General features: G+C 45.8%; 1 protein-coding gene across 1 annotated transcript; it reads right to left on the reverse strand.

Moving 5' to 3' along the window:
- Positions 1-12,643: 12,643 nt before the first annotated feature.
- Positions 12,644-43,427, reverse strand: LOC144180042 (uncharacterized). Its single transcript, XM_077708449.1, has 5 exons — positions 43,419-43,427; positions 39,595-39,847; positions 22,422-22,573; positions 20,061-20,268; positions 12,644-18,051 (listed from the first exon to the last, which is right to left on the reverse strand). Exons 1-4 carry the CDS (start codon positions 43,425-43,427, stop codon positions 20,107-20,109), a joined length of 576 nt encoding a protein of 191 aa, XP_077564575.1. The 3' UTR covers positions 12,644-18,051; positions 20,061-20,106.
- Positions 43,428-72,089: the final 28,662 nt, after the last annotated feature.

Genomic DNA, 72,089 nt, shown 5'->3' on the forward strand with positions numbered 1-72,089 from the left:
AACAGTTGCGCGTGCATTTTTCCAAATTGTCTTGGTGGAGGAACTACGCAATTTGTTGTTTTCTCAAGTAAGCAGCAATATTAGTTGTTAAAAACACTTGCAATAGTTGTTAAAAAACATTAATTGTTAAAAACAGGAAACCTTTGCATCTTTCAGATTTCTTTACAGACGGTTCTTCCTTGAGCAGCCTTTCTTCTGTTGGAAATACAGTCCAGTACGAAGACTTATAAATGTGATCTTTTTCGTTTCGTTATACCCAAAAATGTAAACACGAGCGGTCCAGGGCAAGGTATAATGCCGGGTTTGAAATATCATTTCCCCAGCGTGTAGGACAACGGTCTATTCAAAACTTCGTTTAACTACCCTTACGGTGAAAGCGCGGAACGATGAAAAGACATTGGTTGCAAACTACGCTGTTAAGGTTGTTGGACAGCGAAGTTGTAAACGACGCCCACAACGACTACCCATGTGACGTCGATTGAATTTACATACGTGTCTCTAAAAGCAGTGAAACCAGAGACAACAACGCAGAAGCGACGGAAGAAAGAAAACGGAGAGCGTGTGGTGAAGAATGACGAGGATAGCAGCACGCACGGCTATAGTGTCATCTCTTTCACCGCCTCACCCTCACCATGTTCTAGGAGTCACCGCCAAACAGCGCCCTTCCTCAGACGCTGTTCGCTTAGACGCTGATTCAGAGCACGTGAACGCCGCCAATATAGATTAGTCTGTTACCACTTCACATAATAACGATGTCGATGATGATGCTGATGATGACGTCACACTATGGCTTTGAGTGAGCGCAGGTGGTAAACCCACCACTGTGCTCTTTGATTGCACCGTCTGTCTCCCCGTCTCTTCGTGTGGGTGTAGCTTATTCCGTAAGACGACTGGCTGTCGCTCTATTGCTCTATGGGCGTCAAGTATCGAATCCTGGCGCTGGCAGTTATTTCTTGAATTTGTTCGCTGAGATTTCTGTTGACGTCAACGGTCGCGATAGGAGCTTTGGCCGGTTGAGGTATACTTCTTCGCAATAAAAGGGTTGTTTGTGCCTTGAACATAGTTTGTCGTATAATGCCTATGCTACACGACAATAGTAATTTGACGATTTAACGTTGCCCACCACTGGGCCTTACATATTTTGTATGGGGTACTCGAAAAACAATTGGTTCAACTGCCTTCGCAAGGCCTTTGAAATGGCTCTGTAGCAGAGGCGTAAGATATTAGGAATTATCGAGCATGTTTTACGGCGAAGCAGTATGTGTCTCACTCCACCCCCTCCCCCAAGTTTTTATTCCGGTGTAGCCGAGTTACTAAGCGCCACTTCAATGACCCTCCTCGCCACCGCGGACACCTTGTCACAATTGTTAAACCCCTTGTACCTCCGATGCTTCTTTCATAAGATGTGCATACCGCTGTTAACGGCGGTAGCCCTATTACCAGATCATTGGGTACAATCAACACAAACGCGAATGGGCTTGAAACGGACGTAGCCGCTGCCGCTGAACGTTTAGCCGCCACCGTTGCTGACTGAAATTCTACATGGTGTAGCAGTTGCGCAAAACCGCCCAGATGTAGCGCCACGTGCCCGCTTAGAACGCCTACGTGAGGTCGTAATTTTTGTTCAGATTGAAAGGCTTTCTGAGCGACATTTTCGCTGCTGCATTGTGCGCCTAGGCAAGTAACCACGGGTTGCCGATTTATGCGTTAGCTGTTTGAAGGCAAAAGGATGGAGAGAGCACACGCAGCTAGGTTTCATGCCCGTACCGATGACATGTCCTTCGTGCTGGCGGGAGATTTAAACGCGGAAATCGCACGGCTGAATTCGACCTGTGAAGTGTCCTCCATGGTCGAGCGTTTTGAATTTGAGTCGGTGTGTTGCAGTGTCAGCAATAGGCCTCTTAAGAGACAAGGAAACGGATATGCTTGACCGATGCAATAAAGCTCAAGTGTGTGGAGGTTTTAACTCGCTATGAAACGTGCGCATGCCATTTTCTCGGAGGAAAAAGAGCGCGATTTGAGGAAGCGTCGCACCACACAGCAGCGCGAATGCGCGCGACAACAGCTGTCAGCCGCTGCCACCGCCGTGGCCGCAGCAAGTTCCGTCTCGCCGAGTCGGTGCTAATTCCTGAAGACTTAACAAGAACCTGCTTGCTTGGGTCGCCGACGTGAGCCTATATTTCCTGTTCAGCTTCAAGCGCTTTCACTGCGATTATTTCACCAGTGTCTTTCATTTCAGACATGCGGACATCGCTGGTTGCCGGTTGATGCGTGCACGGTTGACAACGCCAAAGAGGGAGGGGGTAGAGGGGGAGAAGGGTTTGTGCACCCGGAGCTTTAGACTTTACGTGTGCATTGATGACATGATTGTTGTGCTGGTGGGAGGTTTAAACTTGAACGTCCAACAATCCACACTGACTTGGCTGGCGTTCCGCTTGGTAGAGCGCAATTGTTAGCGTGTTACAGAGACAGTAAGATGCCTACGATGTGTGATAGAGAAAGCCCTATGTTTTTGTGCTTGAGCAAAGCTCCAGTCCTTTCCAAGTCACATTCAGCTAGTTAACTAGGAAGTGTGTTCAATCGCAAATTATACCCAAGTGTTTTTTTTCGGGCACTCTATGGACTGCGCCCATATTCACAGAATTCCCTTCTTCACACAGTTGAAGGACACTAAATTTTTTCTAGACTACTGAGATGTCATGTGTTTTGGCCCGTTCTTCAAACAAACTTAAAAAATTGCCTCGACGCCTAATGGCCTTCCCCTTACTCGTCTAGATAAGTAAAACTGGATACCTTCTGATTTGGTAGGGATGTTGGGCCTACACGAATAATGGTGGTGTCGTAAGGTGATTTGCTGCGGTTATTTCGATGCTAAAACTGTCAAATATTTTTTAACAAATTTGAGGTAGCAAAATCTGCTTCAGGAAAGGGGCCCTTGCTCTAGTATACACTTTGCTGCAAAAGAGCTTCGGCGAGTGCTGAGATATTCTTCACCCCTGCCGTAGTGACCATGTCTAATACATCCTTACGGCGGCTCAACGACGTCCTGAGCGACCAAAAACGGGTCTTCCAAAAGGTGTCTTGTGCGCACTATGCTTTTATGGAGGACGCAATAAAATATGTCGCAAGCTGCAGATGATGTACTTTGCTTTAATGGTAAAAGGCTTGAATGAATTCCGTTTAACATCTCAATATAACACGGCACTCAAACACACACGGTACCTTATGTGTCGGACTACATCCTTCGGTTAATCCTCCTGAGAAGGTGTAAGTACTGAATACACGCTTTGCAATAATTGTTTCCGTTTTGCAAGTTTTTGTCTGCCCCTTACGAGCAGCCAGCTTTCCTTTTTTCTTCGTTTGTGTGTTTTTGTTTTCGGAAGAACTATTCCAGTGTTGGTGGTGGTGGCAAAGCATTTATTACAAGTAAGAGGAGGTCTGTCCTTCAAAGCCATAGAAGCCCTCAGTCCAGGGCCCATGCGGCGGCTGTTGCCCTACGTGCCTTGTACACCAACGCGGAAAGATGAAAAAAACATTGGTTAGTACTCAGGGTTCGGGCTGCGTGGCCTCGATCTGCTAGAAGGTGGTGGCGCGAATAATGGGTGCCGCTGGAAATATTGTGGGGTGTACGACGCGAAAAAATCTAAGGTTGTCTCACTCTCAATTACAGGATGGAAACTTGTGAATGTTTTTACATATGCGTGGCACTGCAACAACATTACCAGCGTAATTTTTAACAAAACCCCTGTCCTCATCACGGCCCGTGTCCATCCTCGATAAAACTTGACCGGAAGCCACCATGGCTAGCTCACTGGAGGTACTGCGGGAACGCAGGATGAGAGTTTAAAGTGGGGGTGAAGTTTGCTCTCTGTACACAAATCTGTAACCCAACTGTAATTTTCCGAAAGCTGGTATTACAGGAAAAATTTGGGGTCACAACCGCGTATGCGTTCATGGGAAAATTCTATTTCTAGAAACCTCCTAACGCTGAAATAACCCCCTCCCTTAAGTAGCAGCGTTTAATGCGCCGAAGTAGCCATCAACTGCACACCAAAAAATTGTGTCCATCTCCCCGCGAGGGGGACTCGAGTAAATGCGTCGCATAGGGAGTGGATGTATTGCGTTAACTTTTAGTGTTTGGGTAGTTGGTGGTAGTGAATGCGTTGTATCAGCAGCTTCGTGACGTAGTGTGAATGAGTCGAGGATATAAGGCGCATTCGTAGCCTCCTATTCTGTGTCGGCTTTGTGGCACAGTGGGTAGAGCACCATGTACATTGCGTTCCGCCCGCAGGGTCGAGGGATCGATACCAGGCGCCGGATAGTATTTGTTTTATATAGTGTGAATGAGTCAAGGATATAAGGCGCGTTCGTAGCTTCCCATTCTGTGTTGGCTTTGGGGCACAGTGGGTAGAGCACCATGTACATTGCGTTCCGCTCGCAGGGTCGAGGGATCTAAACCAGGCGCCGGATAGTATTTTTTTTATATAGTGTAAGGGGAGTGGTGCGGACAACGACGGTTCGGACTACGACTACGGACGTCAACGCGAGTGACATCGTGAGTTACAGAAATGCTCTGCATTTAAAATGGTTGCCGGCCTTCTGCAAACGTACGCCTGGAAGTGACTTCACAACCGAACAGCCCCAAAATCTTTGCGCCGTTCTCGGAACTAACAGTCTACGCTCCGCCTACCTAGGCGAGCAAGGTGCGTCCGGCAGGCTTAACTCAATAACTCATAGAAGTAACATTCTTAGGAGTGGGAGGGTCAGCAGAGGGCTTCGAGAGTTATAAAATCTTGCTTGCCCGTAACGTTTGTAATTTCTCGGCTTCAGTTGCCGAAATTTCCAGCGTGGACTCACTATTTACTAAAAACCAGCGGCCCCACGGGGACAATATTGCGGTCCCGCGTAACAAATCTCATCATTTTAATATGCTGGCATTTTGATGAGGCGATTCCGCCAAACGGAACATGTGATTAAGGTGAGTGATGTAATTTTTTGAACATTTTATGTTTGTAACGAAAATATTATTCACAGATAAAAGGCGCAATTTTAAAAAATAATGCCGGCCGACGATTTTAAACAAGGGCTGTCGCGTTTATTCAGGACAGCTTTAAACCAAGACCTGAGACGGTAAGGTGAGTTTACACCTGGCAGCATAATAAACGTCCATAGAAAGTGCAGCACATTTGGCGCCTGTTACTCAATGCCTGTTACTCAATTTTTACTGCACCAGAATCCTTGCGTTATAAACGAGGAGGGGGCAAAACAAGAAGCGGGCTGCAAGCCGGCCTCGCACCCCTTCAAGCCATCCAGATCCTACAACACCTCCCCGAAGACATCGACATCTCTATCATCTGGACACCAGGCCACACCGGCCTTGCAGGGAATGAGGCGGCCCACGCCGTAGCCCGCGACCTCCTCAACGGGCACTCCCAACAGCAAGGCCAGGAAGAACCGGACAAGCCCCACCTGTCCCACAGGCACTGACCCCACTCGGCCTCACATACAGCTCCATTCTCTCTCACTACACGAACACAAGAAGGATATACCCACCTCCTCATCACACTCTTTCCAACCATCAAGCGTATATCTACCGGCGACTGCAAACCGAGACATACTACAACCACACCATCCTGTCCCACATCTCCCCATCTCTGTTCCCCTACAATTTCCCACAGTGTGACATCCCACTCTCAACTTACCACCTAGTATACTCCTGTCCCCACCACCCTCACCCCATCCCATCCCCATCCCCTGAGCAGTGAGTCTGCGCTGACCAGCTCGGCGCCGGAGCGTCAACTCGCGCTGGTGCAACGAGCCACGGATGCAGCGCAGGCCCGCGGCCTCCTGGACGAAGGAGGCTGACCACACCCCTTTCCCTACCCGTTGAGCTCAGTAAAGAACGTTTTTCACCACCATCACCTTGATGAAGTAGTTCTTGCTCTCAGAGTGGGGGGGGGGGGGGGGGAATTTGCCAGGGCTTGTATGCGGCGGCTGTTTAGTAAAGTACTTGAACCGTAAATAGTGTAGTAAAAAATATAGCCAGAGCTGTTTTTCAGGAACGTGTGGGAGAATACATGAACTCATTGTTCCACAGCTCTTTTCCGTTTCGTTCACTTCTGTGCACTTTGTCGTTGAAATCGGAGACACATCTTTCGCGGATCTCCTAATTGCCGTTGGATTTATTGATAAGCCAGCTCCGAAACGCGAAAAAACCTTTCGAAAACACCCACTAAACAGTATGAACACGCAAGCGAAAAGCAAACTCCATAGGGCAAATGATTTTGGCTCATTTTAATCCGTGACACAGCAGGAAGACCCTGATATTCGATACGAACTACGATCTGCGTACACGTTTTTAGGGCGTTATCTCAAATAGTTTCTAGACCTTTAGTTTCTACATCAAGTAGGTTCTGGCAACTTCCCCCTTTTAGGGGAAAGTTGCCTAGTTTTCTTATTGCAGCTTTATCCGAATCAGTTTCGCTTTCTGGATATGGCTCATTTGGGAAAAAACTCCTCACTTGTAAGTAAACTGCTGGTGCTCATGCATTCCTGGCACAAAATTTTGATTTACCCATATTTCAACGTAATGTGGAGGGGTGCGAATATCATATTCAGAACGTCGGATGAAACAGCACTTGTAAAAACTGGCTTTTAATCGAATCGAAATTTTCGAATGTTGACATAAATGGAATGTGCCGGCATCAGGTTACGACAAACCGAGAGAGAGGGAGAACAAACATCTTTATTACCAGAAGGCCACCGGGACCTCAATGCAGTACCATAACTGCTGTTTGTCTACAAAGAACGAGCTAACATCATTAACAGCTGAGGTGTTGAATCTTTCTTCTGTCCGTCCATATTGTCAACAGGAAATTCCACTGGGCGTGTTGGAGGTGGAAATTCTTGCTCAAATAGTGCAAGGGGTGGCAAGAAGATCACGGGGATGTGTAGGAAGTGCACACCTACAGAGAAAGAATTACGCTTCCTGTGGTTTAAATCGAATTCAGGTACCTCGCATTATGAAATCAGTGTCTATCGGACTGTGCAATTATCGCATTCAGGGCGCACAGATATTCCTTCATTGGTTTGTAGAGCCGGCATTGGCTTTGGACTTAGGCTGAGTTGACGTGGACTCTGGGTTTGAACTTGGGCCGTTTGGATATCAAACTTTAGGGGGGTTGAAGGTGGACTTTGATGCAACGCAGTTTTCATGGAAAAAGCTTGGGCTTTTTAACCATCTTTCACTTACAAAAGTGGCTCAACTAAGCAAAGCCAAGTTGAAGCTACTGAAACTACAAGCTCCGCTGTTTCTTCAGCCTTTGCCTCTAAATTGGGAAGATGGCCGAATTTTGTTTTGTTTTTGCCTTAGCCACCAGCAGGTGCGCCAGGCCTGTACAAACAAAACTTTCATCATCAAGTGTGGCCACTCTGTGTTGGTGAGCGTTGTAGAAAATATATTTGCTGTAGTGCCTGTAGAGCTTTTAAAACATCGCTACAGAAACGAAACGAAAAAGTAAGCAGTCAAGATACAACAGAAGTGAGGGTTACATTAAATGAATAAAAATGGTACAAAAAATTAAATGTTAATGCAGTGTAAGCAAGGTTTTGTATACATTGCTGGCAAGAAAGATGCGTTACTGAACGTGCTGCTCCTCAACATGCAGGATATATATTTGACTGGCTAGTGTTGTTAAGAGTTTCTTTGTTTTAATTTTATTTACTAGTGTGACTAGTACCTTACTCCAAGTAATAACTTTTGATTCCTAACCTGTGCCGCTGTATGGAGGGAAACGTTTGGTGGATAATTTTTACTTGATTCACTTAAGCTTACATATACCAGAGTAACCATACGGCTGCCTTGTGCAAGGTGACCACATGGTACGCTTTTTTCAACAGGGTCCCAGTCGTTCAAAAAAGCAAACCTACTCATCGAAGCCCGCAGTGCAGGGAAGCTTTGACGTTCTCATGCGACCGAGCCAATATTTTTGCTTGATTTTTAGTAACTACGGTTCGTCCAAAAAATTCTATCAGTATATCTTCCAATCGAATACACTAACAAGTTCTCTTCCGGAGGCACTCAATGTTCTGGATATTTACAAACATCCGGTAATGTTCATTTGAGTTCTTCAATGACCCCACAAGAGAATTAAAAAAGGTGGTTTTAACAAAAGGTAAATCATATGACCACATGTGTTTAGTGAGGATTCTAGCTTGGCCCCTTGCTTAGAAGCTGAATGGGGTCTGAATGTGGTAGGGAACGTGGTTTTTGTCATAGGCTGGTGAACTGTGAAGGATCCAACCGAAGAAGGAATTCTAGAAAGTTGAGGGGGTTCACTTTCGAAGGATGGTGAGCTAATTTTCAAGTCATCATCAATGCCCATATACAGTATAGTCTGGCCGCTCTGGTTGGCCATCCCCGCCCATTAAGCAGAGCAGACAACTTCCTTTTGCAAAGAGACCTGACAAAATCGAGTGTTCGAGCTGCCATTCGCCTTGCTCCCTCTAATTAGCAATGGCATACCCTCAAAATAGTTCAAAAGTTTAGTTTCGATTAAATTTGGACAATGTGGAGCTCGTGATTCGGAGTCAGTTGCAATATAAAAGTGGTTAAGTAACATGTGCGTAATGAGATGTTGCGTGATACGAGTGACTGATTGGACGTGCTCATCCGATGCTAACAATGGCTGCTTGATTGTTCTCCGTGTCAGCAAGAAGTTTTTCGGCGGCCAAAGAGCTTCTGCATGCGAACATGCATTGTACACATGGTGAGCAGCTGAAACATTTCAGCTCACAATTTCCTATGCGATGTATGTTAACGCGATAGCGTTATTAGGCTCATTTTTCGATTACCCCGTGGCTCCTAGCCCTCAGCTATCAGCCGTGCTCATCAGGCGTCCACGGAAATATGTCACCGCTGCCACCCGGAAGCTGCTGCTGAGGCAGCAAGATGAAAGGGCTCCGCTGAACAAGTAATGTGTGCAAGGGCAATAGAAGATTGGAAAAGATACAACGTAAGATGATACAACGTCGGATACGAAAGGACATGCGTTTTCACTGCAAGTGCCGCACCTGCGGGGTGAAGTCTTGTTCTCTGCCTCGTCGTTGGTAGCATGCTCGGCAGGCACAATCTCCTACCACGCCCGAAACTTACGCTATCACACCAAAGCACGTTTCCACCAGAAGATCAATAATGTAGACTTCCGGTAAATTATTCCCCGAAGCTATATGTTGGGTACGAGGAACGTGGTAGTGCAAGTCTCCGGAAGAATTGTGAGCACTTTAGGATCTTTACCGTGCGCCGAAATCTCGACATACTGACGTTTTCGTTTTCCGCTTCCACCAGGAAAACGGCCGCCGCTGCCGGGAATTGAACCAGTCTGCTTCGGCACAGCAGTGCAAGGCCTTACCCACTGAGCCACCGTGCGGTGCTTTCCACCGGGACTTATGCTGGTACCAACAGTGGGGGACCTAACTAACACAGGACACAAAGGATTAACGCCGGTCTCTCATAAATCAAGGAAGACATAGATTATAGGCCAAAAATAGCTAAATTAAGCCCACAATAAAAGCGTCTAATCACACAAGTGTTCAATGTTGTTTTCAATATTCTCATGGTAATGCCTCCTCTGCAAGCGTGCTTTGGTAAACGACAGATGTCGCCACGCGGCAAAGTTAAAAATCAACCTAACAATAGGTACGCATACCCTTCCAGACAGCAGCGACGCAAGAATGCTCGGCGGGTTTCTGGACAAGCGGGTCGTTCCCAACTGACAATCGCCAAAAACACAAAATATTTAACTAATTATTATCCCCAAGCAAAATGTCCAACAAAGAGAAGAGCAACAAAAAAAGAATTCAAACGATAAGACTCATGCAACCGCTGATCATGACAAAAATACTGCAGAGCCTGCCGTGCCAGAAATTTACCCGCACCAAAAAAAGTAAAAGAAACACCATCATGAGGGCGGCAAACAATGCAGTTCTCAACCTCGCAATTCTGACCGTGAGACGAATTATCAGAGGGAGGACCTGATAGTGAACATCCATAGACGGGTATGAAAGAAGGCGGCGGCGTTTACTGGACGGAGGGAGGAAATCACAGTTTTCGGGCCGAAGAATGGACTCGGAAAGCGCAGGACTACAGCCGGTGAAGGTCAGTTGGAGAGGCCTTCACGCTGCAGTTGTCCTAAATTCGATGTTACTGATAATGGCAATGAATAGCTCATCCCCTTGTGTCTTCCTAACGCATTTCAAGAATCGGAGATACCACTCTCCTAGCACCAAGAAAGCGGATGTAAAAACAAAATCGGGAGGAGCCATACTACCCACTTTGAAAAGAAATAGGCACCCCCAAACAGGCACACCCAAACAGAAAAGAAAGGACAGGCACACCCGCTTCCCCTCCAAAGGAAATCCCTGGGCGCAACGATAGGCATGGCACCCATACAGTGACCCCGCAAAAAACATTCCTCTACAAAAATATGCACACAATTTTAAACGAAAAGGGGCGGTATGGCAGGCTCAGGTTTATTCGGGGACAGTTTCAAATGTCTTAAGACCACGGTACACGCTGACTCCGGCGTCTACGAAAGTGCGAGGCCACAATTGTCGTAGTTGACTAATCTGGTACTCTTTGTGACTGCATGACCCTCCATCTTACAGGAACAAAGAAGTGGAAGTTAGCGCCATCGTCTTGGTAATCTGATTAACGGAAGTGTCAAATAGAAGCGTAACATCATTACAGACTCAAAGGACAATCTACAGTTTTCTGGTGACAGAACACCGTGTGCTTGGCACAATATTCCCGTCCATAATGCAGAAAGTTAACAATGTGGCCTGGACAGCCGAATACAATGATGATCTGGAAGCGAACGACGAACTATACAAGAGGCACATGAACTCGCATACCGCGCTGCTTGTAACAACGACTGCCACACTGCCTAGTTCCAGAAACGTTACGAACGAATCCTGACCCTTTGGCTGGGATCACAAAGTTTCTCCTTGATACATCGAGGCCTCAATGCCGAAGAATCTCAAACTCTGTGGACGAAAAACCTACACAGTTATCTGAAAACCCATGTGCGTTAAGGTGTTCGTGGGAACCTCAGAAATTAACTTAGAACCCTGCTAAAATATGGGAAACATCCACACCCTTGCGCGCAATCTAGCCATGGGAAACGTTATGGTCAGGGGAGAAAACCTCAAACCTACAATATTCTACTTCTTCAAGGCATCTAAGGCAGATTTGACCAGCTCATTACATCAAGATCAGCGCGAGCTGATTGAGAGGGCAAGGGAAGGTGCTGCTGAAAATGATGCCGTACACTGAGGTTCTGCATTTGAGGATTATGCCATCTCTTTACCCTATTACCCTAAACTTTTTCTTTCGGAACAAAAATCCTCTCTCTCTCTCTCTCTCTCTCTCTCTCTCTCTCTCTCTCTCTCTCTCACTCTCACTCTCTCTCTCTCTCTCTATCTATCTATCTATCTATCTATCTATCTATCTATCTATCTATCTATCTATCTATCTATCTATCTATCTATCTATCTATCTATCTATCTATCTATCTATCTATCTATCTATCTCTCTCTCCTTCTCCCTCCTTTCTCTCTCTCTATCAAACAAGCGAAATTGCTAAGCCCGGCCTAGGCATCACAGAATAAACATTTTGATACACTGACACTGACTCGTCCTTGCTCAACTTGACCAACACCTCGCATTTGAAACCTTTCACACTCACATTCTAAGCAACAGAAGCGCAGAGTCTTTGTCTCTCCTGGGGCGCGGAGATCAAAAGCCATGGTTTCTACACTTTCTCTTTTCGAAAACCTTTCGTTCTCGTTAAACAGAGATGAAAAATGCAGTAGCTGCGTGCGAACACGCTCCGTGGGATTCAAACTATCACTACCGCGCCTTACCTAATTGGATACAAACTTAGATGTCTCTGCAACTTTTTTTCCCCAATATATGACCCAGTTCCGTGTTCTGGGCCCTCTAACACCACACTTTAAAAATAGGATTGTGGCGATACCCCTGCATTAGAAATGCTGGCACGTCGACAACACTGGTAACAACATTGCTCAAGACTCCAGTCAGTGTGCTGTGAAGTTCAGCAGAACATCAAATGCCTTGGCCCAATTTCCCACTACAATTTCCCAATTTCCCACTTGGCACTTTCCCACTAAAGCAGCATTGTCACATTATACTATCCCGCCCAGAGCAAACCTCGCGAAATGTTGTTCTGCCATTGTCTAAATTAGAACTCATGCAAAATATTCGTGATCAAGTAGGCCAGTGCTTCATTTTTATTATGGAGCAGCGGGGTGGAGTTGACACCACAAGTGGCCAATCTAATCGGACTGTGTTCATGCAAGCTTCCCTTGGGCTCGGCTGCAATCTGTTACCCTTCTGCATAGTTTTACTTGACGAAATTGCTTTAAAATCACGGTCGAGGGGTGTTGCCGTATTTCTGAATGCATAACCCAATTTTCTGCCTGTGTGACGGTTGAAACGGTTGAGCTCGGTGGCATTCCCTGTGGTTTAGAGAGGTGTACGATATCTAGCTAGGAGACCGCACGGATTGGAGAGGTTCTAAGCTTGAAGGAACAAGAGACGGGAACAGAGGCATGAATCAATAATTTATTAGCATACAATAGAAATACCAATGCCCTACATATCAGCTAAAAAGCAAAGCATCAAAAGTTATGACTTGAAAAAATTTTCATAACCGTAAACACTGGCCAATAATTGACAGTGATGGGAAGTTGTACGAGAACACTAGGCAGCGTGACCTTATTGATTGACCACCTGCACTGCTAAAGAGGAAAAACAACATCACTTTTTCAAATCCGAGTAACATGCCATAAAGTTACTCCACAATGCCAGCTCTAACAAGTGCGTGGAAGTTCAAAATACTTTGAAATGGAAGTTTATTGTGTCCTTCAGTTCTGAGATAGGATGCCCCCTACTGGCGACACGGCCTAGAACAAAGATACACAGGTTTAAGTTTCATTACAATGGCCCAGCTTCAGTCAACCCACAGGGATTTGAAGAGACCTTAGATTTCCGGCAAATTTAAGTCTTTGCTCTTGTTTACAAATTGGTCGGCTTCTGAGAATGTGGGATTTCTCACGCAAAATGTAGATTCATTTACTGCATTTAACCAATAGCAATACATTCTGTACAGTGCATATACCCTCCTGTTCCGATAACGTGAACTGCACAGGGTCTACTTACGCTGCATTTAAAGGATATGTTGAATGTAGAAAGCTGCATTCTTGCTGATATTTGTTTTAGTTGGCAGAGTCAGGTTTTAAGTAGCTTCCTTTACTTTAACCAGGATTCCCGCACAAAGTATTGAAGGACGCGGCTTTACACTATGCTCATCAAATTTTCAACTGAGTGTGATTTTAATTTAGGGATTTGTTGCCCATACCACTTCGTCCAAACTTTCCGTCATCTATGTATTCAGTTCCAGCTTAAATTATACGTGCTGGATCTCTGTAAGCACGAGGGAGGGCGAATATACCACAGCTATATACTCAGTTTCGTTCTTGAAGGAAGCATGACCGCACAAATTGATAAAACATGAATTGAAATATCACCGTAAACAAAGGTTTATTCGAAAGAGATGTTTCGGCTTTGATATGGAAAGAATCTTTGTTCACGGATGCCTTGCTCTCCTCTCTTTTGACTGTAAGTATTTTACCCTACCAGGAGAGATTTTATCAAATCTTATATTTCACGTGGAATCACAACGCCGTATAACTAAAACCGATCTGTGCACTCTCTGTGCAGCGATTTCTTAAGGGCATTTAAAGGGATAATTGTAAGCAAGGCTTCCATGCTGGAAATCAAAACTTCGAGAACAATATTTTTCGACTGGTGGGAGTCTTTTCTTAGCGAAATTGTACCCTCCCAGCCAGACAGGTTTTGTCACACTGCCGAGATCTGGCCATGTCCCATCCCCGCGTGTTTCTCATCCTTCATCATCATCATCATCATCATCATCACCAGCCTATCTACGACCACTGCAGGGCAAAGGTCTCTCCCATTATTCTCCAATTGCCTCGGTGCTGTGCCAACTGTGACCAATTTATCCCCGCAAACTTCCTTATCTCATCTGCCCATCTAACTTTCTGCCGCCACCTGCAACGCTTGCCTTCTCTAGGGATCCACTCTGTTACCCTTAATGACCAGCGGTTATCTTGTCTTCGCATTACATGCCCTGCCCACGTCCATGTCTTCTTCTTAATTTCTACTAATATGTCTTTAATACCATCTTGCTCCCTGACCCACTCCGCTCTCTTCTTGTCCCTTAATGTTACACCTATCATTTTCCGCTCCATTGCCCGCTGAGTCGTTCTCAATTTAAGTTGAACCCTCTTAGTGAGCCTCCAAGTTTCTGCCCCGTAGGTGAGTACCGGTAAGATGCAGCTGTCATACACTTTCTTCTTCAGCGACAATGGTAGGCTGCTATTCATTATCTGAGAATGTCTGCCATATGCACCCCACCCCAATCTGATCCTTCTAATTATCTCTGCCTCATGGTTGGGATCTGGGGTCACAACTTGGCCTAAGTAGATATATTCGCTTACCACTTCCACTGCCTCGCCACCTATCTCAAACTGCTGTGCTGTCCCGAGGTTATTGATCATTACTTTAGTTTTCTGCATATTAATTTTCAGGCCCACGGCTCTACTCTGTTCGCCCAGTGCGGAAAGCATGCTTTGCAATTCGTCCCCCGAGTTACTTAGCAAGGCCACGTCATCACCAAATCTGAGGTTGCTGAGGTATTCTCCATTAACCAATACTCCCACCTGTTCCCGATCCAACGTTCTGAATACTTCTTGTAAACATGCTGTGAATAGCATTGGAGAGATTGTGTCTCCTTGTCTGACACCCTTTCTTATAGGTATTTTACTGCTCTCCCTATGGAGGATGATCGTAGCTGTACACCCATTGTAGATATCCTCTAGTATTCTTACATAATGCTCATCTACCCCCTGGTTCCGTAATGCCTGAATGACTGCTAGGGTTTCGACCGAGTCAAATGCTTTCTCATAATCTATGAAGGCTATATATAGGGGCTCAGTATACTCAGCTCACTTCTCTATCACCTGATTGATCGTCTGAATATGGTCCATTGTTGAATCCTTAGCACTGAACATTTCAATAGCGTTTTGTTTGTAGCCGTTTTTGTGGTTTTCTGTTTCGTGCATTTCATTCACAGGGGATATACATCAAGAGGGTATATAATCATCTTTGGGATGCCCCACTGTACATACATGCACTCGCACAAGCAATGTTGCACACAGAGAGGGATTCGCCAAGGCAGGATAACAAAGCTAGCTCAATAAACAATCGGCCATTTAATTCAGTCAGTAATCAACTCGCTTTAAGCTAAAATTCACAGCATCACTTCGTCCAGCAACTCATTGAAAACTGCACTGTTGATGGGAAAAACGTGAAGGTGGTTGACCCCCATTTTGCAGCTTCGCCTTTGTTTTGTGGCGGCCACATCTACAGCCTTTCACAGTGGCTGTTTTGGCGCTACTGAGTTAGGCGTCTTAGAGGCACTTGAAAACAACGTTAGACAATCCAAAAGGCCTCCCCTAAATAGAGGTTGGCACGCCAGCGAAAACATGAGCGAAACGTTTCGCCTTCACGGCCTAGTTAAGTCGACATCCAAAAGAGATATTTGTCTGTTTAAGGTAATATATAATTTGCTTCTTATCATTCTAGCTTGGTGGTTTAATAAACATATATTTAAGGCACGATGAGAATCGCAAGCTTCAGGCTGGGGTACGTTTACTTGAGAGCTCCTAGTAGCAATATTGTAAGTTTGCAAAATTACTTCGTAGGTTTTACACTTGAATAATGTTGGTAGGTTGTGTAGAGGTTTAGTTTTGTGCGATACAGGTAGGTATTGCATGTTGTAAGTGAAGCTTGTGTAAGTCTAGTGTATAGTCTATTCTATGCACTAGTCTTGTGTAGTCCGCGGTTATGTGCAGAAAAGAATATGGGGTAAGAATCTACCTACAAAGGAGAAAGTAGCCTGTTTGCAGAAAGTCTGCGCAGAGAGACAGATTTTCTAGACTGTGTATTTGAGAATTCAGTTATCTTCCTGGGGGTTTAATTTAACGATTCAAACCTTGGTTTCACATACTTGTAGTCTCGATACTTGTAAGGCCATTTCATCGCATTTTGTAGTGTTACCTTTAATTGTTATTTTAACTTATTTGTTTTGGTTCTGAAGCAAAGCGTGGCGATGCTTTGGCAAGTAGCGCGGGACAAAATAGTACTCATTCCTATCCACTAGAACATTATGTTTGTACCTAATTTGCCAACCCCACAGCAAATAATAACTCTAATAGAAAAGAAAGTGCATTCCTTACTTTTTCAAAGTTAACAGTACCGGAAAAAAAGTTGCTTTAGCGTGTATGAACTGCCCTTCGACCGCACGATGGCGCTACTTGCGCATTTCCGACGACTTCATTTCTACGGTTGCAGGAGACCGTGCGTGGAGTGCATTTCCTTATGCGAATTGTCGTTTCCGACGTGGTTTTTGCAAAACCTCTTGTAGAAACACTGTTCTTGATGCACGATTTCGGAGTTTGCGAGTGCCTCGTCATAACGACTATCCAGAATTGTTTTCTCTTCAAAATACCGGATTGCGCTGTTCGCGCTTCCTGGAACTGCGGACCACAAACAAGAACAACAACGAAAGCCAGCCCGTAGAGTTTTTGTTTCGGAGCCAAGGCAACGGCACTATACGCAAAGAATGCGTCTATATGCAACGAATTTAAGGAGAAGGTATTCATGGCGGGGTGTATCGGTACCGAATATGTGACAGGTATTTCGTGGCAGGAGAGGACTATACGGCACAAAAGCTTTTATCTCGTGCCTCCTCAAGAGCTTGAAATCTTACGTAGGGCTTGAAAGTTTTGCTATTGAGGGCAGCTAACCCCCTTAAGAATTTAGATGAACCTGAATGGGCGCCGAGCTTCAACCTGAGTTTCTTTGAGTCTTTTGGAGTGAACGCGCTGAAGACAAGGCCCCTTGTCGGGGAAGTGGGGCCTTACAACTAGTTCTGCATCGTTTATTGTTCCCTAGTAACTCAGCGTGTTGTGTAGTTTTGGTTTTGTTCATAATTTCTGCTTCGTGTACAATCGCTAAAAAGGAGGACCCCTGTAAATCACCGGTGGAGTCTTTCTCAGCCCAAGTGTTTAGATCCGTGCCCCCACACACAATTATAAATATGTTCATAGCTCGTGATCGTTTCAAACCACACCATTCGACCTTTTAGCGCTTCTTTATTGGGAGCTCACGTTGATGATTGGCATGCGTTCAACGCATCAAAGCATTCGCCAGATCACATCATGGTCTTTCAAGTTCACCTATCTATTCATCCAAACAGTGCGGGTTAGTAAGAACAGCAGCCTCTAGGAGAAAAAAATCAGCTAATTACTATCTAGAGCAGCTGTCAAAGCTTCTGTAGAGAAAGTTTGGTATCACCAACTTCGGTCATTTGAAACAATGCAAGCAATAAGGGAATTAGCGCGAACGGAGGACATAGAGCTAGCGCGAGGTTACGCACGTTTTCCGCACTGCTGTATACGCACCTGTCCAACTGTAGAAATAGAATACGCGCCGCCGCGCAGCTAGCACTCTAATGTGGTACAATGGTAAGTTGCGTGATGAATTAAGACAATGTAAGTGAGCAGAATTGGCCCGAGCATAACGTAGCTGCTATGAGCAGACACGTGCACTTCATGGACACAACCTGCCAATGCTGTCGGCAGGGGCTCTTCCGTGGCCTCAGATGACGTCACGTGGCGGTGTTCAGTAGCTGCCGTCATCGCATTAGTGCAGAATGGCGAGCAAGAAGCAGCCGGCGGTGGCAGCACCAGATGGCGTCCACCAGGAAGCGCCTGCAGGCGGCGAGGAAGGAAACCTCCAGGATGCTGAGCTCAGTCCGGGCGCTTGCTAAAGCCCCGACGCCCGCCTCGCCTGCTGCGCTGCAGAGCGTGGCGACGAGGATCGTGCTGGAAACAGAATTAGCCAATGTGACCGTAGGGCCCTGCCTTAAAGGTGCGTCTTCGTGCGGAATGAGCAGCTCTGTGGCAATTGCAACGGCTTTCCTGGTATTGCAGCTTGCTAAGCACGAGACAAGCAATTCCAAAGGATTCTGATATTCTCCTCAAAAATTTGGCTTGTCTGCCATTCGGGCCAGTTTTGCATTATAACGGCGTGTCGCCGAAGCCATGAAAGCGGGCAAACAGAGGCACACAGGTCGACCGTGGCTGCCTCGGACGGCACCTTGCGGCGCACTCACCGTGTTTAAGAATCAAACTGCTCTTCTGATAAATTTTTGTATGCTTACTTTTTATTGTTTGAAATGTTTTTCTAGCCATGAAAGTGAAACTTTAGTCTCGTGTGCTTGCACGCCAGTTTTAGGTGTGGTCGTCTGCACTCTTCGTTGACCAGACGATCAGAGGAAATAACAGGCATGGTTAAAAATCTCTAAATAAATTTATTCACACCCAAAAATGGATTAAAAAAAGTAACATTATCAGGAGAAGGTATAAAAACAACTACATAGTTTTTTAGAATAACGTCTGGGTAACAACAATGGGCCAGTTTACTGAGAGGCCACTGAAGGTGACCGGTGTGCTCTCTTCCCACAGCTTGCGTCCCAAAAAGGAGCCTGTTGAAGGGATCAGACTGGAAACTAGCCAAATTTTAAGGGCGGTGCTGTTCTCACGCAACGTCCCATCACCGCGACCCACATTCACAAACTGCTGTCGCAGAACATAGTTTGCCCCCTAAACTTGGGTATTGAGGATGCACGCTCCCCTTGCCATTTTGAGTGCCATAGTAGGCACGGGTTCCGTTCAACGGGGGCGCACCCTCCTCAGACGAACCCCCCAGATACGTCCTGCGCCGGAGTTTGACGTCCATGCAAACCCTTCTTGTGGCCTGCTGCCGGGAGTAGAACAGTAGTCCACAGGCTTAGCTGTAACATCAGATTTAACTTTAGCGTGCAATGTCTAAAAATTCTTGCGAAAAACTGCTGAAATGATTGGGGAGAAATTAGGCGTCCCCTTGAACTTTAACTGAATGCAGCAGGCGTGATTCAATTACTCTACATCAAAGAAGGATGGGAGGATAACCGGATACAGTGTTGCTCGAGCTAAGACTGGGCGATTGCGAAGAGCAGACGCCAAGCTTATGTTTGCATTGACCAGGAAACAGGGGGCTGAATTTTATTGACTTAAGTTGATGAGACAGCCATAATTCGTGGCGAGGCCTACTGTCAAAACAGGCAAACAGGTCAAGTCTCTGCTTCGAGATTCGCTTGTTTTGCATCAATTTCGTAATTGCGCCGCCACTGCATTGCGCTTAGCCGCACTCATTAGTGTACTCCCTCGTCCCGTTTATTCTACCAGAACTCCGTGCCACGCAGTCGGGTAAGGCGTTAAAGGAACACCAAATTTTGACACAAGTGTTTCTGAAGGGGGAACTTAATGAGGATTTATATGAACCAGTCGAACATGCCTCCTCAAATTAATTTTGTTTACAGCGTTGCATATAGGAGCTCCAAACAACTGTATACATTCAACATCAGTCACTAAAAAAGCTAAAAAGAGACAATTACTGAGGGCGTGCTGTACAGCCCAAATGATTAAAAATACAACGAACGTATTCGTGACCTCTGGCGCTGAAAATAACAGCCATCGCGCTTCGTTGCATACCACTGATCCGTACGAAAAGCAAAGCTAGCTTACTTCTGCATCTCCTTGCACATTTAAATTGCAGATAACAGGAGAAAAGGAGCGAAATCACACATTGCGAACTCTGCCATGATTACGCCAACATACAGGAATCATTGACCACCTCGGACTCAACTTTGAAATCAAAACCTACTGTGGTTGATCATCTGGTACGGTAACTTAACGCATGCTATTACAGTATCTACCATAACTTCTGACGTGCTATGATTAGCGTTTCGAAGTATATGACCAGATGGAGTGTGCGCACACTATACACTGACCTGCTGGGGTGGTTGCCTGTGCGTCAGAAGCTTGGGGATGCGGGCGTCAGGGCTTGCGCTTCTCCCCGCAGGCCTGGTTGCGGCGGCAGCAGTACGTGCACAGCTCGGTGAGCATACCGTATCCCTTCTCGTAGCAATTCGGGGAGCACTTGTCGGCACACCGCCTCGAGAACGACACCAGCACGCCGTTCAGCCGGGTCACCTCCACCTGAAGAGCAGACAAGGAAACCGTACTACCTAATAACATCTTTGCACACATGGCGAAAAATAAACTTCAAGTGTTGAGATATACCGTAATTACCCGATTCTAACGCGCCCCCGATTCTAACGCGCACCCGATTTTCCTGGAAAAAAAAACCGAAAAAATTTGCTCCTCCGATTGTAACGCGCACGGAACTTTGTGAGCAAGAAAAACGAATGCGAGAGAAACGAGCGATTTATTTCTCGAAATAATCTCACTCCTCGTCGCTCTCCGCTGACTACAACATCACGTTCTTGGTGCCGTCAAGCGCGTTCGCGATGCCACACTTCATAAAAAACGTTCAACCATGATCGATGGGATCGTGGCCCATGCCTCGCACGCCCATCCTGCGAGCTTCTTTAGAGGCGCACGCTTCAGCCGACCGCTCGTTTTGAACTCTTCCTCCATGTTTTGAACGCGTGAGAGCCGCTGCCGCCATTGCTGTTATCAAGCGCGCAAGTGGAACGATTTGACGATTTGTGTGAACGCCGATAGGAAAGCCTAGGCGCCTATGCTATAGTGCCTAGAATATTCTAGGCACTATACCTATGCTTCCTGCGTATGAAAAATCGTTGCTAAAAGCTTTGGCGCCTGCTTGAGATGGCGATCGTGATGGGCGGGACGAAATTTCCGTGGTTTCGGCAGTTTCGGTTTCGTATCCGATTCTAACGCGCATGCGATTTTTCGACCTATTTTTCCAGGAAAAAAGTGCGCGTTCGAATCGGGTAATTACGGTACTCATTTTCATCAGTACGGTGCACGGACTTTCATAAAAAAACCACATATGCGTTGAGCTTAGCTTTTCAATTCAGGATGAGTAATGGAAACGAACCCATGCAGTAGCTATTGGAACACGAGTTTCGCTAACCTGTGGAAAACGTTTTTTCCCCCTGCCCGTTCACCGGTAGAAAAAGCAACGAGAAGAACCTAGCCGTGTTCCTCGAACTACGTTCCGTTCTTTCCCCAGGCTTCGCCTGCAACGGACTTCTAGAAGGCTGAAGGTCGACCAGAGTATTAAGGGAACGAGAGTATTGTTGTCACCAAAGGAGGGGTTGCCACGTGGACGAGCTCTAAAATAATGAGCAGTAGCTCAAAAGAGACGAAGTAATCTTTACGGCTTCTTTTGCCAATTCGTTGCGAGGTGTTAAACGTCATCAATTATCACCATTTTTTTCTTATCGCTACTTCAGTGTTCAAAACAAACCACAGTTACGCACGGACATCACAACACAAGAAAACAAACATTGATGTCGCTTTATTAACGTAAGATTTACAAAAGCCGAAAGCCAAATTAAGGGACTGAGTGAAAACAATATCTCAATGCGGTCAACGAAACACTGGCCTCGTTCTTGTCGTGCGCTGTAGCATAATTTTAGTAGCTTGCAAAAGAACCGCCTGTGTATTCCGTCGACGATTACGACTACGTGTGAGTCGTCAGGGGTACATAAAAGCCACCTTAATTTTGCTGTTGGGCCAGCGACAGAGTTAGGTATCTGCCAGGGAGCCCCGTGCTATGGCGATGTGACGAGCCACTCCTTGACGTTATGCATGATGGAAAGGAAACGCGGATGACCGCATTTATGCTGGTTTTTTTGGCCTAATAATTTCGCGCGTCAGCGTCGCTTCTCCATTATTATTTTATACTCCAACAGTAATTCAACGTGGTCCGCTGTCTGATGGATACCTTGCTGTTCTTTTCACATATTAAGCGTCCCTCGGGCCTTCGACGCTCGTGACATCAGTGGTGCCCATTGAGCAGTGCTCTCATCTTATAGAAGTCGCCGTTACATGGCTGCGACAGCGGCTCACCGCAACGGGGTAGCGCAAATGAAATTAAGAAAGCGCATGCAAGCATGCTGGCGCAGTGACTTCGCTCCGCCTTCCGAGAGAACACTGCTGCCGTTTACATGACGTTTACACAGTGGAAGCCTCAACGGATGCGTAAGATCTTCCAAAGCGGGCCTGTAGTGGTGCCACAGTCGCCCTCACGAGGTTAGTAATGCAGCGAATATACTTTGCCTGAATGAGATAGCCTTCAGCGCCAGCGAGAATGTCTCCCCCCTTTATTGCCCAGTTCGCTTTAGGGGCAGCGGGGGAAGAAAGAGAGCGAGGGCGTGCACCTTGCAGAAGTTGGAGTTGACGCTACAGTAGGCCACGTCTCTCTCTCGCTGACCCAGCAGGCAGGGGTGGTCGACCGAGAACTTCTCGATGGTGAAGTCTGCATCGCAGGTGTGGCAGCGGACCCGGGTGCCGAAGTGGAAGTCTGTGTCTCCTGGACATACGTCACAAAAAGGCTCATGTTCGTCACACTCACACATTTCACGCCACCGTTGTTTCTGTTATGATCATCGTCGTTGTTGCTGTTGTCCAACGCCTCTTGTGTGCTGCCTAAATTATGCCTTCCCGACTCCTAAAGGCCTCCTCTCTACCTCCTAGTCAACCTCTGAGCGACCACAAGACGTTCTGAGCGCCCATGACTCAAGCGAATAAACACCTTGAACACCCCCACCCCCCTCTCGGCTTCTAGCTAAGACTTCTCAACACCCCGCAAACACAACCTTTCATGCTCACATCAAAAACTTCACAAGCAAGACGGCCTCTGTATTTCTGGTACCGCAGCAGCTAAAAACCATATGGTTACTCTTCACTTACCTTAAGTTCCTGCAACGATAACGGCAACTGCAACAGCTCTCTTCTAAAACACCCGCTCGACGTCAAATTAAGACTGCCGGTCTTACGTGTTATCTCACACTTCTTTGTCATTTGCATAATCGGCGCTATTGGTAGCGCCTATTGCACAGCCGTGCTATACTCATGAAGCTTTCCATTAAGAAAGGTTTGGTCCCTCCGTAGGTTGCGGCGTTGTTCAGGTGTGTGAGGCCTTCCTTTGGATACGTCAAGCGGTTGTATAGGATCCTACGCTCAGCATTAAGACGTCATGAGCGGTTGCTTTGCGACTGGCTGCGAGTCTTTTGCACCACTCAGAACCCCGAATAAATCGCAAACAAGAACCACAAGTTCAACCGACGCCTTGCCGCCGACACAAGAGAATTTTGGTGGTGGACAATCTTGATTTATTTACCAAGGACAATTAGAAGAAAAGCAGACGAAGCTGGTGCCCTCAAAGATATCGGTAGCGCCTCTCTCGTTTGCCACCGACGTAGCATTTTTTTACGCTAAGCCCCCCGTTCAGATATATATCAACTAGCCCAACAGCACGTTTTCTTCATTTAAACGTGGTAGCTTCATTGCTCAATGCGGCCGTCCAGCTGTTCGCCGACATCAAGCGGTTTAGGTCTGGGTTGGTGGGTTCCTCATACAATGAGATGTCTAAGACTTCGCAGCGAAAAGGACACTCACGCGCGTGTGTGCTAGAACAACGGTCGAGGCTATCATAGTGTTAACTCGCTATAACAACGGCTCATGCCGTTGGCTTGAAAGAAGAGGAGCAGAAACTAAAGAAGCATCAGCGCGAATGGGAGCGAAAACATTGAAAAGCTGCTGCCGCCTCTGTCGCCACTGTGAGTTCCAGCTGTTCGAGTAGCTGCGAATCTCTCCGGATGATTAGCAACTGCCCCTCTTGGAACGCCGACATCCGCAATATCACATGTTCAGCCTAAAGACCCTTCAGAGCGACATGTCCTACACTGCCTTTCACTTCCAAGCACCCGCTCATGGCTAGTTGCCAGTTTATGCCTGGAAACCCGTCCTGACCAGAATAAAAATACTTGGTAATGTTAGGGACAAGAAACTGCGGGCTTGACAGCGGCTCTAGATAGTAATTAGCTGAATTTTTGTCCTAGAAGCTGCTGTTCTTACTAACCCGCACTGTTGGGATGAATTGATAGGTGAGCTTGAAAGACTGTGATATGGTCTGGAGAATGCTTTGATGCGTTGAACGTGTGCCCTTTCATCAACGTGAGCTCCTAACTGGGGCTTCATAATACAGTTTCAGAATTAATTGAAGGCCACCTTGCCATCCCGGCTCAGTGAAACACCTCAGGGCCTTGGTTTACTCAAATGCCTACGACTCGCGCACCCAGCATCTCCTCCTGCTCTTCTTTCCTCCCCCAGTCTTGGGGATCTGCTTTATGGGTTTGCGCAATACCGAAGAACATGCACCTTATTCTCCACCCGGGCAGAAGACAAGCACGGAGTGAAGCCCATAAAAATATATATGGGAACCGTCTGTACGTCGCATATACAGAAGCTAGCTCATCATATCCAGGCGGGCAGCATAAGGTTGAAACCGTCACCACCAAGTCGGCCCTTCTAACCTGTGCTTCGATTAATACGACATCGACGCAGATTGCTGAGGAACTAGCGATTGCAATCGCACCTATTCACATCAAGATCGCCGTCATCTTAACCGACTCCCAAGCTGCCTCTCGGATCTTCTTGCGGGGATGCTGGCCCCACCAACTTTGTGCCTCCTCACGCGACATCAGCCATGAAGAAACGTCGCCCTCGTCTGGACATCCGCCCACTGTACATTGGCGGGTAATAATTTTGCCCACCAACAAGCCTGCGCAATGTCCTCCACACTCAAAAGAACAAGAGGGTTCCACACCATTGGTTACATCCCAGGAAACTACACAGTACTATCGACTCAACAAACATCAATACCTTCAATATCACTCCAAGCTGTCAAAATCACAAGAAACGACTGTTCTTCGCACCCAAACGAATACCTCCACCCATGCAATTCGCTTACACCACATGTTACCCACTCACTTTCCTTCCCAATGCCCTTTTTGCTCTATGCCTGGCACACTAGTCCATCTTTTATTAGTGCACGCATAACCCCGACCTCACATCATTTCATTCCTCCTCCCCCTCCATGAGCTGTGGAAGAAGCTGATCACCAGTGACCAGCGACCAGTGTGTTTTACCACTTCTTTTATTTTTACCACGAACTACTGAACACACTCTACAGATATCATGTCGGTATTTTTAATTTTTTTCATTATTTACCTGACGTAGCATGTTAGGCTATCTGCTGAACAGACCTGGTCGGCATCATTTAAATTTCATTCTCTCTCAGCTGACACCTGGACGTCCAGCAACTACTGACATCTTGGGCATCGGTCGCCCGGTCTTCAGCTGTATTCCCGAACTAGGGAACCACTCCTACTTTATGGCTCATTAAAGTTTCGTACTACTACTACTACTACTACTACTACTACTACTACTACTACTACTACTACTACTACTACTACTACTACTACTACTACTACGAGAGCTTAAACTACATATTTACCAGACAAACATTAATAGAGTATGCAATGTGATGACATTAAGCACAAGTGACGACGATTGATGTAAATCAGAAAAGGCCGGAGTACTTCCAATTGACCCTTGAAAAACACATCTAATAATGATGACCGAGGGCGATGCTACCGTGTTTATTTAATAGAGGCTGCATAGTTATTGAAAGCTACGTAACAGAGTTATAACAAAACTTCCTAGGCGTTAGCGCTCTTTTTACTCAAGCTTACTGAAAGGCTAGAAAACGAGTTACAACCTTAATTTCCACAAAAATGGAGATTTACCAAAAAACAACAGCCATCATTCTAAAAGCTTAAATGGACATAATTGGTCCAACAGAGTTCGGAATAAACAAAATAAAAAATCAAACGATAATGGTGAAACAAAATAAACAATTTGCTTCTTATACGTCTTCCGCCATAACCAACAAATAAACCAAACGTCCACAAAAAACGTTCAAAATGGCACTAAAAATGGAGAAAATATTATAAAACCGGGTAAATAAAGCCCTGCATTTTCCTCAAAGTGCAGATTTGGCGAAGAAATACCTGTATTCCTAATCAACTCGTACATGAAGATAATCGGTAGTACGAGATTTGGAATATCAAAAAAATACACACTGAAAAAGTCAAATTTTCCAAAAATATTCTGGCAAAATAAAAACCTATGCATGATACACGTCTTCCCCTAACACCTAGAAATTAACAAAAAGTCCGTAAAACGCCTACAAACTACGAATAAAACATAGCGAATGTGGCCGAAACTGTGTACCACCCTGCATTTCTACAAAATACAGGATTGGCGGAAAAATGCCTGCAAGCATTATAATAACGCGAATGCGAATAATTAGTTTAACAGGATAAAAAAACCAAAACTAAAAAAATACATAAAGAAAATTTTTACAAAAATGACCTGGCAAGATCACAAATATATACACATCTCCTCCGAGAACCTAATAGAAGTACGAAATATACCGTGCAAAATACGTATAAAACGTTGTGAAATGGCAACAAACTGCGTAACGCACTGTATTTCCAAAAAATGCTGATTTTGATGAACAAACACCAGTAATCGTTATACTGGAGTAAGTGAATTTTATTAGCCGAAGACAATTTTGGAAAAATAGAAAATAAGATACAAGAGCAGAATAACGTTCACACAAAGAGCTCTGGCAATTTCAAAAATATGCAGCTTATACTCTTGCCCCCCAAAACCTAGATTAATTGTAGGGACAGAGCGCTACTAATATTCAAAAATAGCGTAAATGGGCCAACTTTGCAGTACCCTTGCCTCTTGGTAAACAAATCAACAAGTGGCGTAGTGAAGGCACATCATCGATATTGTGCGATAAAATTACCTCATTTTCCAAAAGAAGCAAAAGCAAATTTAAAAGTGATAAATTAGTTTCATGTCTTTGGCTACTGATAGCCATGTTTGGCTGTAAACACCTCACACACTAATAAGCGGCCGAGAAATAAGCGACTAGCAGATAATTCTCTGTATTTCTGCTTTTTTGTTTCGTTTGATTTACGTGGCTTCGCTTATTATCATCATCATCATAATTTTGTCAAAGTAATTGTGTCAAGTTTGAGCTCCTACAGTGCAGTTTTACGCGCACGAGCGATGCCATCATTGAGCCGTTCACACCTTCTCGTTAAAAACGATGCGGTACCAATCTAACTAAAAATTAAAGCCGTTCCACTCAATGTGAAAGCTGTAGGAAGTGCACAGCAGTCATTCGCCATAATGGGTGGTGGCGGCGTTATGCGATCACTGCTACAGCCCATCACGCTCTTGGCCGCCATGTCTCACTCCTCTCTAGATGAATATGCCAATCAAATTTCCCGCCTTCGCAGTGGTCACGCACCACCTACCTAAAACTTGGCCAGCGTGTGTTTTGTTCATTTTGCGCTTACCTTAATTGGGTATGCTGAAGTTTTTTTGCGTCATTTCGAACACAAAATTTTTTTCTTGCGCAGATGGAGCCTTTCTGCGTCATTTCTAACACGGCATTTTTTTCTTGCTCGCCTGGAGCCTTTGTGCGGCATTTTGAACGCGCATTTTTTTTCTTGCGCGGCTGGAGCCTTCTCACATCATTTCGAACGCGCCATTTTGTTCTTGCGCGGCCGCTTTTCTGGCTTGCTATCGTAAAATTCAACCCAACGAACGTTCCTGACTAAGTGAACGAGGGGCTGCCAGTTATATACAAAGATTTTGCCTGAAATGTACATGTAGTTGTCTTCGAGCCGAACAACGGAGAGATGTATGACAGGCGCCAACGGTTCAAACGCTTCGAATGGTTATGACTATTTTAACCGCGTGGTTTTTGAAGCCTCAGCGTGACCCCCTGACTACAGTACACCAGGCTCTACTTGGGTACGTTATCTCACTGCTCCGCCTGATTCAGGCAGTCGCTGTACATTCACCGTTAGCGAGCTACGGCGACAGAGCGGGCCCATAAAGTTCTGTGCACATAAAAACCCAAAGCCATTCCACTGAACGTGAAAGCTGACAGAAGTTCTGAGAAAGTGATTCGCCACACTGACCTGTAGAGCCGTTATCCGCTCACTGCTACCACCCAAGCAATTCAAATTTCCCTCCTCCGTAGTGCTCGCGCACCCCCTGCCTGAAACAGCGCCAGCGGCAGTTATGTTCTTTTGGTGCCTGCTCTTCCTCACGCAAGTGCCAGCGTTGCACCTCCGCTTTTAAAGACGATAGTCTTTCTTGGGCTACTTCAACCGAGAAACTTTGGTCTGTCTGTATGTCTGCCTGTCTGTCCGTCTGTCTGTAACTTGATTCAGCCACACGGCCAAAGTAAAATGCTAACTGCTCAATAGTTTTATATACTCACAGCCAAATGTAAACGTTTAAGCCCGGTTTATATGTTCATACTTGTCAACTTTGTTGAACAAGAACAAGGCATTAGGCAAATATAAGACAGGAATTTAGTACACAAGGGATATTTAGTGTTCCTTTATTGAAAAGTTCCTTGATGCTTGGTTATTCGATATCAATTGGTATTCTACATCTACTGCAGAAAACCGGCGCCTGGTGTTCCCCGCACCACCTTCTGGCGGCATATGAGAAATCACGTGGCAACAGCAAAGAAAGGTTCCCCTAGCTAGGTTTCACGTTCTTCTTGGAACACACCTGGAGCACGGCAACGCAGTTCTATAAACCTTGAAATCGGCCGCCTCGATTCACGCGCGTCCCCGCCGTACAGCAGCGCTGGCATCTAGGAACCCCGCCTGTTGCAGTGGAACGCGGTAAATTCAAATCGCCTTGAGCAAACCTTTAGTGTGTTTACCTTGGGATGAGAGAGACGGAACAGGAACAGCATGAGAGGTGAGCGGGAAAGCCAAGGGGGGCATTTCCTTGGCAAATGTCTACAAATACAATCGTGTTTTGAGGACATTTGCCACGAAAGCAGCAGATATGCAGGCAATTGTTTTCACTTACTACCTTGAAAACCAACCCAACGAGCGTTCCCAACTAAATGAACGCGGATGCTTGTGGTACTGACATATATTTTGCGTCAAATGTACCTGAAGTTTTTTTTTTAGCTAAACAACGGGGAGATGTATGACAAGCGCCAGCGTTACACAAGTTCGGAGCTCTTATGATTATTTAAACCGCGTGGTTTTCGAAGCCTGTGCGGGGCGGCCTTCGACGGAACGCCGGGCTCTACTTGGGTTCGTTATCTCACGGCACCACCTGATTGCGGCGGTCGTTTGACATATCGACCGTTAAAGCGAGCTAGGACAACAACGCGAGCACCTGAAGTGCTCTGCACTTAAACGTAAAACTGCCCGGGCGCGGCTATGAAATGCAGGGACTCGCCGTGTCTGGTAACTGACTTCACCACTACTCTACGCCGATGCCGCCTCGAACATGCTTTCGAGGTAGTTTAAATAAGACCAAAAAGGGTAATGACATGAGAAAAATTTCCGGGGTCACTCAAGGCTGCTTATGTAGTTTCAGCGGAAGTATTGTGGCTTCCCCTAGAGGTCTCTTGCTGCTACATGTCAAGCTTGCAACGTGAAGCGGCTTTAATCCATATTCGTTGCTTCTAAATGCGCAGTTCCAAATGGTCCGAGGCCTGGTTACCAGTGAAGGCAGAGGAAGCAAAGCGAAGAAAGAGAACAGCACACGGCGTAACGGCAAAGTAGAATTGGAGAAGTATATCATTCAACAAAAGTCGCCAAGCTCAAGTGACCTGATGAATTGCTGCAAACCACAAGTTTAGGGGCGTTAGGTGACGTGCGGCTCTCCGTTTTATGAAAGGTACGCTGTGGCGGAGAAATCGCATTTGAAAGCTATGTACTTTCGCTCCATATCATCTTGTGTGAAAATTGGCAGTTTAGCTTCATTAGGATCTCAAATACACCAAATCCCCTGATGTTAAGAGGAGACGTATCGCCACATGTCATGCGTCTTCGTTGACCCTGGTGCATCGGTTTCAGTGGGAACGCTCGGGTATAGCCTAAGCCGAGCCTCTACGTCTACGTCCCTTTCTTCCATGTGCCACAAAATATGAGCGCTGCCAAAACTGGCGCATCAATGATTTGGCAGTCATACCAAGCGCCACAATCTACGCTCTCCTCTGCAAACAGTGTGGAGGACACCATCCCTTGAGCGCAATACGAAATCTTAACGCCAGAAGCAGCGCACATAAATCCTAGATGTGGGCGACAGAGATGCAGACAGCTGCGTCCTGCAGGTCGTGTCACCGTCACCCCCTGAAGTAAGCAACGTTACGATGGCGGTGTTTTCACCGCACGTTTGTCGTGGTGGTGCAGAACTGTGTGGCACGTAGTCGCTTTTCCGTCCGAAAATGGCTGCCCCGCCGACCGCCCTCGCGCTCTACTGAGTCTGCAGTGTTATCCCACTTGTGCCTGCACACTTGTGCATTCTCTCAAATAATGCAAAGTATTTACGCGCGTTACAAAAAAATGTTCCCTTGAACACCAGTTCTGTATATACGGCTTTCCGTTTTCTGAAACGGATATATTTACGTACTTACCAGTCCATTAACCTCATCCGAACGTATCAATCCTGTCTGCGCATCGATTCGCCGCAAACTGTCCCGTAAGATGCCGGTAAAATACTCGCCGCCTCATGTTAAACTTCTAGGTTACAACTCATTAATTAGGTCTACATAGAATATACAAGTATTGTTCGCGACCCGTTCTACGAGAAAGTTATTAGCAAACTTGAAAAAATTCGTCTGATATACAATCTCTACATAAGGCATGATTCTCCTTGCGAAATAATGCATAATAATGGAATTAGCTCCATAGAATCTCGGAGGAGGCTTGCTAGGCCTAAACTTCCACTTCAACTCTAATCTCGGAACTTAAGGATTGATTCCTCTATCTGCCTTCAGCCGCCAACCACTAGACCCACGTGGCATCACCTTTCTTGTAGATAAACTCCAATTTTTACACAAACTTATCAATATATATTGTCCCGGGATGGCTACGAACCTTCTGAAAGGAACGTACACACTTAGGGATTTGCCCCAGCATGGAGCAGATGTTGTGGTGGGTGGTTGAGGGACGAGGAGGAAGAGTACGAAAAATCTCCCTCTCTGGCTTCACCCTTTCAAAACTGTGCTACAACGTTCTCAACCTTGTCACATTTGTAATCATCGGGTATGACAATTTCCCGGTAAAAATAAATGTATATATTCAATCTTTTCAAGAACCATAACAGATTGAAATGCCCCCACCAGCCACATATTCTGTAAGAACATGCGCTCCGATCCATTGAAAAGTTTCTTGTCATGTAAAAACTTAGCGTTCACTTGGTCGTAGTACCCTCTTAAATGACTTTTGTTTAGTTTGTGTTTGTGCGCCCTATGTACAGGACGTCGCTTTTAGAAGGTTTTCTTGTTTTATTTTTTGTGCTGCTTTCATACATAAGTCCTTTTTATTTCTTTTTCCCTTGAAACATATATCATACAAAATCTCATCCTGCACCCCACTCCTGTCCGAGCCTCAGATAGGGCTTTCAGAATGTTGTCAATTTTTTTAGCCATCTACAGAAATTCACAGAATTGTCAACTAATGCGTAGCATTGTCATTCCGCTTGTGTGCAGTGTGAGTTACTTACAGCCATTTTTTTGTTTTTCTAAATACCGTCCTACCAATTATCTCCATCTAAACTATTATAACGATTACTGGTGGAACTTCCGCGAAATCGACATTTTTGTGGAAATGCAGGGCATGACACGATTCGCCATTTTGCGTATTTTTCATATTTTTCTTAACTTTGGGTTTTCACAATTTCGTTCAAGAAATGACCTTCCTTTACGCTATAGTAACGATTACAGGTGGAACTTTTGCTGAGTCTGCAATATAGTGAAAACACTGGGCATTGTGCTGTTCGCCATTGTCAGTAATTTCTAATTTTTAATTTTCTTAGCTTTTCAAAATTTTATTCGCCCAATTATTGCCGTGTACCTTATGAAACGGGTTACCGGTGAAAGTCGGCGAAATATGCATTATTCAGGAAATGCAGGGCGATGTATGGTAGGTCACTGTGTATAATTGTTCGTATTTTTCTTATCCATAGCTTTTGAAAATTTTGTGACCAATTATCTCTATTTACGGTGTTATACCGATTACAGGTAGAACTTTCGCGAAATGTGCGTTATTGTGGAAATTCAGGGCGCTACATAGTTCGCCATTTTCGTGATTTTTGAGTTTTAAACATTTTGTTTGACTAATTATTTATTTTATGTCTTCATTTACACATACTGTAAACCTTCATTTGAGGGTCCTTACAGAGAGGGAGTGCATGAAACATAAATTTACATCATGTCACTTTCAAGTAAAGAAAGAAACACACAATCAAATACAGACAGGGAGAATCTTACGCCAAAAATATTATCAAGTAAGAAGTTGCATGCAAGAGCTGCCAACGAACATAGACCATCGAATAAGTTTCAAGGAACATCAATTCAAGGAACACAAGTATCCAGAAAGCTTTCAACCCCGTTAACATCTGTACATTCAGCAATATGTGCACGCAGATAATAGCAATTTTCGAGGGAATCGGTTAAAAAAAGAACGAAATACGTTTGTGCGGGCGAAATAAGGTCGGATTGCTGCTTTATGATTTCACCACTAGCTATGTATACCAGGTGCTGGTATGTATGTACATGTTTTTATCAATGTTTATATGACAATGGAAAACCTGAACTAATATATTATCCTGTTCCAATTAAGCCTACTTGCTGCGTATTTCAGATTGCATGTGTTTAGCATGCCACCAGCAGATACAGTTTTTTGTATATTGAACTTATGAATCTGGCAGCATGTTTGAATTATCTCAAGTTCAGCTTTCAGACCCTTCTGATGGGGACTCCAAACATCTCCGGTGTATTCAAGAAGAAGGCGAATAAATGTTTGTATGCCCTAGCTTGACGTCTTTCGTGGCGTTTCGTAGTTTTACCGGAAGGAACGCAGCTTTTTGTGCTCTACCAAGCACACATTTTCAATGTGGCTGGGCCTATTGAGGTCATCATCGATCACTGCGCCGAGATAGATGTCTGAAAGTAGTGACTTTTTTAGAGCAACAGTTCCGATGGAATACCGGAACGTACATTACCCGACGAAACACTTTTCCGTAGGTAATTATGCGCTAATGTGGTTTTGACATAATTAATTTCCGTGTACCATTTTTGACACCAAGCATAAAGACCCTCGAGGCACGGGTTAATTTGATCTGTTCATCTCCGCCGGTAGCCGGGGAACAAAGAAAGCAGTCATAAGCATATCACTTCAACGTCACTGGCGGCTGAAGAACTGTAGCAACACCATTTATAAAAGCAAAAACAAAACGGGCCAAGAACTTACCCTTGTGGTACCCCATAAAGTACATCCAAAAAACTCGATCCAGAACTACTAATGCGCAACCTGTTACGATCTGTTACATATGCGTGTATGCATTCTGAAACATGATAGGCGATACCAATTTGACAAAGTTTATACAGAAATTTGCTAAAAGGCACCTCATCAACTGCTTTCCTACAATCAACCCACATCTGATCTGTCTGCTGTTGCTCTTCTCTGACCACGTAAGGGTCATGGACCATTTCGACCAGTAGCGTAACCGCCGAGAGGCCATGCCTAAAACCATGTTGGTTGGCATAAAGAAACATTTGTTTCCAGAAAGTACACAATGTGTTTTGCGATAACATGTTTAATAAGCTTGCAGCAGACAAATGTCAAGGCAACAACGCGTTAGATTTTGTTCGATCAATTCTGTCCATTTATGCGATTATAATGAGTACATTTAGAACTTCCCCAAATCTTCATTAGTGTAAAAATGCGGGACATGGCATTTCCCGTAGTTTCTATATTTCTGTTTCTTTTTATAGTTCTATCAAAATTTCGTTCCATCAACGATCTACATTTACGCTATGAAAAAGATAACAGGTGGAACTTCCACAAACCTGCATTATTGTGGAAAGTCGGGGCTTATATGGAGTGCTATTTTCCATGTTTTTTTTACTTCTCTTGGGTTTTAGATATGAAATTTTTGTTCAATAGCTAATTTCCATTTACGCCACTATAACTACTACAGGTGCAGATTTCGCATGATCTTCTTTATTGTAGAAATGCAGGGCATGACACGGTGCGCCGTGTTTCATATTTTTTTGGCATTCTCCCATGTTTGTTAAGTTTTATTCATCCAATTGCCTCCATTTGCACTATTATAACGACAACACGTGGAACTTCCGTGAAACCTTCATTATAGTGGCAATGCGGGGACTATATGGTTCGCCATTTTTCGTATATTTTTATTTTTCGTAAGTTTTGTTGTTTCAAATTTTTGCTCAACACATTATCTCCATATACCCTATCATAACGGATACTTGTGGAATTTTCGCGAAATCTGCATTCTTGTAGAAATTCAGGGATTGATATAGTCCACGATTTTCAACAATTGTTTCATATTCTTCCTTTTTTATAGTTTTTCAATGTTTCGTTCCACCAATGAGCTCCATTTACGCTATTATAACGATACAAGTGGAACTTCCGCGAAACCTGCATTATTGTGGAAATTTGGGGCTTATATGGCTGGCAATTTTGCGTATGTATTTTAATTTTCTTAAGTTTTAGTTTTTCAAAATTTTTTTTAGCAAATAATCTCCATTTACGATATCATAACTATTATAGGTGGAGCTTTCGCGAAATCTGCAATATTGTAGAAACTCTGGACGTGACACGCTGCGCCATTTTGCCTTTTTTATAGTTTCCTTTTTTTTTGGTTTTCTTAGTCCAATTGTCCACATTTACACTATTATCACGATAACAGGTAGAACTTCCGCGAAACCTGCATTATTGTGAAAATGTGAGGCTTATATGCTCGGTCATTTTCTGTATTTTTTATTTTTCTTAAGTTTTACAGTTTCAAAATTTCGTTCAAAAATTATCCCCATTTACGCTATTCTAACGAATACAGCTAGAACTTTCGGGAAATCTGCATTGTTGTAGAAAAACAGGACGTGATATGATTCATGATTTTCCATTATTTTTTACGTTTTTCTATTTTACAGTTTTTCAAAAGTTCATTCCATCAATTATCTCCATTTCCGCTATTATAACGATACAGGTGGAACTTCCTCGAAACCTGCACTATTTTTTTAAAACGCGGGCTTATCTGGTCCGCTGTTTTCCATATTTTTTTATTTTTCTGAAGTCTTAGCATTCCAGAATTTTGTTCAACAACTAATATCTATTTACGATATCATAACTATCACAGGTGGTACTTTCGCGAAATCTGCATTATTTAAGAAATGAAGGGCGCGATGTGGTGTGCCATGTTCTATAATGTTTATATTTTCCTTTTTGTTTTTGTTTTTAAGTTTTGTTTTCTATTTGTCTCCAATTACACAATTCCAGCGATTACAAAGGGAACTACCGAGAAATCTGCATTATTGTGGACATGCAGGACGTTTTACGGTTCGCAATTTTCCGTATTTTATAATTTTTTTTAATTTTTCAAAATTTTGTAGGGCCAATCCTGTTCATTTCAGATGGTATAACGATGGCAGTTAAAACTTCAGCGAAATCAACACCACTGGGAAAACGCAGGGCTTTACACGGTCCTGGCTGTGGGGCCGTGTGGCAAACAATGCAACCCATAAAAACACTTGATTCGTGCCCATGAGAGCTTGGAGTTTTTTGTTTACCCTACTCAAAATGCCTCGCGGTGCTGCTCTCAGCGCATTCGCGCGATGGGCTTCCTCATATTAGATGATTCGGCTGCAACACACCATTCGTTCTGTAGGCGGTCTCGCATATTAAGGCTTGTTCACACCTGTGACTGGGGCGACTAGGAATGACAGAAACGACGCGATTTCTGTCGCTCTTTTCGCTGGGGATCGCTTTCGTCGCGCGACAAGTGCGATTTTTCGTGACCAATTTTTGTCCCCTCCGTCGCTTTTGACGTGGAAAGGGGAGGCGACAGCTCCTGATGTCATACACGTCATAACACCTAGATACTGTGCAATGTCGAAAGTGACACACCCGTAAAGTCACGTTGGAAACGAGAGAAAATAACAAGAAAGGAAATTACGTCGTCGCCGTCGCTTGTGTCCCGTAGCAAACACGGACACCGAGTGTGGCGGTCGCACCCGTCGTATCGCTCCCTTTTGTCGCTCCCTTCGTAAGTGTGAACTGACCTTTAGACGCACTATTGTCTGCGCGACGTAAGTTGAGCGCGACTGTTGAAGGGCTGAAGTGAAATTGTAGAAAAGGAAGACTGCGTGGTTATTCCTGAAAATGTTTTGCCTGGAAAAGAAGCGCTGAAAAGAGGGGAGGCGGACAGATATGCGTTGCTTCCAACAGCCAGGCATCAGGAGGGAAAAAAAAGCTCTACGCGCAGGACGTGCGTGAACGTCCAAGGACGACGCGGGGCATAGCGCTTTTTGTACCAGGGTCACACAGGAGCCCTCGCCCGACAGCACCTGCACGAACCTCAATCCCTGCAGCAAGCTGAAAAAAAAAGAAAAAAAAGACAGAAACGCGCTCGTTTCTTCCAAATGCCAATTTCCGTTTGAACGCTTGTGCAGTAAGCCCTAGACGACCATAGTCAACTTCCCGCCGGGATGGCTCAGGGGCAAAAGGCACGTTCCCACTTGCGACTCGCTCACGTCTCGTGACGGTCTACCACGCGTGTCGAGCGATGAGGCGGTGCTCACTCACCCTTGCGACCAGCGACGGCGAGGCTGCGCTTAGCGGAGTTGTTCCCCGTACTGCTTGACTTTTTCTGCGCCTGCACAATTTGATTTCATTGATGGTAGTGTTTAACGCGCCGACGCAACTTTGGCGATGAGGCGCGCCGTAGTGGAGGGCTCAGAATTAATTTTGACCACCTGGGGACCTTTAACGTGCGCCGAAATCTCGTTCACACGGGCATTTTTGCTTGTCGCCTAAGTCAGAAAAGCCGCCGCCGCGGCCGGGCGTCGCCTCCAACATTCCAGCATCTGCACTCAACCGAAAATGTATTTCACTAGCGCAACAAAAACCGCGAGAGATCACTGTAACGCGTGTGCTCCTTACCTGAAACAGCACCAAAGCATTGCAGGTTGCGGAATTAGCCGAAATCAACAAAATAAAAACTGCTATTTTCAACATATTACTGATGTTGGAAAAACTAAGGCTTAGTTTCACGCCACAACACGCGCGCGTTGTGCGCCAAAGGCTGCTTATATTCATAAATGGAAACGCTTATGCATCTTTGAATTCCACTGCGCTTACTACGCGCCGATAAAGGTGCGCAAAGGCTGCAAACTAGCCTAAAGTACTGCTATGCATCATCTTATCTACGATGATTACTTCCTTTTTCATTTTCTATGCGTTACAGAGCACTCATGCGGCGTATGCTTTTGTTGATTAGTGCATGCCTACGTTGAACCTGCCGGGGATATTACCGAAGTACACGGTGGATGTATAAAATGCCGGAAGTAAGCGAAAGTTTGGTATCCGGGTAAGTCAGCGGACTCTATGGCGTTGATTGGCTCTGAGGTTTTGCAATGCCGTAGCGCCATGCGGGAGTTCAATCAAAGAGCGATCGGCTGCGTCGTCGCTTTGCCACGATGCAGCCGATCGCTGTACAGTTTAACGTGACGCTTTGCGACATCGACACCGTCGCTCCACAACTGCGATTCGCAACCGGTAGCGCGTGATAAGGCGTTGGGCAGCTGAGCCAAAAAACGCGGGTCTCTGATGGCGGCGAAAAGCGATAGCTTCCGTTTGTCGAGATTTTGGTACACGTTAAAGATCCCCAGGCGGTCGAAATTTTGCCGGAGCCCTCCACTGCGGCGCGCTTTATAGCCCAGGGGTACCTTCGTCTCGTTAAACACCACAATCAATCTATCGATCAATAATTCAAGCCTAATCAACTGATTAAACCACGTGAACACAATTCTTCATTGCAGGAAAGCAATCGAACTGTGTGATGGTGAAGCTGCACAGCGCGACGTGTCGCTCTTTTTTGTTAGGTAGTAATACGCGTGCGCATGTAAACGCGGGTTTAGTTTTACATTACTTTGCTAAATGATCCTTCGAAATACGTGTTCGTGCCCTAAATTCCAGTTTTAAGCTATCGGTCATTCATCTCGTAAGGCCAGGAAGTTCCCGTTCAGCTCGCTCGGATTAGAATCCGCGTGGGTTAAGCATCGGCACGCTTCAGCAATTATATTGGCTAGCATACACTACAATTCTGGTTGCAACGAAACAGCGAAAACCGTTTAAAAATACCCAATTTACGTTAGGCGTGGCTACTTGTGCCTGCCCCATTTACCCGGGTACACGCGAGTGGTTAACTGGTAGTTCAGCCATGTTTTTCCGTCATATCAAAAGTCAGACAGCGCCCGTTGAGTTGCGTGCGAAACTCATGACGCCGATGTTGTAGCAGTATCCGACCATTCGCAAGCGCGCTCTCCGCCGACGGCTGTGCACACAGCGGGAAGCTATATTTTCTGTGCACAAACTCATTTTACGACTTGAGGAGGAAAGCACTGGGAAAGCAGCAACTGGGTTATTTTTATTATTTGGTAAAAACGTGCAACAAAGTGACTGTGCATACTGTGCATGTTCAGGGTTTCTAGTTTTAAATACCCAATGAGCACAGCATTTTTTCAAATTTCTCACCGCCTCTTGAATGATTCGACGGTTTTTCCGCTGAATAGGAGTGTGCGACGGCAATTGTTGTTAAGCGGTAAGCGAAAAGAAGCCGTAAGTGGAAACCCTCGCTGGCTCTCCATTTTAAGGGCATGGTTCACTCGAGGGAAGTAGACTCTCTCGCCAAGGGCCGCCAAAGACCTCTCTCTCCTCAAACTCCTCCACCTAAATTCATACAGATGATCGGTGCAAAGTTTACATACGGTGCCCCTTAAATTATAACAGTTAAGCAAGCTAGGCGGTACGCCGGTTAGGCAGAAGTGCGCCATTGCTTCAGAAGAGGACTGACTTGAGAAAAAAATCACAGAACACTGAAAAGTCGCAGGCACTCTAACTACTTTCATTCAGAAATTGTGCAGCGATCACTACAGATGCAGCGACATTATTTTCTCGCGATTATTATTTGGGGAACGTTTAGCAGGGAACCATACAAGTGCCAACAAACGTGTACCAGCACGTGCGAATAGCGTATAAAACATCTAGCCGTAAAAGGAAAAATCGTAGCCCATCGCCCTCTCACCTCACAAAGGCTTGCAGTTGAATTAGTGTTCGCCGTCACTTGAAGTTATCCTTAAAACCCCCAAAAAACTGCCCGACATGGGAAGCTAAGGTTAGCGAGTCCGACCCAGCTACGTAAGGCGAGAATACGGCCAGTGTCGTGAATGCCATGGAAATGCCCAACACCGCTGTAGTGAAAACCTAGACAGAATCACTTTTTACGCGCACTACTGACAAAATTAAAATGTCGCGAGGTTCCTTGACGGGCCACTGAGTCATGGTCACAAGCAGTGGCGACTCCAAGAGCAAGGCTGCCGGGGGTACTCACTCTGCGCGTGGGCCGTCAGCAGGAGGCAGGCGAAGATAAGAAGGCAGGCCCGCTCCACGCCCCAACACAGACTGACCGCTGGGCGGCATGGGCTTCGCTTTGCTCTTCCTATTCTCCCCCACAGGGCCTTAATTACATGCCTGACAATCACGGCGCATACGTGAGCAGCACAGCTACGGCGAGGCAGCAGAGCCTCGGGGGAACCTCGCACTACGGGCAGCTGGGTGGGGTTCTTGGACGTGACCGCTGCTCCCTACTGTCACATCGGCGGCGGCGGCTAGGGGCACACTGGCCCGGTGGCCGGATAAACGCCCTGCCCCGCTCGATGTGACGTCACGGCGGCCGACAACGACCACCGCTTCCGTGCAGCGGGGGGAAGGCATTCCGTCTCTGTTCGCCGCTGCGGTGGGTATAGGGCGGCGTAATCAGTCGTGAAAGAACTCATTTGTACTCAACCTCAGGCGGGAGTACTACGACGGGTGAGCAAAGACACAGCTAAAAGAATTGATTATGGTGACGACAACTACCGAACCATACAAAAATGTTAGTACAATGACGAATGAGTACAGGCGTTAGAACATGTATTTGTAAGTACCTTACTCGTGAATAAACTTCTCACGAGTACATTACCCGCGAGTACAGCACTCGTGAATACAGCACTCTATAGTACTGCTTCCACGAGTACTGGCCTTATGGATACATGCTCTCGCTAGTGGTGCTCATGAGTACAATAGTCGCGAGTAGTTTACGCGTGAGTGCATGTTGACGATGCCTGCAACTGCACGACGGCATGTGATTTATTCACGGTTGTAGCTTGCGTTGATTCTAGGCGAGCCGAGCGTGTCTTGGCTAGTCTACCATCAGTGTCCTCAAAAAAGTTTGTAACCAGAACGAGGCGTGGAGGCGACGTTTACAATTTTTCAACTCATGATGTTTAAACAATGCTTGATGTGCTTTGTACTGTGATACTGTACGTTTCTAAGTACAATAAAAGTTCATTTCGAATAGTCTCTTCCTTTCTTAGCAGCGAACTTCTTGCGTAGCAGTGGCAGAAGCTGTGGTGCTGACACTTGTGGTACTCTATTGAGTTCATATAGCTAGATCAGCACATGAAGGCAAGTGGCTGATTGCAAGTAAAAATTATTAGAAACATATTTGAATACGACTAAAATTGCGACAGGCTGTGTACAAGTACAAGTAAGTAGAGGCTGAGTTCGAGTACACGAGAGTACGAATGAGTACGAGTACTATTCAGAAACTATGAGTCTGCGTAAAGGTGAATGGGTATAATGATTTATTTATATATATATTTTATTTATGTAATCACCCTAAAGGCCCTTCAAAGCATTTATTCGATCGGAATTGGCTTATACAATGCACGTGCAAGATACAAAAAGATGAAAAAAATTCAGGTGAAGGAATAGGTACGAAAATATAACAAAATCATAGTACAAAAGGAGCGAACAGCACAATGGGTAGCGGATGAGTGAGGACGAGTTATTTTGAGTTCGGTCCAGGTCTGTGAGTTTGATTTTGTGTGGGTACAACGTCAAGTAAAAAAATGTGATTTATTTGAGTGGGGTTTTCTGTTTTTCTGACCTATGGCGGTGGGTGACATGGAGTCAGTCACAGGTGAATTTCAGAAAGCTGAGGCTAACGAAGTTGGAAATTCTTCCAGGTCTGTCGCCATATTTCCGCACTCTGATGCGTGCCTCTGACTTCGCGGTGTATCGATCGGGACAGTTGAACTCTTCGGTATTCTGTATGCAAGGCTTGGCATACACGTGATCCCGTCTGTCTTTCTGTATTTGTCTTGGGCTTTAAAAACCCACGAAATGAAGCCACCCACCAACCAAGCAGCAGATTTAAGTCCGCATCTGTTTTTAACCCTTGACTTTATTCCTACTGATATCTGCACAAATCGCGAAAGCTGTAGTGGTTGTGATCTTCGCGAGTTTGTACATAATCAAATAAGAATACGCTTGCCCTTAGACGAACACCAGGAAAAGAGCAGAAACATGACACAGCGGTGTGTCGCCTTTTTCTTGTCTTTCTGGTGTTCGTTTAAATGCAAGCTGATGACTATCCACGTAAGCTGGTTTCATTTTTGATCGTCAGATTGCGGGATTCTATTTGGCCCCTCAAGCGCATCAATCTAGGGGATGAAAAGTTCTTTTGTCGACACTTGGCACTGCTCCGCGCCACAGCACGTGTTCTCAGATACAGAAGAACAATGGATGATGAAGAGTGTGATTTCTGTTCATATTCGTCGAATGACTTGCCTGGTTCAATTACCCCAGTGGAGGATTCTCATTCCACTTCATGAATTTACGCAAACCCAAATCACATTCGGGAATTACCAACACTGATGATTCTCGTTTGAGTGTTTTTGTTTATTTTCATATTTGCTTTATTCCCGGTTGTTTGCTTAATTTGAGCGCATTGTGCAAAGCCACTTTGTGGCTACACCACTTCACTCCTCATACCATCCGGCATGCTTACTCCTTGCAGGTCCCCGATTTCGTAAACGCTATATTCCACGGACAACCCCGTACTGACTCCTGATTTAGATTCCGGAATGTTTATTGCACACGTTTCTTGGAAGCTTGAATGAATACTGCAATCACACGAAGAGCTCCGGTAATGAATAAATACCTGCATTAGAACAAAACACGCAAATTTATTTTAACAGTCTCAGTAAAATAAGACTGCGCTTGCAAAATGTACGGCGTACGGAATGGGTGGTCTGACTTGCATTTCTAAAAGTAGTGAGCACTGCATGTTGTCTCCAGCGGTTTATTTTTTTGGGGGGGAGGGAGGAGAGCGGGGGTGAAAAATACCACATTTGCCCTACACCGGCTCGATCACTATAGCTGGCCGAAATGTGACATTTCTCAGGGGTTTACAGGCTCGGCATTCGCTCGGCACGCCAGTTATTTAGTTTCATTGAAAATTGGAAATTGGGGCAAGCGGAGAATGTAAAATGAAAACATACTGGGCAGAGTAAGTTAGCTGCACTTCCATTCTTTTTTGTTCTCAGTATTTCGTCCCCCCTCTCTCTCTCTCTACCGTTTCAAACAAGCCATCGCCAAAACAACCACCGTGGCTACGTTACCTTCGTCGGCACTGCAGAGAACTGCTTGTAACGCCAGCAACGTACAAGCTTGGTCACGGCTGAAGGAGAAACACGGCGGGTAATTTCACTCGCCACTGTCACAGCGGAGGCAGTGACGTATCCAGGGCGCGGGTCGATTCCGAGACTGCTCGAACGGAACGGCTCACGTGCCAACCGCTCGCCCCTACCGTACTTCAGTAACTACCATGTGCGCTTTTCACCGCGACGGGCAGCTGCTCTCTGCTAGTCAACTTCTTTATTCATTGGAGCACAGTATTGCTGCACGCGCGAAGACTGTAGTTCCGTAACTCTTGTCAACAATTTCCGCAGCACTTCCACCAGCGCACTTGAGGCCTCATCCTACAAGCTCTTGTTCTAAGTTCTTTCATGCATGCGGTCAGTATATCGCGTAGCCGCTACTTTCACGCCGTAACAGCATGACATATTGGCGCAAGTTTCTATAAATAAAAACTATATACCTGTAAAGACATTTAGCGCAGCAAGATGACAGATCATTCCTAGAACTGGGAATGCGTAGTGCAGCTGGGCTTGCGTAATAAGCTCAAACGCAATTCCGAGCGCCGTAATGGAAGGCTACGAGTCTCCGGCGTTCTCAGAAATCTGGACAACGTGCATCTTTCCCCTCCACCAGGAATGCGGCGGGAGTCGAACGGGCGTCCTCATGCTCAGCACCGCGGCGGAGACGCACCAACACCATCTTTGGCTTTGCCGGGCAGTTGCAAAAATGCACTAAAAGGGCTGTGTATCTTCCTGCACATAAAATAAAACCTAACGCACGAAAAAACGGCACCGCGTTTGCCCAGCTCATGACGTGCCTTCTGCATCTCTAGAAAATGAAGCAGGCCTTCTGTGAATAAATTTGAGCAGCGTCACTACTAGGCTCATTTGACATGCAAAACACATCCCACCGATAAGTTCACTGAACATATTGTGAAAAAAAAACGTGAAGCTGCCTTCATCTCAATACTTCTCTCTTCTGAAAGATCAACCATTATCTTTTCGCTTTCACTGCAGGATGGTTTGTGCGGATGGTGTCGAGCAGCGCACTTTACTAAAACCAATCCGAGCAGGCCGATTTCTTCATCGACCAGCTGTACTCCGCCCGGCGGCGAACGCACCCTTTGCTTAAACAACCTCCTGCGAATTCTCCATAGCCGCCTCGGATGAGCCCGTGGACAGCTTGGAGACGTCATGTGAACAGCACAAAGTTCGTTTGCAAACACACCTACGTTCATCAATTGTGCAAAATTTGAGCTAGTTGTTTTGCGTTATCGTAGAATGCGCTGGGTAGAATTGGTTAAGCGGTTTGGGTTACGCCAGGGTGGCGAAACCCAAAAGTTTCTTGACTTTATGTCGACGATCTAGTGTGTTTAAGCGAGCAACACCACGCCGCTGAAGTAGAGAAGATACTCGAAGCGTTTAGGGACGCGCAAGAAGGCTTACAATTGACACAAAATACCTCTTACGAAAACGTTCTGGATAACTTTTATTTAGTCATACAGATTGAGAAAAGAGTCAAGTTGCTACATGTAGCGAACCTGGAGAGGAAAGGCACTTTTTCGTTATGATTCGGGGCAAACAAAGCTAGTAAAGAGGGCTATCACTAATGCGTGCATGACGCAAGAAATCACACGGGCTTGTGCTCACAGGTGCAAACAAAGGTTCGGGCAGAACGTCTACAAGATATCAGGTTCCCAGACAGCACGCTACCCTCGCAGGAATAGTTACTAACAATGAATTCAATGTATGCTGACAAAAGTCGCTAAGAGCTACCAAGATTGAGTAGAAAGTCTACTTACTGTCTATAGAATTCCTAGCAACAGCCTACCCGCCTTTTGTGAGTCATTGGCCACCGTGTTTGTATTGAACCCTTGTTTCAACGCTGCTGTACAATTTCTGCAGAGAGTTTTGTGTAGTCGTTCTACTTAATTGCTGTTGCTAACGAAGGCGTTTGTGACAGTACACTCAAAATTCGATGCTTGAGTAAAAGCCAACCATTCGTAAACCGTGTTATTAATACTTCAAAACCAGAGCTCAGCTTAAGTTCATTACTCTTCTCTAAAAGATCGTGTTGTTGTCGAGAAAACTTTGAACAACCTGAAAAGAAACAGCTAGTATCCAGAAGCCAGAATTTACTTGTTATAGTTCCAAACATATATCAAGCCTCATATAAATATAAACAAGATAGGCGCCCGGTATGGTCTTAATGTTTTGTTTAATGCACAAGGAAAACCAAAACGATTAAGGTAAAAAGTGAAAGCCGAGCGGGAGGTTATGAAAAAGAACTGAGGCACAGTACATGCAAATAATTATGTTAAAATAAAGTAGCCGTAGTATAAACCATTCCCCTGACCTGCGGCAAGCTTAGCCGAAAACACAGATCGAAACAAGCGAAATTCGGGCGCAGAGCGCATGGGTGAGTTCATGCTCAGTCACGCTCACCGCACGCGAATATGACTTCAATAAAAGCAGCTGATTGGAAGTCGACAAATGCAAAAAAGAAGCTTCACGCAAGCAGTACAGTGCTACTCAAGAAAGAAACAAAGATAAAGAGCATTTACCCAGCTCATGAAGTTGTGCCGCCCGTGTGTATCAGTAAAAAGCTTTTTACAGTTTCCCCCTTTCAATTCGTACCTTTAAACCGTTTCTACGTGCTTTGATTCCCCATGCAAAATAGTGCATTGGAATGAATAAGTTGTTGGCCTGCGCTCATGCTGTCCACTTTCTGTCACATGTAACCTGTCAGATTACGTGTACCCAAAGCGCAGTATACAACAAAATTACGTTAATTATTCTTTGATTACACATTGATGGCGAATTCCATTGGGCGAACAGGAGCACGTGGAGCGAGCAGCCAGAGCAGCACACGGGAGTAACGGGGACGTGTGCTTTCGTTCCGCGAATGAAACATTCTCGCTGCTCCTGGAGCAGTAAAAAGAGGGGGAGGGCGAGATGTCAAGAGTCATGTGACCAAACGTTTCCCTCGCTCGCGATGTCCGCACGCAGTTATTCCTCGCCAGTTTTGCCAGATACGTGCCGGTGGTTTTGTGTCTGCCTTCCGCATGGCGACGAATGAAGAAGCCGAGCGGATGTTCATGTTCATGATAAAGGGGTGACCATCGTGTCTCCCAAAAATTAGCTGCGAACGATAACAGCGTCCACCGTCTTTTCCAGATACGACTCTACCTTCGGTCGCTGCTCCGGCGGGGTGAACAGTGGCTCGAACATAAACTCATGCAATGTCAAATTGTCGTCGCCGTCGCTGCTGCTGCTTTCCGGTGATAAGCTTGCGCTTGAATCTGTGGTGCTTTCATCACCTAAAAGTAGCAGCAATTCCTTGTCCAGACGGCCGCGCTTAGCTGCTGCCGTGCGCACTGAGCGAATACCGCGGCTGCTGGATTCCGCCATTTTTCCTCCGCCACCCGGGGATAAAACGAGAAGTGACTCAAAAGAGGTCATGTGACTTCCTCGGCGTTCCCTGTTACTCCGCCGCTGGCGACGGAGCACCGAGAACTGCTCTCGGCTGCTCTCGGCGCCAAAAAAGTGCTCCTCATCGACCAATGAAACACAACGCCCCTGCTCCTGCCCGACCACTGGAAGATGCCAGAACTCGCGAGAGCACTTTGGGTGCAGTTAGAAGTGCTCCTGTTCGCCCAATGGAAAGCGCTATGAGACTGGTGCACACGGAAAGCATGCACACAAATTGGTCGCTGTTTAGAACCGTTATGGATCCCAATCAAAGAAAGCAACAATCAGCAAACCTCTTCAAAAGATTTTCGGACAGACACCCGGGGACGAAGCAGCAATTATCGAGGAGCGAAAGCTCACCTACTTAGGCGCTGGCGCCACACTATCCTACAAAGATTATCAACACGCGGAGACCACAGAATTGGACAGGGACATAACAGAACAAGAAGACAGAGCGGCACTCCACCAGGTAAGAAGAAACACTGCGCCGGGGGTAGACGGCATAGAGTATCGTCTTCTAAAAAATCTCGACGACAGGTAGATAAAGGAAGTAACCGCCTATTACCAATACCACTGGCAGGAGGGAAAGCTACCACAAGATTGGCGCCACGCCGATATAACCACGATACGAAACTGGGCAAGCCACCATCCCTAACACAACTGCGGCCCATCTCCCTCACGTCGTGCATGGGAAGGTTACTTGAGTCTATCGGCTTAGCCAGACTGCAACCATACCTAGATGAACACGTGTCACTTCCGCGCATAATGTTTGTGTTTCGACCGAGGTTACCCACACAGGATGTACTCATGCAAATTAAAGAAGAAGTTATTGATCGAATTAACAACACATAAACCAAAGCCATACTAACCTTAGATCTTAAGGGCGCTTTCTACAATGTTGCGCACGATCTTATACTCGAGAACCTCGCAGGAACCAAGTGGGGCCGAAGAGCGTACCACTCCGCACGAGCATTCCTCAAAGATCTCACAGCAACAATAGGGTGGGGAACATTCACTCAGACACCATCCCTCTAGCAGGAAATGGCACGCCACAGGGGTCGGTTCTTTTTGCAATGTGGTTTAACTTAGCAATGAGCCGACTTCCCCTACCCCTTTTAGAGGCCAGGCCGGGAATCAAACACATGCTGTACGTAGATGATATTACCATCTGGCCCACCAGCACACCTGATGGAGAAATGCAAGACGCGTTAAAGGAAGGAGCGAACGCCACCCAACAGTACGCAAGGGCAGGGGGACTAACCTGCACCCCACAAAAATGAGAACTGCTCACGGTCAGAAATGCCGCCGGAAAACCGACCCACCGCCCGATGTTACGGTCACTGTCGTGGCCGAGCCAGTTAACAGAGTCAGTCAATTAGAAAAATAGAAACGCACCCCTACAGACAGACACGTCCTCTGACAACTAGGGTACTTGACGTCTGAACTTGCCCCTCGCGAGTTCAAACCAACACCCCGGATGTTAGAGTGAGTATAACAGTATCACCCATACACAGAAATATGCATCCACAGCATAATGCCGGCAGGCGTGCCCCGCGGGCTAAGGCCTTGCACCGCATATCCGGCAGTAGCCCCGACACCCTCTATACGGATGCAGCAGACTATCCAGCCATAAATGCCAAGGTGGCAGCCGTAGCCGACTGGAGGAGTGAGACGATAACATCAGCCACCACACACTTTCTGGAACAGCACGGATGCGGAATAGTGTGCAATGCACTCGCTGTCAGCACTCGTCCTTCAGGGAAGCCATTAAATAATATATCCGACTCACAAGAGGCATGCCGAAATTATGCGCAAGGACGTATCACCCCGACCACCTATCACATCCTGCAGCGAAACCGGCACATTCCGCCAGTCCGTCTAATCGGTACACCTGGGCCTGCGTGTTTCCCTGAGAATGAACGCGTTCATGCGATGGCCTGAGGCCTCACCTTCCGGGCGCCAGCGGAACACCAACCCAAACAAGACAAAAAAGAAAGCATCTCACTCACATTCACACATATACTACAGCACTACAGGCTCCCGTAGGACACTTCCTTCGCCACACGTGCAGCTCACCCGTGAGGAAGCCGCTGCATGGCGCCAGCTACAAACCTACACGTTTCCTAGCTTCTCGCTAAGGCACGCATTCTACCCTACTATGTACCAGTCCAAATGTCCATCCTGCGGAGGACACCAGAACCTGTATCACTCCACATTGGAATGCTCCAAACCCCCGACTCAATTGCCTATACCCAGCCCCTCCCCCACCGGATTGGAAGCCGCTCTTTCCAGCTCAGCCTTGGACGACCAGCGCGGACTGAACGACCGTGAAAGACGGATCGCCACAGCATGTGGAACCCTCGACTAACGGCACCACCCTCTGATAGCTAAATAATCTGAATCTATAATAGTTTTCTACTACTAAACAAATAAAGAGAGCCGCCTCTTGTGAGTAATTTTGCTACTGCCAACCAAGTGTATGGGTGCCAGGCCACGCAAGCAATCCAAGATATGACGTATACACTGAACTGATGGCATCCACGTAGATCTCAGGAAAATGCATTGTAGGCGCTATGAGAACATTGTTTGTGCTGTTTGAAGGTGGGTGGTAGAGCGAAAATAACGCGAAAAAACAGTCACCCATTTAGGAAGCGTGAAAGCCTAGTTAAGTGCTGATACGCCCGTAATTCAAGCTAACAAAAACGGAAATACCATGACACTGCGACACCGAGGACACGTTTCAAAGCTTGATCGATGACCAGCAATTGTGGAAATGTCTCAGAGGTCGTAAGAAAGCTTGATATGAAATGCTGGTGGTTACTCGCCGAAGCGACATCTGGGCTAGGAGTTGCGCCATATTGGAGGGCTCTGAAATAATTTTTACCACATTGGGCTCATTAACATTCACAGAAATCTCGACACATGACTTTTCTTGTTTTTCCCTCCATCAGAAAGACTGTCGCAGCGGCTCCTGTCGAACCCTCGTGCTCTTGTTCAGCAGAACAATGCCATAGCCACTGAGCCAAAGCGGTAGGTACAAATATCAATTTCGAGAAGAAAAAAGTGAACGAAAACGCTTTATTCGATGCAAGACTTCATCTATTCTCAGCAGTTCCGAATGCCCCCAGAGTTTACATTTACAATTGTAAAGTCGTGTTTCAAATTACGACGAATCGAATTCCATGAATAACACAGGTTTTGGTAGTTTACACAAATTGAACATGAGGTTTGTTGTCCTAACAGGTTTTTTGACAATGTCTTTGCTGCTCACTCATTACTCACAATTCTGATCATTCAATCAACTAATCAAATATTATTCATCAATCAATAATTTGTCACTCAAACTATCCATGGCTATCAAAACACCCAGGGTAAGCCGAAGAGTCAGTTGCTTTGTACTGGGGAAAAATATTAAATAACAACATTGAATTGAACAGCCTGGGAAAAATCAAGAAAGCACTCAACAACAATTGCCTGTGAACAAAAAAGACTAATGAGAACACCATAAAGATGATAATAAAATTAGGACAAACAAAGAGAAATCATAATTTAGGAAAATTATATAATTTGCAAATACGATGTTGAAACCATCATCAAAACATATAGGGCGTTGGTATAGAGGGAAAAGAGTTGGTATAGAGTTTTGTTTTTATATTTGCCGTCTGTAGCTGCAAAAAACCTTACTGCCCACGCTAGTGTCCCTGCGCCGAGTCATGTCTAGGTGCCACAAGAGTAAGTATAGGAACTTCAAAATTAAGAAAACACTTACTCTAAAATGGCCTCTCTTTACAGAACACGTTAACCTGCCCAACCAAGTAGCGGCCGACTGCAGGATGTCCACTGATGCCTTTTTGTGCAGTCGGAAAAATCAGAAAGAGACGGACAAGTCAGGCATCGCGGCGTGGCAGCTCCCGTGACGCCGAAATTTCGCTGCCTATAACTAGTATACAAACCAAATTGCACACAGCAAATTTTGAATTATTGTTCCCTTGTTCAAGGAGAATAGCGTAGAGAATTTAATTTCATTTATTTACTCCTTAAAGGCACGAGGTTATTACACAAGAAGGGCGCTTGCCCCAAGAGATAAGAATACATACAGAAAAAACACTAACAACAAAGCCTGCAATAGAAATCAACATCAGCTAGGAATAGCGAAACAATTGCAAACATGATGAATTGGCAAGACTAAAAGAAAAAAAAAATCGCCGCGTATCTGGTCCTTTAGTTGCTAATGTCGACAGAAGACGATAGTCTTTGTAGAAATTTGCCAAGTAAATGCCGCCCTTCGCTTTCCCGTCAACCTCTCACGTTGTCCCTCTTGGGTTGCCCTACAGGCTACAGGTTTGCTCAAGTGAATTTAAATTTACCGCGTTCCACCTGCTCTATGGCCCGGTGCCTCGATGCCAGCGCTGCCATGCGGCAGAGACGCGCGTGAATCGAGGCGCCCTACTTTAACGTCTTTAGAACCGCGTTTCCCTAATCCATGGGCGTTCCAACAGAACATGGAACCTATCTAGTGGAACCATTCTAACTGTTGTCGCTCGAATTCTTAATATGCCACCAGAAGCTATAGTGGCGCCGGTGACAGCTGGTGACAGTGTGATTTTTTTTTCTGCAGTAGATGTAATTTTTCAGGTCGCAAAAATAAAGCATATATTATTTTTTTATAACAGAACACTCTAAAGATTCCTTGTAAATTATTTTCTGCCTTACATTTGCTCATTATCTTGTTCTTGTTCAACAATATTGAGAAGTGTGAGCATATAAACCGGACTTAGACATCTAAATTTCTTTGTGAATATATAACGCTCTTACGCAGACTTCGTTGCACTTGGGCCGCGTGGCTGAATGAAATCTCAGACAGACAGACAGACAGACAGACAGACAGACAGACGAAAATTTCTGGGTTTAAGTAGCGCAAGAAGGACTATCCTCTTTAAAAAACAACAGCGAAATTAGAAGAATGGATTCGGAGGGAGTATCACGTGAAGGCTGATAGGCAGCTAATTCGAAGTTTCTTGCTAAATATTTTGCGGCTAGTGCACGAAGCTACGTAACTGGGTTGTGAATTTTAAATTCTATTGTGTAAGGAAAGAAATAACTATTCATAATTGTCGAAATGTGCGGCACTTTATCCTAGATTAGATGACTGTGGTTCAGAGAGGCAGAAGCTCTGGGTGGAACGTGAATTTAGCTTTTAGCTTGTCTTTATTGTGACGGGTAGTAAAAGGTGTGGACAATGTACGAACAAGAGATAAGCTGGTGCATCGCAAAGGTTCGGAGGTTGATAGGCTGTTTCAGTGACGTCTCACTGACTGTGTGCAAGTATTGTGAGGTTCTAAAACTGACGGCACGGTTTTGTATTGCTTCCAAATCGTGGGAAAGATATGATTGCGAGGGGTTTAAAATTTGTAATGCATATTCTAGCTTTGGACGCGCGACCATATTGTATGCAAGTTTTTAATATCCGAGGATGCGGATTTGAGGCTGCGGCGCAGGTAGCCAAGTGTGCACGAAGCGTCTAAGCATATAAATTCGATATGGACACCCATGACAACGATGACTTGAGATGAAAATCTAGGTATTTGTCAGTGTAGGCAGGAGTTACAGGCACTGATTGAATTGCGTCTATGTGTTCAACAATAATTTGCGGGTAAATGACATGGCTTTGCGTTTTGCAAGGTTTAGTCGCATCAGAAAAGATCGACCCGCAAGGAGATGACGGATGGAGAGCGGATGGGTTTATAGATGACGCAGTCGTCAGCAAATATTCGTACTTTTGTTTCTAAATCGGTCAGCAAATCGCTTATGTAGATGAGGAACAAGAATGATGATGGGCTTGCGACGTGCGGAACTCCCGAAGTTACACTGGTAAGACATGATTGTTGGTTTTTTGCAGTAGTATACTGCATGCGGTCCTGTAAAAAGTGTTCAGTCCAGCGTAGTAGATTTATGTACATTCTAAGAGATGACAGCAGATTAAAAGGAGAGAAGATTAAAAGATTAAGCAAGAGCAGGTTATAAGAAACCCGGTCAAATGCCTTTTAAAAACCTAGAAATATTGCGCACACCTATAGGTTGTCTTTGATATTATTAAAAATGTCATATTGAGCTCTTGTAACTGCGTTAAAAAAACGTGTTGATGCGGCTGAAAGAAGTTAATTGTTTTCGGGTGACACACGAGAATGGATACTAATATACGATCGAGCGATTTCCGTGGTAATCACAAGAAACCACAAACTATCAGAAAAAGTATCTGACTGGATAGCAAACCCGTGTTTTCAATAATTTACAGGTAATTTGATCGCACCCAGCAGAAGAGGACAACTTAAGCTTTTTGATGACATTCAAAATTGCTTCATAGCTGACGTGCATAGCGAGTTTTGTGCCGACGGAATTGCTGCAAGGGGGGGCGGAAATAGCAGCGTTACTGGGTGAAAAACGTAACAAGAATAGTCATTTAGGTCCTCTGTAATGTTATCGTTATTTATTGGCTCGTTGCATTGGTCAGTAAGTTCTATTAGGTTTTAGCTATGCTTCCTGCTAATCATCCGCCAAATTTGTTAGGCCTAGATTGAAGAATATTAGCAGGTCTCTGAAAACGAATTTCACTTCAGCTTCACTACGCTCCAGAATGTGCTGTTTAGAACATAAATAGTGGGTGTGTTACGCCTCAGGAGGATTATTTTCATTTCCTGTTTGTACGAGCGATTTCGTTTCTGTTTAGGAGTGATTTCAAATGGTCATTAAACGAAGGGTTGTTTCAATCAGCCTTGACAAGAATGTTTAGCAGGTATTTCTTTTTTAAGTTCAGCATGACATTCTTAAAAAGTTCCCTGCTTGTGTTCACGGAGCTATTTAGGTAAGAAATTTTAAAGGCGTCGAATAATTCATTTAGCGGTTGGTTTATTGCCTCAAAATTTCTATTTCTGTTTCTATAGTCGAAGATCAACTGTTTTCATGGTAACATTATACAATGCGACAGTTAAACGCGAATGCGGTAGAGATTGTGGTTGCTCAATCCTCCAAGAACTGTAACATTTGGAACATCATCAGGGCAGGATGTTAGCAATAGGTCTAGCGTATTACGTCCCCTTCTAGAGGACGTTATCCTTTATTTAAGGTTAAACTCCAGGCTTATGTTGATAAACTCTTTGAATTCGCTGTGCGGCGAACTTTGGGTTGTTGTCAGCAAAGGCCTTTAAATGTCCGGAAAGTTATAATATCAGAACAGAAAATTAGTTGCATTTGGAAATTTATCTCTAATGCGAGGAAGGGAGGAAAGAGACAGGTACGTATATGAGGGGTGATGTGGTGGGAGGTAACAGACACGAAAACTGACTTGACATTTGTGTTCTACACGACCACCGTTGTTAGTTCCAAGTCACCATCATGGAATATAAGAGAACAGAAAGCGTTATTTACGGCGATTAAGACGCCGCCGCCACGTTGATTTCTGCCGTCAAGACGAGATCTTCAAATTGGTATTTACGGAAATAATTCGCTATGGTTTCTGCCGTTGTGCAACCTAGTTGGAGCTATTGGATTATATCTGCTTAGATGTCTGTAATGAAAGTTCAAAATCCATCCCGTTTTAAGCTAATACTGCTGAAGTTAGTAAACGCGATGTTTAGGGCCAGAGAAGATAGGGTCCACAGACGAAACAGAATCAGTGAAAGATATTTTGTAGCGTGTCATTCAGTATCAGCTGCCGCACTTTCTGGTGTACCAGTTGAAATCAAAAGTAAAAATTGATCAGAGTTTTCAATGACTGTGCCTAAAGCATGGTAATAAAAGTAACCTTGCGAGCATAAGAGGACCTTAAGGAGTCGCAGTTTGAGAGCGAACTGTTTAGAACGAATAAATTTGAATAACGGAACACGTGCGAGTCATGTCACTGCTTCAAAGTATTCTCTAATGGAATACTTTGTTTCCTTTAATTTTCGACCACACGCGAAAATGCCTTCCTTTATTTTTAAATGGCCATCCGTTATTTTGAAATGGCCAGCCATCGGTATATCCACCCAGGCGATGAGCCCCTTCGAATTTATTTTGTAGCAGCTGAAGTTTCAGCTTTAGCCGAAGTTCCAACTTCAGCCGAAAGATCTATAGATTTTTTTTCGATTCCTTTGCATTTTTTTCCGCAGTCGTTAAGGCCTATGAAAAGAAGGTTATTGCTGCGCATCCGGTTATTGGATTCTATGTGCACCGCTTTCAAAATTTGGGGTTCTTGCATGCTCTTGGAGTTTCCCAAAGTTTCAAGCTGTTGAGTAGTGGAAGTTGGCTCGGACTGATGGATTTCTTTCATATTGATCCGGTTACTCAGTGATGAGGTCAGCAGTGCATGCGCAGTTTATGCTGCCTCAATTTCAACTAGTTGTGCCCAAATGTGTGCTTTGCCGGCTTCCAATTTTTAATGACAGTACCGAGCGAAGCGTTGTCTGTCTTACGATAAAAAGGGTTGACCTTCACGAATTCTGACAGGAACAGCAACAACTCAGAGAGCAAATGGAATGCAACCCCATCACTTAGTAGACCAAGAACACTACTCCCCTTCAGGTCGCTGGGCGACGACACCGAGACGAGAAGATGGGTGCTGCTTCTGTATTCTGTAGAACAGTTAAGGTATACAACCTGGAAAGATAGAAGGGTGGTGAACATGCTGTGGCGAACGATGTCGTGCCACAAGCGTCCTGCGAGGGTGCCCAGAACATGCGCACTGTGATAAGGATCCATGACAAATTACGGAGGTAGAGGAGCATGTTGTCAGGTGACGAGTAGAGCCCGGGCCATAACTGGTGATTCTACTTTTGTCGGAGGGCTGGGACTTTCCAGGAAGCAGAGGGATAGATTCCAGAGTGTCTGGGTCCTTCGGGGTTGAAGGGGATTCAAGAAAAGAGCATGTGTACAGGGGTAGTCAGTAATACAGTAAAAAACATGAATGGGTAAGTGTAGCACACTATCGCTCTTTGGCAACCACTGTACGTGCCTCGATCTTCTCACAATTATTGATATTTTTGTGCCTTATAAAATAAGTAAATGTGTGTCTTTGTATACCCATCAGAGCTTAAACAACCGCCGGTATCGGGTGCTTTCGCCATGTACCTTCCGTACTGTGCGGATAGGAAGCACTACCTATGGCTGCACCAACAATATTAAGGCAGATGTCACTGCTGCCAAAGCAACGAAAAAAATTTTTTTGCAAATGGGCGCACAAAAGGCTTATTTGGTGTGATAGGCTACTATAGCAAGAACGTAATCGCAGATGCACAGGTTACTAGAGGAGCAAGCATTGTAAGAAATTTGATCACATATAACATAGAAAGTAGCCTTCAAAACAACAGAGAAGACCCTCTCACCAAAAATATATTTGTCTTAAAAAACGAAATTTGCCTTGGGGAGTAACGTTTTCTTTATTCCGAAATAGCGCTTGATCTGTGTGGTATCTGAAGGAATATCTGTTTAAAAACTTGAAAAAAAAAATTAGCAATATATATGCAAGGTAAGTATAGACGGAAAGCTTTAACGTATACGTGTTTAACTGTAACCACGTTGGCTGTTCAGATAAACATAAAACACCGATTTCTCAGCGGCGCTTTGCAGCTCGTAGGCTTGGTCACCAGCCGGTGAGCTCGAGCTTCTCCTCTTCGCGTGCCTTGAGGGCGAAGCCCAGGAAGCGGTCGTTGAGTTTTCTGGCCTTGACGATGACGCAGACGAAATCTAATGACTTATGCAGGGTTACTCGAGCCGGAAAAGCGAACTCCCGGTAGCACGCCGCTCCACAAAATATTGCAGCCCTTGGGAACCCCGAGAGTTTGTACTGAAGAATCTCACCTGCCCACTATATAAACAGGAATATACAAGCGAACACCAGCGACCTTTAAAAAACGATGCCTGCGCAGAACAGGAACAAATTATGTAATCCTTCTAATGGTATTATGTAATCCTTCGAGTGGTAATCTAACATTGTCGAGAAAAAATATCTTGCACCTGTGTATAAATTTCCCATTGAAGTTTCATTGATTTCTGCCATGGTGTTCCTATTTCCTACTGCACAGACTTGCGGAGATGTTTCGTTTACATGTTTTTACATGAGTGTGTCGAACCGAACTGGCTCGGGTGTGGTTCGGTTTTGGATGAAACAATTTTGTTCTGGTTCAGTTCCGGTTAGTCTAAATTACACACTAAACCGGTTCACGAACCAGTTCGGAGAGATTAATTCTCGCGAAGTGCTAAAAGTTAAGGTTGTAGTTCAAAGATGCCATTGCAAAACAATACATGTTTGCTTCACACAGCAAATGGCTTTGCCTTAGCAGCGATGACGTCGTTATATGGCGACTTTGAATAATTTGGCAGAATAATCTCGAAAACAATGAACTTACCGTTCAAAAGGCACGTTCTGGCACAGCCCTTCCGTCGTCACATGAACTTGTGTGATAGCAGCAGCCGACCAAAGTCAGTACTAAAAATCAGGTTTGCGAGAGTCGTGCCTCCAATCTTGTTTTGCCATACCACTTGATTGATAACATAAAATTAAGAGTCTGATAAATATATTTGCACCCATTACGCCACCGGGGAAGTTGGTTATTCCATCTTGAAGGTTTTTCAATACGTATTACCAATTTTGTTGAAAGCAATGGCCTAGGGGGCCGGTACAGCGAAGCGTGCGTCACCAGAGGCTATTACTTTTATATAAAACAAGGTCATGGCGTGTTGTGAGCTCATGGTTGCTGTAAACTCCCATGCAGATCGTGTTAGTAGACGCTGCAGGGGGATCAAGTCGACAACAAACTTAGGAGAATTTGGTATGGAGCTTTTTAGAATGCGCAGGAAAAACGAATTCTACCACCGATTTTATACCGGTAACAATCTACAAGAAATGGTAAAAAATATGACAGTTTCTACTAATGTCTAAACCTCCTTTCCAGCCGCTATGGTATGCAACCAGCCTTTATATCCGAATTAGAATAGGCTTATTGATACAAAAAATACTTAAGATGTGAAAGATATACAGAAGGTGGTCCCACAGTCCATGACTGTATCGGGACCTTCTGTGCAATGCAAAAGTGAAAGAAGATTAATAAACACAGTAGAGAGGCAGAGAAAAAAACAGCAGTAATAATGGTTACGGGGAAATAAAACACGGATACACGTGTGCAGTATCACGAAAAAATTTCACTACAGGTTAAACACTTATAAAAGATAAAATATAAATAAGGGCATAAGAGCAACACACACAAATAATTGGAAATACATAATTGGGCTAGCTATGAGGCAGTTTATATATTTTAGCTTGTTTTTTTATTTAATTCAGTGTACGTGATGTTTTATACCCAGGGGTAAGGTATTCTATACTGTCCCGAAGCCAGAGACGACGCAGTTTTTTTTTTGAAGGAAAACACGTTTATTGGAGCGAAATTGTGTTCCCCTAACAACTCAAATAATAAACGGGCGGCGAAGGAGCAGTCAGCAAAGTGACGTACTCAAGCGAGCGTCGGAGATCGAATGCCACGGCGTCTGCTCTGCAGGCTTTTATCTTTCGGCGCAAGTGTTTCTGGAACCGTCGATTCACATCCAGAACATTGTAGATCACAGAATAATATTCTCGGCTAGCGACGTTAGGACGAAATAGTGTGCTTATAAGAATGTGATAGCCCGTGCGGCATGAAAGTAAAGAATGAAAGACGCGCTTCGTTTGGAACGCAGATAACACAGCCGGGCGTGGCCAGGTAGTAAAAACAAACAATAAATAAAGAAACCCATACAAGTTTCGCGGCAATACTGCGATCTCACAGACATTAAAGGTCTGCTTGCGCTACTCAGTACGAACTTTCGGTGAGATAAAATTCTAATTATGTGTAAATATATATATATATATATATATATATATATATATATATATATATATATATATATATATATATATTGTAAGCGCTGGTTAGTGCCCCGACACCAGAGGAATGTGCGTCCGGACAATCCCTCGGTAGTTGTGCGCAAACGGTATGTGCGAAGTACTAGCAGAAGGGTATGCGCCAGTGGACTCGTACACCGGAGGCCTGTCTTCCACATGCAATCATGCTTCATCATCGTCATCAGTTGTCTATCATCATCAACGCCCGTCTCGGTTGTTCTCTGGGGCTCGCTCCCTGTCACGTAGGACAAGGCTCGCCTAATAAAGACGTTCCCCAAGACTACTGGTGCGCGCCTTACAAGTGGTGGAGGTAAGCTCCTTCGATCCCGTGTACCTCGACTCCCGGCCTACCCCTGGAGCTCCGCTCAGGTCGGCGCAAGGCGTAAGCAATCACTATGACGCAAGGTGGCCCCAACGATGTGAACGCCGCCATGGGTGCTCCCCCGCCGAGTTCATCGGCGCCAGCCTGGACAATAACCTGCCGGCAGCGCGAGCCCCGGTCTTTTACTGGGCTTCCCCATGAGGACGTGGAGGACTGGCTGGATCATTACGAGCGAGTCAGCTCCTTCAATCGATGGGACGATTCAATCAAGCGGAGGCACGTCGGCTTTTACCTTGACCTAATAGCAGAGACATGGTACCACAACAATGAGCGCGACTTGCCTGACTGGCAGCGCTCCACATCGGAGCTGCGCCGAGTCTTCGGCGCGTCATCTATGCGTACCGAAGCCGCCAAGAAGAAATTGGACGAGCGCGTGCAACGACCTGGTGAGTCCTACACGTCGTACATTGAGGACGTCATCGCCTTATGCCGCCGTGCGGATACAGACATGACGGAGGAAAGCCGAGTGCGTCATGTCCTCAAAGGAATTTCCCCCTTGGCATTTAACGCGCTGGCCGCACAAAACCCCACCACCATTAACCAGATTGTCACGACGTGCCAGCGCCTCGACGACCTTCAGTCACTACGTCGGCAGCCAATCCAGTGGGATAGCCGTGCCTCGACGGACGAAGCCGATCTGCGCTATTTGATACGTTCGATCATCCGCGAGGAACTGGCAGTGCAGACATCGCACGGTTTGTCCGAACCGCACCGCGAGGCCTCCATACCGGGTCTGCGTGAACTAATCAAGCAGGAACTGGCTTCCCTTGTGCCTCCTACAGAACCTAGAACGGACGTTCACCCAGTCTCTGACCCCGCCTTGGTGGCTCCACTGCCTTTTGCTCCCAGTGCTCCAGTTCTGACGGCACCTCTCCCTGAACCTGCATGTTCCCCTCTGGCAACTGTCTCTGCTCCTGTCAGTCGACCGCCTGTCCCTTCGCATCCAGGCCATGTCAATCCTTACCCAGTGCCACCTGCTGTTCCTCCGCAGTTTGCGTACGGCTACCCGGCTTGGCATCTTCCGCGACCCATGTGCTTCTATTGCGGCATCCGGGGGCATGTCTCCCGCTTCTGTAGACGGCGCCAACAAGACGAAAGACTTGCCTACTCCACCATACCACAAGGCAGCCGTCAGCCATCCTACCAATATTACTCCCAACGGTTCCACGACGCCACACGTTTTCCCTCGCATAACGACCACCCGGATCAGCAACGCAGCACCCGGGTCCCGAGAAGAAGTTCGCCGTCTGCCTCCCGCCGCCGCTCTGTCTCGCCGCTTCGTCCGGCCTCCCAGGGCGCCAACTACCACACGGAAAACTAGAAACTGCAGTTTCTGGGGGCGAAACTGCGTTGCGATGGATTTCTAGAAGTCCCCCTGATCGGCCATCAAACACATTATCTGTTGTTGTTGAAGGAATTGATGTGGAAGCTCTTGTCGACACTGGTGCTAGTATTTCTATAATTCGTGAAGACGTGTGTTCCAAATTGCGTAAAGTACGAACCCCCTACCCTGGTCCCTCTCTACGTGGTGCTAACAACGCCACGATCCAACCTTCCGGAGTCTGTACAGCCCGTGTTACCATTGCCGGCATTCGACATCACATTCAGCTCGCAGTACTACCTTCATGTGTTCATCAGATGATACTGGGTTGGGACTTTCTGAAATCGGCGTCTGCTGTGATCTCGTGCAAAGAACCCTTGCTTCGTATGACCGACACTGACCTGGCCAATGTTTCTGATTCCCCAGAACTACGACTGGTGGCCGCCTCCTGCGATTTTTCTCTGCCTCCTGGACAAGAAGCTATGCTCTCCGTTCACTGTGCCGAAATTCTCGATGGCGATGTGTTTATTACTCCTACCGGAAAGTTCTCTCTTCGAGGTCTTCTTGTACCCCCCTGCTTATACGGTTTTCTCGTGGAACTGCTCTTCTGGTCGCACAGGATACTTCGACCGAGACTATTTTATTACCTCAAGGCGCGACCATTGCTTCTGTTCCGCGCGACAAAGCAGTGAGCGTCATTTCCTTTGAGTCTATTTCATCTGCAGAATGCTCGGTCGGTCATAAATCACCATCACTCGCCATTGATGATACTATCAGTCCTCATCTCACACCGGAGCAAAAGAAAACACTATTGGATCTTCTGGCCAAGCACGAAACCCTATTTGACTCCGCCTCCTCCTCCGTTTTGCGGCAAACATCCGCAGCCACCCACCGAATAGAAACAGATGGTTCTTGCATTATTCGCCGCCGCCCATATCGCGTCTCCTTAAAGGAGCGAAAAATCATTCAGGAACAAGTCGACGATATGCTCAAAAACAACATAGTCCGTCCTTCAACGAGCTCATGGTCGTCACCTGTTGTTTTAGTCCAGAAGAAGGATGGTTCCGTGCGGTTTTGTGTCGATTACCGCGCGCTAAATAACATCACCCGCAAGGATGTATACCCGATGCCTCGCATCGATGATGCTCTAGACACTTTGCAAGGTGCAGAATACTTTTCAAGTCTAGACCTGAGATCGGGGTATTGGCAAATACCTATGCGCGAACAAGACAAAGAAAAAACAGCATTTGCCACGCCTGACGGTCTTTACGAGTTTAACGTAATGCCGTTCGGGTTGTGCAATGCCCCGGCGACATTCGAAAGAATGATCGACACGGTTCTGCGTGGTTTGAAATGGAAGACGTGCTTATGTTATCTTGATGACATAGTTATATTTTCTACAACTTTCGAAGAACACCTTCAGCGCCTCAATGACGTTTTAACTTGCCTTGCCAATGCCGGACTGACCCTCAATACGAAGAAATGCCGCTTCGCAAGTACATCTATTAAAGTATTGGGCCATCTAGTTAGCAAGGAAGGAATCCGGCCCGACCCCGATAAAGTGAATGCTGTGCTGAATTTCTCGCGCCCAGACCGCCAAAAAGAACTCCGCAGCTTCTTAGGATTGGCATCCTACTTTCGTCGTTTCATCCGAAACTTCGCTTCAATTGCTACGCCCCTACACAAACTCCTGGCATCTGGTACCCCATTTGTGTGGTCCGAGGACTGTGAAACAGCCTTTCAAAAATTGAAGCACGCACTTACTTCCGACCCTGTTCTCGGACACTTCGATGAGGAAGCACCGACCATCCTTCACACCGACGCCAGCGGACACGGAATTGGGGCTGTGTTATTACAGCGAAGACCTTCCAACGTGGAACAAGTAATTGCCTACGCAAGTCGCGCTTTGACACCTGCGGAAAGGAACTACACGATAACAGAACAGGAGTGTCTTGCAGTAGTTTGGGCCGTCCAGAAATTCCGGCCATACTTGTACGGGCGGGATTTCACTGTGGTCACTGACCATCACGCTCTTTGTTGGTTGGCTTCCATCAAGAACTTAACTGGGGGGCTTGGACGCTGGGTGCTCTGTTTGCAAGAATACAACTACCACGTTGTGTACAAGTCCGGCAAGGAGCACACAGATGTAGACGCCCTCTCACGTTGCCCGTTATCCTCGACCCAAGATGGTATTCAGGCGTCTTCTGAAACAACGCAATCCTTAAATATTGTGCCAGTGGACTCTCGCGTGGAACCACCCAGTGATTTCAGTGCTTTCCAAAAAAACGACAGCTTCTGCCGGAAGCTTATTGACCAATTGAGCGGTGCAAGTCGACCCAGCAACAGCCGCTCACGACGACAGCTCAACAAATTTCGAATTATTAACGGCACTCTTCACCGCTACAACTACCATCCAACAGGCGACAGATGGGTGCCCGTCATTCCCCGTCTTCTTCAACCCAAAATTTTGGAGGCATTTCACGACGATGCTGTCGCAGGTCATCTAGCCTTCCAAAAGACATTCGACCGCATAAGAAGCCGATACTTCTGGCCCGGCCTATCCGCTAGCGTGGCGAAATATGTTGCGTCGTGTGCCGCGTGTCAGTATCGCAAGCGACCCACGTCCGGCCCCGCAGGGACACTCCAACCCCTGCATTGTCCCTCATCTCCATTTGAAGTTGTAGGGATTGATCTCTATGGCCCTCTCCCCGTTACCTCGGCAGGACATCGGTGGATTGTTACCGCCGTAGACCACCTCACTCGCTACGCGGAAACGGCTTCTGTTCCCACAGGCTGCGCTACCGAGGTGGCTGAATTCTTTTTGAAGAATATTTTCTTACGCCATGGACCTCACCGAGTTCTTCTTAGCGACCGATGTCGTGTATTTCTTTCTGCCGTGCTTGGAGAGGTTCTCCGCGCAGCCGAGACTGTTCACCGCACTACGTCCAGCTACCATCCTCAAACGAACGGCCTGACGGAACGGTTCCACCGCACCCTTGCCGACATGATTTCTTCTTACATTCAACCGGACCATAAAAACTGGGACATTATTCTTCCGTTCGTCACGTACGCATATAATACCGCCGTTCAAAGTACTACAGGATTTTCGCCATTTTTCCTTGTTTATGGCCGCCAACCAGCTTCTGTTCTTGATACGTCTTTCTTGTCAGCACCAGTACTTCCCAGAACCAACATACCCGATGAGTTCATTTCTCGACTGGATCATACCCGTCATCTAGCTCGTCTGAGGACAACAGCTACACAAGAAGAGCGCAAGGCCAATAATGACGCCACGCATCGCGTTGTCTCCTTCAAAGCTGGTGATGAAGTTCTGCTTTCTACTCCCCTTCGTGCCCCAGGGCTTTGTGAGAAGTTCTTGCCCCGCTACATCGGACCTTACACCATTGTAGAGCAGACTTCCCCTGTGAATTACCGAGTGACCCCCAACGCTAGTGTCACCGACCGTCGCTGTCGTGGACCCGAGATCGTGCACGTTTCCCGGCTCAAGCCATTTTTCTCTCGGTCTACACACTCTTAGCGCCCGAGTCGGCCGCTCCACAATGGGTGGGGGGATATTGTAAGCGCTGGTTAGTGCCCCGACACCAGAGGAATGTGCGTCCGGACAATCCCTCGGTAGTTGTGCATAAACGGTATGTGCGAAGTACTAGCAGAAGGGTATGCGCCAGTGGACTCGTACACCGGAGGCCTGTCTTCCACATGCAATCATGCTTCATCATCGTCATCAGTTGTCTATCATCATCAACGCCCGTCTTGGTGGTTCTCTGGGGCTCGCTCCCTGTCACGTAGGACAAGGCTCGCCTAATAAAGACGTTCCCCAAGACTACTGGTGCGCGCCTTACAATATATATATTATTATAAATTAGTCTCGGAGTTAATGCGCCGTAGTAGCTCAGTGGCTAAGGTGTTGTGCTGCTGAGCCAAAAGACGCGGGCGCGGTTCCCTGCAGCGGCAGCTGCTTTTTTATTGAAAGCAAAGAGCAAAAAAATAAAGGAACCTCGCACTAATATCACAGTCCTTCAATGCTTCTCTGTTCATGAAACTCCCGGCGAAGTTTCCTACGGGGACAAAGGCTACCGCCAGTGGCGCTACCGCAGATCGGCGGGCATCGGGCGGCCGCCGCTGCTCTGTAGCCAGACCGGCAGGCAGGAACGCAGTAGCAACATGCCCGTTCGCACCAAATTTTTTTGCCCCTCACAAAATGTATAGTCCATTTGAGCGGCCCACGACACGTAAAGCGAAAGCGCACTGCTGATAAGTCCGCGAGCGTCTGTTTTATCTTACTCCGTGGTTCGTTCCGTGCCAAACGCGCTCTGACCACGGCCTCGGCTGCCCTCCGATCAACACCAGCGCCGTGACACGGCAGTCTACGAAGCTCTCCCATAGCGTGACGGCGAAGTTTCATTACCATCGAGGCATTGAAGGACTCTACTAATATATGAGACTTCCGGGTGGCGAAGCTGTATGCAAACTTCACGACCATCACGAAGGTTTAAATCCACGATTGCAGCCGCCTCGCTTCTTCGTTGCTGCCGCAAGTACCTTTAGTCCATGATTGTTGTATACCTGTGAGCTTCTTTCATTTTTTTGGAAGTGTTAATTATTGAACAGCACTTGATTGGGACATACTATATGACGTGTGTTTCTTCTACCGACTAAGTGCTCTAAGTAATACGGCGAAGGCTGGGGTTTTTTTTTTCGGGCAAACCTTGGCCAATCTCCCTAACTTGGTGTGCTTTGCTTCACAAGCGTGCCGCGGGACGCTGGAAGGTCGCAGCGATACACGCACACACACGCGCTAGGCATTTTCTTGATTTTATTAACGACTGGGCGGCTGCCTCGAGGCCTCGTATTCACGTGCGCGCACTCGGCAATTTCTCCGTATTAATGCGTACCATTCCTTTCCGAGTAGCCCCAAAGAAAGGACTGTTTAGCACCCTGCATTTCCATAAAAATGCAGATGTAGCGGAAGTTCCCCCTGCAATCGTTATATTAACGTAATGGGGATAATTGGTCGAACAAAATTTTGAGAAACTAAAAAAGAGAAAAATATACAATAATTACGGAACTTGGCGAACTGTATAACGCCCTGCTTTTCCACAATAATGCAGATTTCGCGAAAGTTCCAATTGTGGTAGTAGTAACGTAAATGTCGATCATTTTGGTCGAACGAAATGTTGAAAAGCTAAGAAATAAGAAAAATATTTTAAAAATATGGAGAATGTGAGAACGTATACCGCAGGCCTCTTCCACAATAATGCACATTTCGGCAAATTTGCATCTGTAAGTGTTATAATAGCGTAAATGGGCATAACTGGTCGAAAGAAATTGTGAAAAACTAAAAAACAAAGAAAAGTATAATGTATTTATAGAAAATGGCAAACGGTTTAACGCCCTCCACTTCCACAATAATGCAGATTTCGCCAAAGTTCAAAATGTATTTTATAATAGCGTAATTGTAGATAATTGGTCGAACAGGATTTAGAAAAAAAACAGAAAAATTTGGACGGAGAAAACTCACACTCAAGACAGGTGGCATAAGACCGCTAATCATTAGTAGACATTTCACTGAATCTCTACAGAATTTTAGGTGCGGAGCACCTCAGGGCCTCACAATGTCCGTCCGCGTCCGTGCGCATAGCATTTACAATCGAAAAAATTCACACAGGCACCGGCAGGATTCGAGCGTGTTTCTGGTAGGACAGACAGAGTTAGTTGCAGTGTCTCACCCACTGGGCTGAGAGTCAAACGGCTTACTCCCTCGCCTCTAACGGTACGGAGTACATAAGGACCTTCCACAGTCCGTCTGCATTCATCCGTGCGCAAACCACCATCAAGCGAAAATCTGTGCGGAAACTACTTTAAAGTGAACAAGAACTTCCCAAAACACTCAAAACAGGCACAAACGAGCAACGAGAAAACGCTAAAAAACACCGGTGTTGTCAGGTCGTCATCAACACAGTGGCCGCATCGAACTACACTAGATGGCGCTACGCGTAAACAGGAGATGGCACTGCGGTGCACCGCGTATATAAGCGGGTTCCGGAAGTCAGACACCTTCTTCCCGCTAACAACGGACACGAACGTAAGAAGCGTCACGCTGCTGCGCAACGTCTACAAAGACAACGAGCTTCCCCGAATACGAAAGCTCGGCAAGCGGAGTCAGAGCGACTAAAATGGAATGGCGGTCGGGGCTCAACTTGGATGTCATTTCAAGTGGCCGCCCTCCGCCCCTTTCCCATCATCCACGGAGTGGAGATGCTTCCATTTTTGTTTGTATTAACACAGACGCAAAAAATCACGATTTGCTAAACACCTTCTTTGATAAAACGCCACTCTGTTCACGGTTTTATGGCACGTTAATGATCCTTATGTGGACAAAATAATCCGTAGCCCTTCACTACGACACGCCTCATCGCCTGTGCAGCGTCGGCGCGTTAAACCTCATAAGCAATCAAAATGTTTTGTAGTTACAGCGTATTAGGTTTCTTCGTCAGTGCCTCATTGTTGTTGGATGATGCGCACAGAATAAAGTACGCCTCAACATCCGCTTCAACGAAGCGAGGCTTATGTGTTTTGAACAAATAAAACTACATTCGTCGAAAAAAATTAGTCATAAACCATTTTTAATGTGTTGGTTTGAATGTCGATCAAATGTAAGCGAGGAATGGCCCGCTTCAAGTTTCACACACTTACCAATGAAAAAAAGGAACTACAGCGAAAAAAACACTTTAAAAATATGGCAGTGGAGGCCAACCTTTGGGAGACAAACGCACGCGTTTCGAATGCGTGAACAATTGCCCTGTTGGTTTCCATGCAACGGTGAACGACCACTTGTGGAGACAAAGATCACTTAATTTTGCAGTGAACACAGTCTTTGAACGCCGCAACGTTGAGCAATGGCAAGAAGCGGTGCTGCGCACGCTTAAATGCTCGATGGCCCTTGTACAGCCAGCTGGCAAACACGCAAACTGCGCCTGTCGTGGCTCCCGCGGTTATGCTCGCAGTCTCTAGCGCTCCTCTGTTGTTCGATGAGTAGCAATTATTGTTGCAGATTTCGAAAGGTGAACTACTTTTGCTTCTCTCAATGCTTTTCTTCTCCAAAAAAGTGCCACTAGCAAAGCACTGCTTTTTTACTGGTACTTTCCTAGTGTACACATGGTGCTGAACGAACTTCACTGTAAAAAACTGCTATATACATGTCTGCTAAATGGTGATTAGGTTCCCGATGTATTGATGTCACTAAGCAATTGTTCCCATTATGAAATTCGAAACCCTTGATTCAGAAAAGGTGAAGGGCAGCGACTTCGGCAGGAGCGGCCCCATTCTTATACGAAACTGCATTGAAAACACTCGTTTTGTTTTTGCATTCAACAAGGTTATCCCGCGCTAGCACAATGCTTTGTACGTAAGGCTCGAGTGTGCGCAATAAACTGCCTCATTTCTCGAGGAACACAGAAGGTTGCAGAAAAAGGCATTTCAGAAAACTCCGGTATTAGTCAATGCATTCCAGCATCAAACAGCGGGGTGTGAGAGTGCAGTTATTCACTGGTAAAGCAAACAAGAACAGCGCATGCCGAACAGTGTTTTCCGGGAACATTCCGGGTATCATTTGCAGGTTTGAGGCCCTAGATCAAGGCTTGAAACGAGGAGGCTGCTTACAAATACTTACCCAATCACCTAAATATTGGTAGCACATCAATCGCCAATGAAATGAATGCCAAGAACGCTATACTGTGACTTTCGAGTATTGATCGCCCCGCCGTGAACGTTGAACTTGTCCCAAAAACACGGACGTAGATAATAAAAAGACGTAACGAGCTAGGGCGTGTGGCCAAATGTTCAAAATAAAATCGTTTACTGCGTTTTCACCGTCGCGTTACTAAAACCTGTCCCAAAATGCAGTACTCATTACCAAAACATATGTGCCGGTGCTAAGTAAAGCCACAGTGGGAGGCCCATTTTTGCCGTTCTGGATGAAACTTCACCTTCATTGCCTGCGCCGGCCAATTTTACGGCGGACGGGCTCGTAAATTGTTGACAAAACCAGCTTTAGGCACACAAAAAATCATGCCCCCCTGCACCTGACGAATTCGATGGTTCAACGCAAAGCTTTCTTATGACGGAACGCGGACTCGCTGATTGTCGCCTGAGTTTGGACTCATTTTGGACTTTAGCTAATGTAACTTGGGTCACTACCCCAGTAAATACTTGGGAACGCAACTGTAATATCATCGCAATAGTGAGTCCTACCGGCGGGGGCAGGTGCAAGCGGGTGGAAAATTTGAAAGCAACCGGGCTGCCAGAAGGGCCACGACTTGCAATATTATCTGTGTGGCAAAGCTTTGCTTGGGATGCAAGTATTGCATTGTTCACAGTATAATGTTAGGAAGCTACGTCGAGTATATGCTGTATTTTGTATGCGGGTCCGCTTGGAAGAGCAGCAGTAGGACGAATGTTTTTCGGCGAATGCGAGAGCGCGTTGTAAGGCTGACCCACCTGCTAGTACGTAGCTCGTAAACCAATTCTTGTTTTTGGGCAATGTAGAGGACCATTTTGTGCGCACTGTAATACAAGTTCGCGTAATTCGTGCTTTGCCAGAACTTGTGGTTTCTTCAGTTTAAATTTCCGGTGCTGTTTATAAATATTTAAAAACATATTGTCATTCTGATTTTTCGCAACCCGTTTCTCGATGCAATATCTGGCCAACGTAACCCGGAAAAGAACGATATATTCAGTCGTAGGTACCCGTTTGGGTACATTTGAAAAATGCGCGCTGCGCGGATTTAGATGAAGACTGCAGCGCGCGAACGGCCATTTCTGCTTCAAGAAGGATCAGTTAACAAACTCCCCGCGAGGTGTCGCCGTAAGTCCAATTGCGCGCTCGCCGTAAACAAAGGGATGGCGGCAAGACGCACGAAAAGCGCGCGGCGGCGACCAGGTGAGTTTAACTTCTTCTTCCTTCCCAATATGCTGCATATAATAGATAAAACGGGAAGCTGAACAATCAGGAGACATTAGAAAAGGGGCACGAAACGTTTGAGCTAGTTGCAGTGCTTCATCTCAGATATAGGCAACTTAATCACAATTGTACCCAATTCGGTACTTCAGGTCATTACGCTAAAAAATATTATCGTTCGTTCTGTCTTGCAGCCAAGTTCCTAAGCGAAGAGGAAATACAAGAGCTACTCTTTCAAAGTGATATGAACTTGTCTGATGAAGACGACGATCTGGATGACTTAGACGACAGCAGTGAATGCTCAGACAGCAGCACAGATGGTGATGATAATGAAGATGACACACAATGCAGCCGCGAATTTCAGCCCCGTGGCCCCATTTGGAAAGTGGCAGAGTAAGTGTATAGTTTGTGTAATTTGTTTCTATGCTAAGGCCGTTATTCGAAAGAAATTTTTAATTCAAGATTTGACTAACAGGTTTTTTTTTCTTTTTTCACAGCTTCTCTCCCAGGTGCACATTGGACACCACACCACCACAAGTACACTCAAAATCGCCTCTGTCTCCGTTTGCCTACTTCACCAAGTACTTTCCCGAAACCTTTTGGAAGCTATGCGCGGAGGAAACAAACCTCTATTCGGTTCAGACGCGTGCCCACAGATCTGTGCGCACGTTCGCATCAGAGATGACAAAACTCGCTGGAATCCATTTGTTAATGTGCCTTCTTGCGCTTCCTCGAGTTAGATTATACTGGTCCCGTATATCCGCTATACCTCTTGTTGCGGAAAACAAGACACGTGACCGATTTTTCGAGTTACGTGGCATGCTGCACTTCGTCGACATCACCCAAACAGCATCACAAACTGAGAACAGGTTGTTCAGAATGGAGCCTATCATCGACTCATTTCGAAAGGCATGTCTCGAACTGCCGCGCCCGGAAGTACTATCTGTCGATGAGCAGATGATTCCATTCAGTGGACGTTGTCCTGCCCGGCAATACGTTCCAAGCAAGCCAAATCCTGTTGGACTCAAGAACTTTGTCTTGGCAAGTAGTGATGGACTTGTGCTAGATTTCTTGATCTACACAGGCAAAGGAATGGTTCCGGATGCCGACATGAAGGAACTTGGTCTTGGCGGCGCAGTTGTAAAGCGGCTTCTGGAAACAGTGCCAACGGACGAGCCTGTCCATGTGTTTACCGATCGTTTTTTTACGGGAATAAAGTTGGCAGAATTCATTCTCAAACGAAATGTATATCTTACCGGCACAATTGTGGCAAACGGAACTGGAGGCGCGGCTTCCAAGCTTCCAAACGAAAACAACATGATCCGCGGAGAATCGTGTTCCGTTGTCTGCAGTGATGGAGAAATGTGCGTCACCAAGTGGAAGGATCGAAAATCAGTCATGATTCTTTCGACCGCTTTCGGCATTAACCCCGAAGGAACGTGTAGAAGGGGGTCAAAGGAGCAAAAACAGAAAGTGGATATACCGCAACCATATTGCGTGAAAGCCTATAACAAGAACATGGGTGGCGTGGACCTTGTGGAGAGGTACGTGTCCTATTACAGGACGAAGATCCGTACAAAGAAGTGGACCGTACGGGTGTTTGCCCATTTTCTCGATGTAGAGGTCGCAAACTCCTGGATCGAATACAGGAATGACTGCAAGCTCATGAATGTTGCTGCAAAATACATGCTGGACCAATTCGAGTTCAAGAACAGGATTGCCGAAACACTTATCCGCACCCACGTCAAGGAAATTCCAGAAGTCGCAGATGAAGCAGAGCTTGAAGTTGAAAATGGCGAGAGTGTTGCAGTGCCAAAGCGCACAAAGGGGACGGCGATACCACCAAATGAGGTGCGCTTGGATATGCATGGGCACTTTCCAGAGCATGTGCCCCTGAAGTCTCAAATGAGGTGCCGCAACCAAGGTTGCAGTGGAAAAACCCGCATCAGATGCACAAAATCTGATCTCTTTCTTTGCCTTCTCAACAGAAGCTGCTTTGTTGATTTTCACTCAGCTTAGGCCTGATGTACCCGAATGGGTACCACCATTTCCTCCTCCAAAATTACAGTTTTCGGTTCCTGCGCTTCAAAGAAGTGTTTATTACCTCTAACATGTTCAAAATAAAGAGTTAAAACGAGTTTGTCGTGTCTATCCTTTTCTCGGGTCTGAAGAGGATAATGAAGCAGGTGACGTAGTCTTCCCAGTGTCACAGTATTTATCTCTATAGACTGATGGCCCGGGACAAGACGTGTTAAAATGAGTGAATCGAACGGAAGTGTCAGCTGAAGCAAAGTCTTTCTTCGTTACATTGCACACTGGTAGACTTTCAGCCGCAACTTAGATGAAACAAACGTGGCTCTCAGTGCATTGAGTAACCGACTATCCCATTTGTAAACAACCCGAAATGGTTGGAGCGTGTCTTTCTTCATTGTTGGGCCGCAGTGTTCCTTTGGGATGTTCTTCAAAGGACACTTGGGAAAGATTTTCCACTCAGCCCACACTGTATACGTTTTGTGTGCATCTAAAGTGCATTTAAAGAGAAGGCGGTGTGCCATTTGACAGTGTTTTGTTGTTAGGCCTACACAGTATTTGGCATTCGTGCATGGCCTGCCGTCAATCTGATGCAGACGCGGGGCCAGCACGACAGCATTTCTGGGAATGCTGAAATTGAGAGAGCCGGGTTCGTTGGAGACCCGGTGGAGACCCGGAGGTGGGAGATCCAGAAGGTTAAAATAGAGAGAGCGAAAGACTCTCAACCATAGGGGTTATCAAAAATTGTACCCCTAACTGCGCTCAGAGAATTTAAAAAGGCAACGCCAATCTTTGTGGCATTTTGGCATTACTGCTGATTTTTCTTGTTTATTCAACCTGGTGTCTTGTGTTACCGTCGAAGACCGGCCATTAAGAAAAAAACAAAGCAATAAAAAATAGCGCCCACCTTTCCGCGAGGGGAAACCTGTGTAGATGCGACGCATCGTGGGGTTCACTTGGTGTTTCCCTTGGATTGATTCTGACATCGCGTGAAACGTGTCGGGAACGCGTGTGATTAGTATGTTTTATGATTATTATTATGTTTTATTGGCCAGTCTTGGTCAATCTCTTCAAGTGGTATGCTTGGGGCTTCGCTGTCGCAATGAACTTTTACTCCATCTTTGTTGATGTAGGTGGGAGCTTCTTTTCTTTTATTGCAAGTATTAATCATTGCCCCATCATGCGTTGTATCCGTAGCTTCTTGACGTAGTTTGAATGAGTCAAAGATATAAGGCGCGTTCGTAGCATTTCAATTTGTCGCGGTTTTGT

The sequence above is a fragment of the Haemaphysalis longicornis genome, unplaced genomic scaffold (genome assembly GCF_048455015.1).
Source record: "Haemaphysalis longicornis isolate Haplotype H1 unplaced genomic scaffold, Haemaphysalis longicornis Haplotype H1 scaffold_4, whole genome shotgun sequence".
Classification (NCBI taxonomy): domain Eukaryota; kingdom Metazoa; phylum Arthropoda; class Arachnida; order Ixodida; family Ixodidae; genus Haemaphysalis; species Haemaphysalis longicornis.

Coding starts and splice junctions, on each gene's coding strand:
- LOC144180042 (XM_077708449.1), bottom strand. Junction 22,574..39,594: donor GCTGACGGCCCACGCGCAGA/GTGAGTACCCCC, acceptor ACGTATGTCCAG/GAGACACAGACTTCCACTTC. Junction 20,269..22,421: donor TCAACTCCAACTTCTGCAAG/GTGCACGCCCTC, acceptor TCTGCTCTTCAG/GTGGAGGTGACCCGGCTGAA.